The 68654-nt window shown below is 49.0% G+C and overlaps 5 protein-coding genes across 5 annotated transcripts in view; all 5 read left to right on the top strand.

The window, feature by feature from the left end:
* The window catches only part of LOC142596052 (keratin, type II cytoskeletal cochleal-like), a 3980-nt gene extending 1627 nt beyond the window's left edge, over nucleotides 1-2353 (top strand). Inside the window, exons 3-9 of the mRNA XM_075724973.1 lie at nucleotides 179-239; nucleotides 406-501; nucleotides 676-840; nucleotides 974-1099; nucleotides 1318-1538; nucleotides 1839-1873; nucleotides 1962-2353. Coding sequence (XP_075581088.1) covers nucleotides 179-239; nucleotides 406-501; nucleotides 676-840; nucleotides 974-1099; nucleotides 1318-1538; nucleotides 1839-1873; nucleotides 1962-2353 — 1096 coding nt within the window. The remainder of the gene's footprint in view (nucleotides 1-178; nucleotides 240-405; nucleotides 502-675; nucleotides 841-973; nucleotides 1100-1317; nucleotides 1539-1838; nucleotides 1874-1961) is intronic.
* A 5015-nt stretch (nucleotides 2354-7368) lies between these two features.
* On the top strand, nucleotides 7369-11238 carry LOC142596072 (keratin, type II cytoskeletal 4-like). The gene is made up of 9 exons (XM_075725024.1): nucleotides 7369-7875; nucleotides 8774-8988; nucleotides 9175-9235; nucleotides 9402-9497; nucleotides 9672-9836; nucleotides 9970-10095; nucleotides 10314-10534; nucleotides 10825-10859; nucleotides 10967-11238. Exons 1-9 carry the CDS (start codon nucleotides 7369-7371, stop codon nucleotides 11236-11238), a joined length of 1698 nt encoding a protein of 565 aa, XP_075581139.1.
* Nucleotides 11239-27889: 16651 nt separating this feature from the next.
* Nucleotides 27890-32935, top strand: LOC104029012 (keratin, type II cytoskeletal 8). The gene is given in 8 exon segments (XM_075724943.1): nucleotides 27890-27979; nucleotides 27981-28607; nucleotides 30018-30235; nucleotides 30901-30961; nucleotides 31572-31667; nucleotides 32024-32188; nucleotides 32278-32403; nucleotides 32711-32935. Coding segments are annotated over 8 exon segments (1608 nt in total).
* Nucleotides 32936-50267: 17332 nt separating this feature from the next.
* LOC104037898 (keratin, type II cytoskeletal 7-like) lies at nucleotides 50268-56969 on the top strand. The gene is given in 15 exon segments (XM_075724862.1): nucleotides 50268-50566; nucleotides 51531-51607; nucleotides 52214-52257; nucleotides 52259-52541; nucleotides 52578-52765; nucleotides 53422-53615; nucleotides 53617-53631; nucleotides 53822-53882; nucleotides 54289-54384; nucleotides 54685-54846; nucleotides 55231-55356; nucleotides 56063-56283; nucleotides 56413-56441; nucleotides 56565-56646; nucleotides 56903-56969. Coding segments are annotated over 15 exon segments (1944 nt in total).
* A 5736-nt stretch (nucleotides 56970-62705) lies between these two features.
* On the top strand, nucleotides 62706-68177 carry LOC104037899 (keratin, type II cytoskeletal 4). Its single transcript, XM_009492108.2, has 9 exons — nucleotides 62706-63164; nucleotides 63999-64213; nucleotides 64543-64603; nucleotides 65275-65370; nucleotides 65967-66131; nucleotides 66218-66343; nucleotides 66612-66832; nucleotides 67146-67174; nucleotides 67699-68177. The coding sequence occupies exons 1-9, from the start codon at nucleotides 62706-62708 to the stop codon at nucleotides 68175-68177; spliced, it is 1851 nt and encodes a 616-aa protein (XP_009490383.2).
* The last annotated feature ends 477 nt before the right edge of the window (nucleotides 68178-68654 follow it).

The following is a 68654-nucleotide window of genomic DNA, read 5'->3' as shown; positions in this document are numbered from 1 at the left end:
AGTGACAGACTAAGGAAGAAATGAGCCCCAAGATGGGAGAGCTAAGCCAGCATGGACATTTCCACACTGTCTGCCCTCTGCAGAGGTGGGACTGAGGTTGCTGTGGAGGGAAGGGGGGTTCCACTGGTTGACTGATGAACAGTCCAAGAGACTCGTCTTGTCTTGTCCCCTTCAACAGGTACGAAGAAGAAATCAACAGGCGCACTGCTGCTGAGAACGAGTTTGTGGTGCTTAAGAAGGTGAGCCACAGAGGCACCGGGAGGGAGGGGGTGTGGGGGACAGGCTGCAAAGGCATTGGAAGGAGGCAGCACCAAGATGCGCAGCTTCCAACATGAAGCACTGGCTGCCAACGGCTCTTCTGGGATGGGAGGAAGCCGTTGCCTATCTGTGTGATCTTTCCTGTAGGATGTGGACTGTGCCTACATGACTAAAGTAGAGCTGGAAGCCAAGGTGGGAGCTCTGACTGACGAAATCAACTTCCTGAGGTGCATCTACGAGGAGGTAAGAGCTCTCCCTTCCCCTGGGCTGCCTGGAGTTGCAATGAGGTGTGTGGTGGCCAAAGACACTGAGGCTGGACTCGGTGTCCACGTGGGTTTGGCCTGGAGAGGCTGCCTGGAGTTGCTGCTCTTCTCTCCCCTCCTCACACGGTCAGGCTAACTCATGTCTTGGTTGCAGGAGCTGGCTCAGATGCAGACAATCAGCCGGGACCTGTCTGTGGTGGTGTCCATGGACAACAGCCGTCACCTGGATCTGGACAGCATCATCGAGGAGGTCAGGCGTCAGTATGAGCAGATTGCTCAGAACAGCAGAGCTGAAGCTGAGGCTTGGTACCAGAGCCGGGTGAGTTGGGAAGCAGTCAAGGCACCTGGGACAGTCTCTGCTGCTGCCTGCCTCCCTTGCCACAGAGTGAGGGAATTCCCTGAGTTCTTGGCACGTTGTGTCACTGACGGGTGCTTTGTCTCCATGCCGTCAGTATGAAGAGCTGCAGAGCACTGCTGGAAGGCACGGTGACAGCCTCCGCAACACCAAGATAGAGATCCAAGAGTTGACCAGGAGCATCCAGAGGCTGCGGGCTGAGATTGAGAACGTGAAGAAGCAGGTAGGGGTTCCTCAGCATCTTGTTGCGTGATGGCATCAGGCTGGGTCGTGGCTGAGCTGGGTGGTGTGCTGAGGGTAGTGTGAGGGCAACGCAGTCGTTCCGGTCCTTTGGGGGAGATTGATGGTTCCTGCCCATTTTCCACCCAGTTGGTGCCTTGCAGAATGCTTGAGTGGAAGGCGTGCAGAAGGGAACTGAGAATCTGCTTCTCTTTTTCTCAGAACCAGCAGCTGCAGGCAGCTATTGCCGAGGCTGAGGAGCGCGGTGAGATGGCCCTCAAGGATGCCAGGCGGAAACTGGAAGAGCTGGAATGTGCCCTGAGCAAAGACAAGGAGGAGCTGGCTCGCTTGCTGAAGGAGTACCAGGAGCTGCTGAACATCAAGATTGCGCTGGACGTTGAGATTGCCATGTACAGGAAGCTGCTGGAGGGAGAGGAGAACAGGTACCTCTCTTTCTTTGTATCTATTTGACTAAATGCTTGACAGATTATACTATGTGCATGTAAAATCTTTGCATGCACTCTGAAGATAAATTTTGTATCACTCATGCTGTAGTTATTAGCCTTAGTATGTTTTCCATATTTCTTATAAGAATGTTAAGTTCAAGGCTGCCCATTTGTTTTAAAGAATAATGGGAAAGTTCAGAAAGAATAGGGAATATATACCTTGTAAAAAAAGGGAAATTTTTAGCTGAAGAAATGTTCACTTCCCATAGGATTAACTGGTCCTGTTTTCCTTTGCAGGCTGTGCAACGATGGCATGTCCAACGTGAATGTCTGTAAGTATCTGTGTTTGTTTCCTCGTGTCTTTTTGGAGATACAGCTTGCCAGTGGGCAACGTGTGAGTAACCTGTGCTTCTCTTCCAGCTGTGGTAGGCAGGACCACCATCACTGGAGGCAGAGGAAGCATGGGAGGAGGCTTCGGAGGCGGCAGCGGCATGGGCGGAGGCTTCGGAGGCGGCAGCGGCATGGGAGGAGGCTTCGGAGGCGGCAGCGGCATGGGCGGAGGCTTCGGAGGCGGCAGCGGCATGGGCGGAGGAATGGGAGGAGGCGTATGTGGAGTAGGAGGAAGCATTGGAGGTGGAAGCATGGGCGGCAGCTGCGGAATGGGAGGAGGAATGTACAGCGGCGGCTTCTCTTCTGGAAGCGGAAGGATGTGCGGCTCTGGAGGTGGCAACTTCAGCTCCGGTGGGGGATCGTCCTCCGTACGGAGATGTGTCACGACCACCTCTGTCAAATCTTCAGGAGTGAGATTCTGAGCCCCAAAGCCAGATTGAAAAAGGAAAGAAGCATCTCCTATCTTCTCCCGGCAGCAGCCCAGCCTCCTTAATTCCAGCTCCGGTGCCCTGCAATGAAATGAACTGTGTCCCTCATGGCCCACCATGTACTGGCTCGTCTACCTGGCTCTGTCCCATCAAGGGAGTCTCGTGGCAATGCCACGTCCCGTTAGCAGCCCCAGCGAGCTGCTCGTTAGCCCCAAGCCCCGTGATGAAATAACCGCCTGAGCAAAGAGAAGTCTCACCCGTGGATAGCCGGCACGGAGAGCTGATTTGCAGGAGGGAAATGCTCTGCCTTTCTTGCTGGGTTGTACATTTCTGGCTGCCTTGTGGCAAATGTGTATAAAACTCCTCTTTTGTCTTCTGTCCCTTCCTCGATGGCCGTATCCCTGGGGCGCTTCTGCATGCGGTACATCCTGCTGCTTCCATTCACTAGCCTTTGGGGTCAGGGTAGGTGTGGGGCAAGCGGGACTCTTCCCTTGGCAGAGCTGGGAGGGAGCGCCTTCTTGGCCGGTGGCCAGAGGGATTAATTGCCCCCGGGTGGAGCACCTGGGCAGCTGTGCTCGCCTGGTCGCCCCAGAGAGCTGGAGTTCTCTCTGGAGCTGTGCCTTTCAGTTCCACTTGCCCTTGCTCTCCGTGACGCCTGGTAACACCTCAGGCACACGTGGACTTCTTCTAAGGAGAACAAAGCTTGCTCTTCAGTGCCAGGCCCCCTGTGACATGGAACAAGATGTACTGTCCCCACCTCCCTTCCTCTTCTGTTTGTGGTATGTCCTACTTCCTCGAGATGTTGCCACTCTCAATAAATTGCAGAGAACATTCACAATGTCTTTGTGTCATTGCTTTGGAAGCCACTTTGAGGCAAGGTGGTTTTAGCTGTTGGGGAAGCAACTTGGTGGGAAGCTGTGGGTTGCTCTTCTGTTCAACGTGTCGTGACTGTGCTGTGAGGGAACTGAATGGGTGTGCAGATGGAGCTCGGGACGTGTCCAAGCCTGGGTGATGCCTCTTGGCTCTCATCAGTCATTGCGGTGCCTGAAAGCACAAGCCCGTACCTAGAATGGTGGGGCTCTGGATGCTCAAGCCACACAATGTGCAGTAAATGTGAGCAGGCTCAAGCACTGGCAACCCAAACTGGAGGAATTCAGGAGGCTGTTAAATTTTTGAGCAGGTCCTGATATAGTCCCTTTTGGAATCACATAGAGTCATTTCTACAGCAGATGTCTTCATTTGTTGTGTCTTGAAACCTCCAGCACAGAGCACCTTCCGAATCAATGAGGAGGCTACAGGCCACTTTGTGCCAGTATTTACGGCTCCGCCTTTATACAAACTAAGACACTCAGGGCCCTGTTGCTCATGTCACATCTTACCAGATTGGTCTGGTAACAGACAAATTGCAGCTGCTCTACGAAAGAGGTTTTTTTAATCACTCTCTCAGATTTCAGATTTTTAGAGCAGGAAGAAGCTGTGTACAGGGTATGCTGAAATCACAAATAGAAAGTTATGGGATTTGAGCAGGAATGCTCCCAGAGCATAGTGGTGAAACGAGTAGAGACCCAAACACATTGATTGATGATGGAAATTGGCAGCGGCAGGGAGGGAGCAGACACCAGATCAGTCTGCTGTTGTCAGTTCATCTGAGTTTCCTGCCTTGGAGTGGACTTTGCTATGTGGTAGGGGAAGGTGGCAATGGTAGGAGTCTTGTGGAGAGTGGTGGGAGGGCAGGTTTCCAGCTGCCTTAAGCATGGATATGGACGTTGGCCAAGCACCTACCCTTGCTGCACAGGAGGCTGTGGCCAGGCAGGCTGCACAGCTCGGCACCCGACAAGCACCAGGAGTGCTTGAGAACCACTAACTCATCCTCCCCTTCACTGGCCAGCAGTAGGAACAGGAATGGCTGGGAAGGCATGAGCCATCCCAAACCGTGGGCTCAGGTACCCATCAGCTCCCTTGAAAAGTCCAACAGGACCCCCCAGTGTCCTCTCTTCACAGCGAGAGCAAGTGGGAGAGATCTGGTAGAGCTCAAGGAGGGGGTATGGGAGAAGAATGTTGGTGTGTTTGATCTGTGCTTCAGTTCCTCCACCACAACAAGGGATCAAAGAGACAGAAACCGCTTTCAGTAGTGGTTCAGGAGGCCCACAACAACGCGTTGTGAGCTGCCAGTGTCCCCGTAAGCAGGTCAGGAAGCTGCAGACCGAGGAATTGGTCCAGGCAAGGCAGTGGAGAATGGCTACGGGGCTCTCGCAAGAGGACCTTCTACATGCTTTGAAGCCCGGCAGAGGTGTGCTGGAGCTGGGGAACGTGGCTGGGTTTGGCCCAAACACGAGACGATGAGAAGGCAATGCCTCTGAGAAGCTGGGGCTGTGCCAAGAGCACTTTGGAGTTTGGCTTGGGGCAAGAATCACCTGTTTTCGTTCTTAGTTTCAAGACTGTGTTTCTTCTCAGCTTTAAAATCTGAAACGCGGTGTTGTAGGCATTGTTGTGAGGAGTCATTACGACATCCTCCTCTATGCTGCCAGAATCTCTTTGCTGTGTGAGATCCGAAGCTCCAGCCTGGCTTGGTCTCCATCTACGTTTTCTGCAGAGTTTACATTTTGCCTGGTGGTGATGATTTTGCTGTGCACAGCTCCTTGCGTAAGAGATCTGAAGGAACGACTGAAGCCAAGGCAGTCTATCAAGTTTTACCTGGAGGAGGCTGAAGTGACTCCAGGTTTGGCATAATCTTCGCATCTTGTCTGAAGACGTCAGAGTGACTCAATCTGGGTGTCTTATCTGTGTGCCGAATGTGGTCAGCATCCAGGCATTTGGCTGACTTAACAGATCTTCTCCCTTGCCGAGGAGCCGCCACATGGGATGTTACAACCGAGTCATGCTGCCTACCGAGAAAGGCAGCTACCGTGCGTTTGGCAATCTGGAGGGAGGCCGTGAGAAGAGATGACCTGTTTTCTCTAACTAAAAACTGAGCAACCCTACGCCTCGCTGGGACTGCTCATCGTGAGCGAGTGCACTGGACTGCAGAAGGATCTTTAGAGCTTAGCTCTCCGTTTTGGAGACAACAAGCAAGAAATAAGCCCCTCTTCATTCAAGATGCTCTTGAAAGGGAACGTGTCCCCTCCCTGCTGTAGGGATGGCTGCCCATTCTCCAGCCGCAGCCTGTTGCACAGGGCAGACCATACACATCTGGATAACCCTGGTCCAACCACGACCCATGTCCCTCAAGCGTAGGAGAACCCTTGGCCAACCACTTCTTGAGTCCCTCCAGGGTAACGTTCTCCACTCCCCTACCCCCTGTTCTGTGAAGAGACTGTGGTGTCCAGCAGCCTCCGTCTCGGGGACAGTCAATGGCATTTATGTTTCTGATTCCTCCGGTGGCTTTTGAAAGTGATTCTCTGGGCTGGTTTTTCAAAGGCTTTGAAGTGTCCGTGGCTGAAGGCTGATACCTAGTGATACTTTCAAACAACATTTAGTTGCACAAGTCTTATGGGTGATTGTGAAAATTCAAACACACAGGTATATTCCACTTTAGATGTTTAAATATACTATAATATTGGACTGCTGAAATGCTTCAAAGGTTTAAAAATATATTTCCCTTGACATTTATTGATGATTTTCAAAAACTAAGCACTAGGAAAATATTGCAGGGTTTTTTTTCTTATATTTAATACATGTAACTAAAATGTGTATTTGATTAATGAGACCCAGATGATATCTGCAAGTTGTCTTTCAGATGAACTTCCTAATTCACAGCCAGATAGCCTGTGCACAAAATTAAACATTATTGTTTTCCTGTTTGAAGCAGCAGTTGTCTTAAAAATACATTTTTATAAAATGAATTTGGTCAGCCCCCCTTCTGTCCTCCCCCCAATTTACTGTGGGCAAAGATGTGGGCAAAGATGCCACACCCCTTAAAGCACACTTCATGTACAGCAATACTTTAACTGTTATTCCTTAAGAAAGCATCAGAGCCTCTTCTACCTTTTAGTTGCCCCTTATTTCAAAATGATCAAGTATGATGAACTCAGGCTGATCACTTGCCTACCAACTTAATTTAAAAAAATGTTTTAACAAGTCACTGCTATCCCTGTCTGCATTTCTCTGCTATTTGCCTGTCTTCAGTCATCGTTACCACATCTAGTGCCCAAAGCGTCCTTTCAGTCCTCTGCAGGTTTGGCAATCCCTGTGGCCATCTGAAAAGCACAAGGAAGGAGCTTGGACATCCTTGTTCTCTTGCTCATTCCACTCTGGTGCTCAGAGTATCGGTACCTGATTATCTCAGGCTGTGGGAGACAGATTTTGCAGGAACGTGCCCTTGAAGAAGGCACTCCCATCCCAACTGATGCTCTTAGGAAAGGAACTAAGCACCTCCTTTCCAGATAAAAAAGAAATGCTGACCATTGTTAAATGTTAATGTGTGGTATTTTTGCTCTACATTGGGAAACTGCATCTTGGAAAGCCATCAGCAATTTTCCACTTAAGAAGGAGATTTTGGGGTGTGCTTGGGGGAATTGTGAAAGTCTCATTCTAGTTGGTTTTCACCAAAATGCTTGCCTGACATTGTGTGTCAGTGCAAAAGATCCAGATCCAGACAAACTGTGAAATCATTAAGAGCAGGTAGAAAGGTGGGAGGAGGGAAGAACATGACTACATCACTGTAAAACATATTTTTCCAGATGCCATAAAGATATGAGAGTCCACTTACTCACTGAGACCTGTTTCAATGCTCTTGCTCTTTTATTCACTTCTGCATTGCAAAGCGTATTTCTGGGTGGAGTCAACAATTTGGCAAAAATCTGTTAACCGCACCAAGCTGATGAAGACAGTAAATTTGTTTCCTCTTCACGCCCTTGTAGACCCATCCCACCTCCAGAAACAGATAAAAGGGAATGCCTGAAGCTGTGGAGTCAGAGAAGACTGTGCAGACTTCTCTCTGCATTCATCCCTCCGCAGCACAGCTCCGTTGGTCCTTCTGCTCTCCTCAACTCTGCTTGGAAGAAACAACCATGTCTCGGCAGTCAATCTGTAGAAGCTTTGGAGGCGGAAGCAAAAGGGGATACAGCTCTTGTTCTGCCATCGGTGGTGGCTTTGGAGGAAGTGGGGGCAGAAGCAGGATCAGCTATAGCTCGTTCTCCACATCCAGGGGAATTGGAGGCAGTGGACGTTGTGGAGGTTTTAGCAGCAGGAGCCTCCATAACCTGGGTGGCAGCGGAAGAATTTCCATGGGCTCTTATGGTGGTGGATACGGATGTAGAATTGGTGGCTTTGGTGGAGGCTATGGAGGAGGATTTGGCAGCATTGGAGGAGGTGTCATTGGTGGAGGAATAGGCAGCTTTGGTGGTCCTGTGAGAGGTGGTGCTGGGTTCCCTGGAGGCATCCAACCTGTGCAGGTTGACCCAACCCTCCTGCGGCCGGTCCATGTTGATATTGATCCTCAGATCCAACAAGTGAAGTGCCAGGAGAAGGAACAGATCAAGACTCTTAACAATCAGTTTGCCTCTTTCATTGACAAGGTGAGAGGCTGGAACTGTATTTGCTTGGGAATGGGGACTCTGAGGAACTTTCCTGTGCCTTGGAGAGGGAAAGATTGTCCTTCTCAGCTCAGTCTTGGCAGGTCTGGAAGGCTGGTAGTGTTTTCATTGAGCCCTCCTAAGGAAATGTAAAAATTTTACATCCGCAGATAAACCAAATGACTTTCTCTAGGTTTGGTTGATCCAAGTTCTTCCTTAGCTTTTCTCTCTAGTGTTCTCTGTGCGGTCAGGCCAGAGTGATCATGATATACTCAGTTATCCTAAGCGGTTCTTTAAGTCGGTCCTTTTTCAAGGATAGTTTCTTCTTGAGGAACTTAGAATGTAGGAATGAGCTTTCAATTAATTCCTGGCTGTTCCTTATTTCAGTTCAAGTACAGATGAGTATTCTTTAGACTGTCTGCACTGGGAGAGCATTGACTATAAATGTGCTTCATAGTGTTTTAAATATACGACATACGTATTGAACACTTTTTGTATCTGGGAAGAGGAATGTTCTCTGATATTAAGACATATGGGATTTCATTCACTGGAAGATAAAAAAAGATGTGATGCTTCTGCAAATTAATGTGGGTCAAAATTTGCAATTGGAAATTACAATAATCTGTAAATCTGGAATGCAATGATAGATAATACTGGAATGTAATCATTCCAATAGATAGGAAAAAAAGAGCAGCAGTGCAGGAGGAGAAATTCCAGGCTAACTGACAAAAGAGGAGAATGAAGGGAGGAATATTTGTCTTGGAAAACTGGCTTTCAACTAGCCAGAGTCCTGCTGGGGATTTGGAAAACGATTCCTTTGGCCTCCCAAATAAGCAGGAGCTTTGAGTATTGTGATGTCTGCCCGGGTGAATATCTCACACACCCCTTTGTGGGCTTTCAGGTCCGCTTCCTGGAGCAACAGAACAAGGTCCTCTCCACCAAGTGGGAGCTCCTCCAACAGCAAGGGCCTTCAGGGCCAAGGAAGAACCTTGATGTCATCTTTGAAAATTACATCCAGAACCTGAGGAGGAGGCTAGAGTCTCTCCTGGGACAGAGGGGGCAGCTGGAGTCAGAACTGCAGAACATGCGGCAATACGTGGAGGAGTACAAAACCAAGTAAGTGCAGTGACAGACTAAGGAAGAAATGAGCCCCAAGATGGGAGAGCTAAGCCAGCATGGACATTTCCACACTGTCTGCCCTCTGCAGAGGTGGGACTGAGGTTGCTGTGGAGGGAAGGGGGGTTCCACTGGTTGACTGATGAACAGTCCAAGAGACTCGTCTTGTCTTGTCCCCTTCAACAGGTACGAAGAAGAAATCAACAGGCGCACTGCTGCTGAGAACGAGTTTGTGGTGCTTAAGAAGGTGAGCCACAGAGGCACCGGGAGGGAGGGGGTGTGGGGGACAGGCTGCAAAGGCATTGGAAGGAGGCAGCACCAAGATGCGCAGCTTCCAACATGAAGCACTGGCTGCCAACGGCTCTTCTGGGATGGGAGGAAGCCGTTGCCTATCTGTGTGATCTTTCCTGTAGGATGTGGACTGTGCCTACATGACTAAAGTAGAGCTGGAAGCCAAGGTGGGAGCTCTGACTGACGAAATCAACTTCCTGAGGTGCATCTACGAGGAGGTAAGAGCTCTCCCTTCCCCTGGGCTGCCTGGAGTTGCAATGAGGTGTGTGGTGGCCAAAGACACTGAGGCTGGACTCAGTGTCCACGTGGGTTTGGCCTGGAGAGGCTGCCTGGAGTTGCTGCTCTTCTCTCCCCTCCTCACACGGTCAGGCTAACTCATGTCTTGGTTGCAGGAGCTGGCTCAGATGCAGACAATCAGCCGGGACCTGTCTGTGGTGGTGTCCATGGACAACAACCGTCACCTGGATCTGGACAGCATCATCGAGGAGGTCAGGCGTCAGTATGAGCAGATTGCTCAGAACAGCAGAGCTGAAGCTGAGGCTTGGTACCAGAGCCGGGTGAGTTGGGAAGCAGTCAAGGCACCTGGGACAGTCTCTGCTGCTGCCTGCCTCCCTTGCCACAGAGTGAGGGAATTCCCTGAGTTCTTGGCACGTTGTGTCACTGACGGGTGCTTTGTCTCCATGCCGTCAGTATGAAGAGCTGCAGAACACTGCTGGAAGGCACGGTGACAGCCTCCGCAACACCAAGATAGAGATCCAAGAGTTGACCAGGAACGTCCAGAGGCTGCGGGCTGAGATTGAGAACGTGAAGAAGCAGGTAGGGGTTCCTCAGCATCTTGTTGCGTGACGGCATCAGGCTGGGTCGTGGCTGAGCTGGGTGGTGTGCTGAGGGTAGTGTGAGGGCAACGCAGTCGTTCCGGTCCTTTGGGGGAGATTGATGGTTCCTGCCCATTTTCCACCCAGTTGGTGCCTTGCAGAATGCTTGAGTGGAAGGCGTGCAGAAGGGAACTGAGAATCTGCTTCTCTTTTTCTCAGAACCAGCAGCTGCAGGCAGCTATTGCCGAGGCTGAGGAGCGCGGTGAGATGGCCCTCAAAGATGCCAGGCGGAAACTGGAAGAGCTGGAATGTGCCCTGAGCAAAGACAAGGAGGAGCTGGCTCGCTTGCTGAAGGAGTACCAGGAGCTGCTGAACATCAAGATTGCGCTGGACGTTGAGATTGCCATGTACAGGAAGCTGCTGGAGGGAGAGGAGAACAGGTGAGACCTGCTATCATGTTGGCCTGACCAACGTACTGTGTGTCCTTGGGACAGACGGAGGTTTAATCGTCTCTCACAACCCATGTAATGTTGGAATCCAATTTACTTTCATTCTTTTCCCATACGTTTAAGCCCAAAATAGAAACAAGGTCCCCACAGGGAATATTTCTCAGTGCTTTCGATTGATATTAAAAGAAACAGGAAATAAAAGGAGTAGTTGGGAAATTGCATGCAGCTTAATTGCTTTCTATTATAATACATTTACAACTTGTGTTCCTTTCCCTACACAGGCTCTGTGGAGATAACCCGTCCAACGTAAATGTCTGTAAGTATCTGCACATCGTCTTCTCTGCAGAATGGCTTTTACCCTGGGTGTGGTGAGGATTCCCAGGCTGTCACTTGATGTACTGTGAGCCTGTCCTTCTCTTGCAGCTGTGGTAGGCAGAACCACCATTGCTGGAGGCAGAGCTGGTGGCTTTGGAGCCGGCAGTGGCATGGGAGGAGGAGTATGTGCGGTCGGAGGAGGAAGCATCATCGGAGGCAGCTGTGGCGTGGGAGGAGGAATGCTCAGCGGTGGCTTCTCTTCTGGAAGTGGAAGAATGTGCAGCTCTGGAGGTGGCAACTTCGTCGCAGGGGGTGGATCCTCCTCTGTGCGGAGATGTGTCACAACCACAACGGTCAAATCTTCAGGTGTAAAATACTGAGCCCTGACCTCAGTCCCTCCAAGGAAAGAAGCATCTTTTCCTTTCTCCAGCCAGCAGCACAGCCCCTTCCATCCTGAACAGGTATCCAGCAAAGAAATGAACTGTTGCCCTTATAGCTCACAACCTCCCTTAAATCATCCTGCCCAAGGGGAGATTTGCAGCGAAACACCATCCTGTTGGCAGAGCCTGGCTCCTCTCTGAGCTCCACCAGTCTCCAGGGATGAAAGATCTCCCTTGTGGGTACCAGGGACTGCAGAGCTCACCTGAGCATTTTCCGCTGCACTTCTTGCTGCTCCCTGCGGCTGCTGTGCTGGCTGAGGAGGAGTGTGTATAAAACTGCTCTTTCCTTTCACTTTTTAAGGTCTCTTTTTCAATGGCCACATTTCCCTTGCGACTTCCGCATGTCCTGCATGTTACCCACATGCTTGTTTCAGCTATGTCAGGAGTCCACGTAAGCAGAAGAAATGTGATAATGTCTCATGGTCAGATTTAGGAGTGAGAAACAGGTCTCTGGAGATGTCCACCTTTCCTCGGTGGAGTAATTTGGCAGCTTTAATATTTTATAGATTCCTTTCCCTCTTCTCCTTCACACCTGACATATGTACAGCCTTATTGCAGTCCTTCTGTTGCGTGAACCCTACTGCATGGTTGCTTTCTACCAGCACCCCTTTTCTCCAAGTTCTTTCATTACCAATAAACTGCAGAGAGATGAAAAGATATCTTTGTGTCGTCTTATCACTTCATGGTCCCCAGGGGAGGGAAAACACACTTTGTTGTTTGCCGTAAGGAGCGGCAATGCCTATGGTGTTCTGTCCTATGCCATGAAACACTGAGCACCATCAACTGCCCAGCTGAGGTGAGGAGGAGGAAGATGGCCCTTCTCTCTCCTCTTAGGAGGTGCCATAGAATCATAGAATCGTTTAGGTTGCAAAAGACCTTTAAGATCATCCACCTAACATTACCAAGTCCACACTAAACCAATCAAGGGTAGACCAGACTGAACCATGTCCCCAAGTGCCACCTCTGCCCGTTTTTGAACACTTCCAGGGATGGTGACTCCCCCACCTCTCTGGGCAGCCTGTTCCAATGCTTGACCACCCTTTCTGTGAAGAAATTTTTCCTAATATCCAATCTACACCTCTCCTGGTGCAGCTTGAGCCCATTTCCTCTCGTCCTATCGCTAACTACTTGGGAGAAGAGACCAACATCCACCTCACTGCCCGCTCCTCTCAGGGAGTTGTAGAGAGCGATGAGGTCTCCTCTCAGCCTCCTCTTCTCCAGGCTGAACACCCCCAGCTCCCTCAGCTGCTCCCCATCAGCCCTGTGCTCCAGACCCTGCCCCAGCTCCGTTGCCCTTCTCTGGACACGCTTCAGCCCCTCATTGTCCTTCTTGTGCTGAGGGGCCCAAAACTGGGCGGCCTCACCAGCGCCGAGTACAGGGGCACAATCACCTCCCTGCTCCCGCTGGCCACACTATTCCTGACACAAGCCAGGATGCTGTTGGCCTTCTTGGCCACCTGGGCACACTGCTGGCTCACGTTCAGCTGCTGTCGACCAGCACCCCCAGCTCCTTTTCGGCCAGGCAGCTTTCCAGCCACTCTTCCCCAAGCCTGCAGCGTTGCGTGGGGTTGTTGTGAGCCAAGTGCAGGACCCGGCACTTGCCCTTGTTGAACCTCATACAGTTGGCCTCGGCCCATCGGTCCAGCCTGTCCAGGTCCCTCTGCAGGGCCATCCTACCCTCCAGCAGATGGACGCTCCCACCCAACTTGGTGTCATCTGCAAACTTACTGAGGGTGCACTCAATCCCCTCATCCAGATCGTTGATAAAGATATTGAACAAGGCTGGCCCCAAAACAGAGCCCTGGGGAACACCGCTCGTGACCGGCTGCCAACTGGACTTAACTCCATTCACTGCTACTCTCTGGGCTCGGCCACCCAGCCAGTATTTTACCCAGTGAAGAGTACGCCTGTCCAAGCCATGAGCTGCCAGCTTCCCAGGGAGAATGCTATGGGAGATGGTGTCAAAGGCTTTGCTAAAGTCCAGGTAGATGACGTCCACAGCCTTTCCTTCACCCACCATCATAGATTGAACACAGCAGTTAGAATGGGGTGGTTTGAACAGGGTCATTGGGACATGGCAGTTTGAACACAACAGTTGGGATGTGGCAGGTGGACTGGGGTGGTTTGACCACTGCCATTGGGCTGTGGCAGTTTGAACATGGCCATTGGGATGTGGCAGTTAGCGCCAGTCCTCGGCAGAGCTGTCATCCCAAGAGGACACGTGGCCAACCCACCACCACCACGCAGTGGTGAAGTCCTGATAGTGCTTGGAGCTCCCACCCAGGCACCCTAGAGGCCTCGATGGGGGAGGACACCAGCGACAGGTCTGCAGTGGGCGGTTAATGCACCGATGAAGAGTGGTTGTCCTCCACCCTTGGCTGGCGCAAGGACAAGCAGCACCATCTATCTGACGAGCAGGGCTCTTACATGGGCACCGGCACCTCATACGTAAGCGGTGGAAAGGCCTGAAGACGCTATGTGGACACAAATTACTCATGAGAAAAAGCAGCGTGAAAGTATGAGACACAGCCTCAAACCTGCTATTATAACTCCAGATTGCCCAGCCAGGTTAGTCATTAGCCCTCTCTAAATAATATCCCATTGCAACCAAATTAATTTGATTAATTCTTGGCTGGATTCTTCTCCAGCATTGGGAGGAGTGAGAGCCGGACCAGTAGGTGAATCAACCCTGACTGTACTGTAGTGTGCGCACTCTCCTGGTGCAGTCTTGGTGCTTGTCAGATAAAAGTACGGAAATGGAGATGATCTGTACTGCAGAGTCCTTGCCACCTAAATGAACAAAACAAACGAGGAAGCAATGATAGCTCTTGTTTGAACTAGTGTTACTTCCATGCTGCTTTTCTTTCTTTCCCCCAAATATTCTTTCAGTTGACACACCTGACCTTAATCTGATGTTTATACCAGGCTATAATATGCCTTATTCTCTTTTTTGAATAAACAATGACATTTCTAATTCTAAAATTTATAGGTTGGAATGGGAGAGACTAAGAAGTCATCTCCTACTTCCTCATCCCAGTGAAGAGTCCAAGGACAGGTGCAGACCAAGATGGTGCAAAGCCCTAGAGCATTCCCGGGGACTTCCTTGGGAGGATGGCGGAGAGGGTGAAGAATGCCTGTGTGTTGAAACGCAGGAAGCCAAGGATGCAGGCTTCATCCTGCAGAAAACCACAGGCTCTTTATAAGTTGCCTGAGTTTTCCCTGGAGAGGGGCCAGGCTATAACACGGAGGTGCTGGAGTTTATCTTTCCCAACTGCTGTGCTCATGAAAAAGGGAGTAAAGATAATTGCTCAAGTACATCATGCTTGAATGAAAGATCATAACAGCCCAGTGACTGGGCTCCCCTTTCTTTGCTCCATGGGGCACTGTGCTAGCAGCTAGCTCTAGCGTAAGAGTAGACCCATATTTGCAGCAATGGGGCCTCTTTTGCTTAAAACGAGTGAATTTTCTTGTGAAACAGCCTCAGTGTGATCGAGCAATAAAAAGTCTTCAGTACTTTTTGGTAGAGCTGTTGCCATTTTGGACATAGAGGATAAAAAATATAGAATAAATATTTTTTTTGTTGGTTTGTAAGTTCTGGTTTCCTACAGAGAAGGACACATGCTGTCTGTGCCGATACAAAATCTGCCCCCAGGAGTCTCCTGTGGATGCTGCTTAGGTGCTCACGAGAATCTGCCTGCATTTTCGGATCATTTTTGGCTTGCAAAGATTGGCGTTCAAGGTGAGATGGCAAATGCCTTACTCCTAGTGTTTACCACTGAGTCTCCATCACTCAGCCTGAGTAACGTGGGGTTGTGAGATGCAGTCTGGGATTGCTGGCCTCTCCAGTCACCAACTGGTTTTGTGCAAGACCACTGGTGGCTAGATGCCCTGTGGCTTAGAAGACAGTTAGGTCTGAGCTGGTGGGACTCTGAGCACTTTTCCTTCCACCAAGCATTGTTGAGGTGGAACAGAAAGGAGATCTCACCCTCAACAAAGCCAAAAGCAAACTGGATGAACTCTGCAGAGCCCTCAGCGGAGCCAAAGAGGAGCTTGGCCATGCACTGGAGGAATATCAGGACTTGTTGAGTGTAAAGATAGCTCTGGACATTGAGATGGCCATGTGTAGGAAGCTGCTGGAAGGAGAGGAGAGCAGGTAGATGTCTATCATATAACCTGGTTCAGGTCGTGAGTGGTGCAATATTCTTTGCATTAGAACATGGAAAGGAACATAATAGGTGCAATATTTTATGAGCGTATTGGGCAATGAATCCAGGTGGCATTATATTGGCTGCAATTAGAGCTGTAAGGAGTTTTGAATTGTTACTAATCATCTATATTAAGGGAGGGGTCAGAAGCTACCAAGATTGCTTCCCTTGGGTTGGTCACTGTGCAAATATGGAGGAGACTCACCCACTCACCTCACTTTGTAGCTGTATTGGATATGACAGTGAACAGCTGGTAAGCAGGAAACACTTGCTTTTATGAGTGGCACTGCTTTGTTGAAAGGATGGGAACATTGTCTCCTGAGAGGTTGCCTGCCTCTGAATCCTTGGCACTGTATTTACATGGCACATATCTCCTGAGCAGCTGGAGTCCTTCATGATCCTGAAGGATGAGATGTTCAGGACAACGGAGCTGAGGTGCAGAGGTTATAGGAGGTTAAATGTGGAAATCAGCATCCTTTAGTCCCTTATCTGCACTTCAAACAGCAACAGCAACACTCCCAGCTCACTCGCCTCCAACTCTACTTAGTCTAAGTTCAAAACTCAAATACTCACTAGAAAACCCACTGACTTTCTCAAGAGAGACTGAAATCAGCTTATCATGAAAGCAGCAACAGCCACCAAATATCTGGGCTTGGAAGCAGTTTTAAAACCCAAAAGTCAAAGACCTAAAAGCTTCTGTAAGCAAACACATTGACAAACGTACCTAGAGCTATGTAGCCACCAAAGAAATTCAGCTAAGGAGCAAAGCAGAGCTCTTCTGTTTGCTTTTTCAAGCTGTGCTCCCGTTCTTTTCTTCTAGATGCTAAACCACCTCCTTCCTTGCCTCTTTGGATCCTGGCTGCCCTTGCCTGGGGTTCATCACGAGTGAAACTGGTTCTGTTGTCAGTCTCCAGGGATGTCTTGCGCCAGCGGGGCGAATCTTGCTGACTGGCTCACTGGGATCTAAAGAAGTTCATGTCCTACAGCATCATCTAGGGCTTTGCAGAAGAATTTGGGCCCTTCATCTAAGTTAATATTCACCTCAACTTTGATTGTAGAGATTGTGCCAACAGTCAAGCGCCTTTCATCCCAGCCTTTTCTTCATGTTTGATGCCAGCCCCATTCCTTCTGTGAGAGTGCTCAATGAACTGCAAGCAAATCACATGCTGCTCCTGTGTCATATGTCTCTGAACAAAATATCTGCTTCCACATAGCCAGGCGACCTGGATGAGTGCTGCCAGCGGACGTGGTGTACCTCCAGCTCCCTCCTGGCCCCATTTCATCCAGTGCTCTCTGAGCTAAAGCTGGGACGGGTAGAGCAGGATTTGCAGAGCTTATGGCAACCACACCATCTGTGGCTGGTGCTGACAGCAAACCTTCCTCTTCTTCCTCACACCCACTCTGGCTTGGATGCTGGTGCTTCTCTGCCTTTCATCTTGCTTCCACACTCACTAGCTCTGCCCTCAGAGTGGGCTGATATCCCTTTAGGTTTACACTCACGACCCCACAATCCACATTTTCTGACCAGCTCTGTTGCTGGTGCCCATCAGGCCTAGCTGAAAGTCTACATGACATGGCATGGCATGGCATGGCATGGCATGAATTGGCATGGCATGGCATGAATTGGCACGGTATGGCATGAATTGGCATGACAATATCCACTCTTAACTAGAATTATGGGTTGAAGCGAGCGTACATCTCCCATAGCCTGGGGACCAGGGCTTGCTGGGCAGACCTGATGAAGACAGGGTAGACACGGCCACAAAATGCCACTAGAGGGCTTGCAGCCTGTGCCGGGGACACTGCCCCGTTCTCACACACGCCTGAACCTGCTCTTGTCCTCCAGGTCGATGGCAAATTGACTTTCCCATAAATTATCTGTCAGGCTGAGATGGGAATTTCAGGTTGTGTAGAAAACCACTACCTAAAGGAAGGACCACCTCCATTCTTAGTGCCGTCATTGCTCACAGGTGATGGCCTGACAAAAGATGAAAGGACAAGTGGTGTGTTGCATTTGCCAACAACTGTGTGGCAGATCTGTCTGAGCTGCAGGTCCTCTGCCTTGCCTGATCTTTACAGGGTTTGATACGGGGCCAGAATCAACTGAAACAGGAACCAGTCCTTGTCTCTGACTTGGACAGCTACTTCATGCTGGTCCTGGAGGTCCCCAGACCAGCCCCCCTTCCTCTTCCCACACAAAACCACTCTCTGAAGTCCCTAGAACAAATTCTCTAATTTTTTTTTTTTTTTTTTGTGCCTCCTCAGGTGTTTGAAATCCGCTGGATTAGAGGCTAGGCTGGTAGCCAAGGAACCAAGCCCTTTAGCTGGCTTGCATTGCATTCTTTTCACCTCTTTGACCAAGCTCAGTTCCTTGCAGACATATAAAGAGGAAATACACTGATCCTCTGTTAGAAGGTCTGTTTTTGTGCCACGGACTTGTCCATTTGAAGTAAAGCAGCTGAACAAGAGCAAGGGTAGCTCTGGTATTGTCATACCTTCCAGCAGCACAGCCTGCTTGAAACCTTTTGGGCTGAGAAAGAGATGGTTTCTGTGGCTTTGCAGCAGAAATCTCTCCAGAAATGGTGGGAATAGAAGTGTTTCCTACAGGTTGGAAATTCTCTTCTGGGAGGGCACTTTGGTGCTGAGTGCTCCTAAGGTGGTGTGGCAAATCTCTTTGGTGAAAACAGGTTGTTTGTTGGAAAAAGATATGCTATTTCCTTCCATCACATCTGCTGGCATCCAAGAAGTCACCCTGAACCAAGGCCTCTCAGTCTAGATGTTGACCCTGAGGTCCAGAAGGTGCCAATGCTGGAGAAGGAGTGAATTGAGATCCTCAATGAAAACTTTGCCTCCTTTGTTGACAAGGTAGAAGTTGTAATTTTTTCACTGTTACACTTGTAAAGACTTCTGGTGGGATATGGCATTCAGGGGCAGGTAGATAGGTCCCTCTTCTGGAATAGTAGGTAGGCAAATTGGGCCTTGAACAGGGGAGTTTATCTCCTGCTTGGATCTGACAGGCTGTGATGGCTGGGGTTACTCAGGCCAGGCTACCGAAGCATTGGTAAATGTAATGGGATACTTCAGGCTCCGAGCATCCTTTGGCCACGCTGAGGGCTCAGTGGTTATTTTCACACCAAGGTGTGCAGCAAACAGCTGCTCTGGATGATTTTTAAAGCACAGACTGTGCCAAGCACAACTAGAGGGCTGAGAAAAGATTCTAAATGCATAAAAGATAGATCTAAATTACTCTTTACTGAGAAGTGTTAGCAGCCTATCTCCCTGCAAGGTACAGAGCCAGCATGCCTGTGGCTCCAAAGGAGTTTTGGTGATAATGTGTGAAAGGTTTTGTTTGTACAGCACCTAGCACAGATGATTGATAGCCCCGACTGACGTTCCCAGCGACAACAAATAACTGTATTTAACTCTTTTGTATATTGTTGACTGCTTCCAGCATGGGAAGAATCAAAAGCAGCACGGTTTGGGAAAGTCTGTGACCTTTTGAGTCATAGGGATACTTCTAGCAGTCTGCAACTCTCTTGGCTCTTCCTGGCGGTGGCATGTGCAAATCTGCCTCTGTTCCTGCAGACTGGCATTCTTCCGCCTTGGTGAGCAAAGTGCAGCTGCAGGCCAGGGTGGAAACGCATGAGAGTTCCCGAGATGCTGGTACTTCAGTTCCAGCCCTCTTGGGCCATGTAGCAATGCTGATAATTTCCTGCTAACGTGGACAACAGTTGCAGCGTGTCCCCTAACAGAGCCGAGTGCTCAGCAGATTTTTATTCTTCTTCCCCAAACCTGAGGTTGAATGTGGACCTGGGAGAATTTCCTTTGTTAAAGGACAACTTTGGCAGCTCTTCATGGATTCCTCTTGAAGTGCTGGGACTGCCCATGGTCATAATTTGAAATGCCCTATCCCTGTACCACAATATGAGCTGCAGTATCTGGAGGTTTTGAGTGATCAAACCATCCTTCATAGATTTTATGATACTCTCCCATCTAAGACAAACCATACTAAATGTTGCCCTATGAAGCTTGCCCTAAATCCTACAGACTTACGTTGTGTGCAGTAATAGCAACCCCCACGTTGTGCATGTGCATGATACACACTGCTGCAGTGCAGCCTGCGCCTCTGAGCTAACTGTTTCCATCCCCAGCTCTTCCCTGAGATGTATAGCCAGCATGCTAACAGATCCCCTGGGCAATGAGACAGGCAGCCAAATACCATACCCCACCCAGACAGCTTTTCCAGATCAGAGGGACGTGGTAGCCTGAACCACCAACCCCTGGCTAGTGCTGTGCACAAGCAGGCACAAAATGTGCACGGTCGTGAGGAATGCTGGTGGGAGGCGATGTCATGCTGCCCTCCCTGGGCCCATTGCACCATCAGCTCGAAGGTGCACATCAGCAAACCATGCCCAACCTACTATGCGAAACCCGCTGGCCCAGACCCAAACAGTGCTCCGTGGCAGTGGCTGTGCTCCAAGAGCAATCAGACACTGTTCTGGCAGGCAGCAAGAGTGCAGTGGCTGCCAGTCTCAACTCCTTTGGAAAAAGCTGAAGTAAGGGCTTGGGCGACAAATTGCGTTGTGCAGTTGCTGCTGTGAACTGGAGCTTTTACCTGGGAGATGCCATGAGATAGGAACTTGTTGACTTGCTGGGGGAGCGCCAGGTCCTGAGTTTTGGACACTGTGTAGCCTTGGTCTCCGGTTAAAGAAGTGTGGGCGTGGGACAAAGTTAGCATGATGGGATGGATCTTCCAGGGATAATACCATTTATGATGATCTAAAGTGCTCCTGAAAGTAAGGTATCTCATGATGCCACAGGTCTCTTGAGAGGATGAATGCTGGGGAATCTTGTACCGCTGTGTCAATCTCAGTTGCTGGTCCTCATCATATCCGCCACCAGTCAGACCACTGCAAACCCAGGAGAGACTGGTGGAATGTGGTTTGTCTGAAACTGGACATGCACAATATACCTGGCTGAACCTCCCTGATGGAAGAGTCCTCTTCACTAAGAAATGCCACCCTTTAAAACACTGCTGGCATTATCTGTAAGGTTGTGTTAAAAGAAACTTTAACTTTGCTATTATGTGGGGAAAGAAAGATACCTTCAAGGATGGATTCTGTGGAGAGGGAATCACTTTCTGGAGGTGGTGGCCTCTCTTCATCAGCTTTGCAAAGAACATAAATGGCTAGAGTAGCCAACATACTTACCTTCAGAGTTGGGCATCGCATGATGCCTACACTAGGTGACTTTTCTTCAGACCTTTCCCTTGCTGGGCAGGAGGTCTAGTCTGGGAATAATCAAAGTTCTGGTGCTTTTTGTGCTGCTTTACATTTTCTCCACCTGTTTTGTTGTCCTGTGAATGCTGTTATTGCTGCTGCAGAGCTAATGACAGCGATTGAGGCTCCAATAACTCAAAAGAATGATTTACTCAATTGATCACAAAGTCTGACCTTGATTGGGCTAATTATCAGCTCTAAGCCAATTGGGAGGCCAGCCCAGGTGATATGTAAGTGTGACTGGGTGTGGTGAACTTCCCAGTTGTAATGAGACTCTGCCCAGAGAAGGCAGCACTGAGACCCACTTCTTTTGTAGGTTGGTAATCACATTGTTTACTGGATTCTGAACATCTGCCAGAATTATTTCCAGCTGTTTCAACTTCCTGTGGGAAGGGATGTTATTAAGATTGTTCCCAATCATAAACAGTGTCTTTTGATGCTTGCTATACCCCTCTTTGCATATTCTCTACCTCTGCTCTCTGACCAAGTGAAGTGGTCCCCAAGGTCCCAAACCCTCAGAGAGGTCATTCCTGTGAGCACTGATTGCTGGTGTCAATTACTGAAGCTCCAGCAATTCCATTTACTTATTCCCACTGGAGATCTTGATCAAGAAGCTGCCCTAACATTTTCCTCTATTTATATCACAGGTGCCACATACATTGACTATTTTTCTGCTGGGAAGCAGCTGCCCATACAAAAAAGTCAAGTTTTCTCACGACACATGTTTTCTCATGACACCTGGCGCATTTAGCCTAGAGTTCAACCCAGTTTCCTCTTCCTCCCAATTTTTTTTTTTTCTTCTTTTTTCCCCCCTCTTGTCTCTGCAGGCTGTATCTCTCCTCCTCCTGAAACCCTTTGGAGATTTCATCTCTGCCTTGCTCCAGCACCAAACGCCCCAGCTCCAGGGCATCAGCTGCAGGTTTGCTGTGTGTGGAGGAACCAGGACTTGCTCAGCCTTTAAGAGATCTCCGGGATCAGAGAGCATGATATTTTGCATTAGGTTAGCCAATAAAGTAAAAAAAGTAATAAGCTTCTGCTTCATCCACTCACGGCAGTTATCAATAATAACAGCAATAGAAAAATTACTTCACTGTTTTCACACATTATATTAAAATGACACTTTCACATTATTGTAGGGGAAATAAGAGATTAACAGATATCATAATTATGATTAGTATTTTCTGAATAGATAATTTAATATTATAGGTGTCTACAAGTAAATTATTGTCTTGTTTACCTTCCTGTTAACCCAGAATAATTAGCCATTTCTTAAAATAGCCATTAGTCATTTGTTAACAGGATTGCAAGGTAAAATAGTATTTTGTTTTGTATTAGAAGAATACTTGCTGGTCCAGACCTGAGACTAAAATCAAGCCTTAACACAGCCCACCTCTCTCCCCATTCGGAGTGTCTCAAGCAGGCCAGACGAAGATGGGAAGTGACCTTCCCCTAGAAATAGGGGACCTAACCCCACACCAGGTAGAATTCATCCTGCCTAACCCTGGCTTTCTCAGAGTCAAAGTTCTAATCTAAAGCCATCACGCCGGCTCCATGCACAGTCAAGGAGAGAGGTTCGTAGCTCCAGGGGCAGCTCTCCTTGCTTTCCACCACTTCCCATGCTGTGTCTCCTTCGCTTGTCTTGGTCTCATTGTACTTTTGAACTGAGCACTTGGTTCCAACCTCTTATGGGTTGGTCCGTGCTGCCCCTGACCTCTTGGTCTCCACCTTATTCTACTTGTTGTCCTTCCCCCACCCAAAAAGAAATCACTCACATGCAAACAGAGATGCACTGTTGCTTCTTACTGTCTGAAATGCTGTGGTCCACCGGCTGCTTCCTTACATTCGTATTATGGAGCAGCTCCTGATGGAGAAGCCAATGGCAGGTACTCTGCCAAGTTCCTCCTATCTATCCATTGAGCTCACATCGTCTGGAGTGGCCAGCTCTGCCTCCTCACCTTTGATCCTAGCCTCCACTCTGGTTCTGTGCAATTCAACCAAAGCATTTCCACAAAATGCTTCTGTTTACCAACAACAAAAGAACATTTTCCCCCAAAAAACATTCCCAACCAGCTGAGCTCAGTACCTACTTATATCAGCCTATGCAGGACAAAGCCCCCCCCCCCCCCCCCCCCCATCTTAGGGGCTTCCCAGACCTCCTCTAATTATAGTTTCCTTGTCAGGAAGCTTCATCGTTTTACTGTGAAGGGTTGACAACTCATGTAATTCTGAACGTGCCCTGATATAGGACTTTTTCTGTGGTCTAATAGCAACTTTCAGTCTCACCCAGGTGTAGGTCTGGGTGAGGGAAGCTCTGTCTGATCTCTACGTACCATAGATCACATATGTGACATCACATTCCTACTCCCACCTTGAAGTGTCTGTATCATTAGTACAATACATTCTTGCAGGCAAGGGGCTCTCCAAGGGGGGGAACCTCAGAACTAAAGTAGCATAAACTTTTGGTAGAATATCAGCATTTCGCTTTTTTTCTGCCATTACAAATTTTTTGACACTTGTCTTCCTTTTGTTCTCTCCTCAGAATCTCTTACTGCCTTCCCTGGCCACAGAAAAAGGTTATTGTTGGTCCCTGTGATGGAAGGTGGGAGAAAATGAAAGTCTTTGGAATGAAAGGCATTTTTATTAGTGTGCCTATGTGATCTCAGTCCCATTTTCTAAGTGACTTAGGACCCTGCTTATGCAGGTATTTAGGCAACTAGTGATCAAGATCTACTACTTCAACCATATGTGTGGACATCATTTATCTGGACAGCTATTAAATCTAAGTGCTGTATTTATTAATGTACTACTGTACTACACTGCTGTGTGTCCACTGTACTCATGTGCAGTAGTTATTTAATAGTAATAAGTACATTACTGTACTTATTTATCTACCCTCTGCTCTGCCAATGTGGCTTGTAAAGATTGCTAGTTTATGTTCGGCAGTGATGAAAAGTAGCTAGATCTTTCTTCTGAGACACCTGCAGGATTTTAGTCATTTAGGCTTTCTGTTTTGAGCTGATTAAAAGGGTCCTGCAAGAATGTAGAGGCATTTCCTTGAGCATTAGCCTAAGTACTAGAATTTATTATTCGCATTTATAATTTGGGTTGACTGGAGGTGGACAGAGATGGATGTGGGTTGTGGAGGCTGGCAGGTTCCCGCATCAGTTGTGCTCACAGAGTTAAGCTTGGGTCTGTTTGTGAATTGTCTTTATGGTTTGAAAATGTTAATCCTTGGTGCAGTCTCTGTGACATGGGTCTGATGGAGGACAGCTCAACCCGCATTGTTTTCATCACCTGAAATCAGGAGTTGAGTGAGCTCTCCAGGTTCCCTTATGGTCCACAGAGGGAAATGAGGCCATCCAGAAAGGGATGTTCATGTTGCCTGTCTTAGAGGCTTCTCCAGATGGGAGGAACATCACCTGCTTCATGGACTGTTCTGGATGGGAGGAATAGCACGTGGACATTCTGTGCCTGCTCCAACAGCTATACAAGAAGCCCAGGCAGTCAATTTTACAGGAATAACTTTTGGGATGCGATTTAAATTTATCTTAAAAATCCCCAACAACAAAAAGCCAGGCTGACCATGTGGCTATTTGAATAGCCCCTGAGGACTTCTGCTCCCTGGTAGATTCTGTGACAACCAATCTCCGTGGTAAGGATGTTGGCTGAACCTGTGGTCCTTTCGGTCCATACATGTTGGGAACCATTTTGCTGTTTCTTTTAAAGGATCAGAGCAGAATCTACCCAGGCACATCCAAGAGCAATACCAACCCACTGCAGGGAAGAGGAAGGTATCACAGGAAGCTCCCCCTTCATCCGCAGGATGCGTGAACATCTCTCTGGATGCATTGCTGTTTCTGGAGCCAGCTCAGCAGGTTCAGGTGTGACTTGGTCTGTTGTGCCAAGGCTGAGCTGGTGCCAGCGACAATCGCAACAGCAGCCTACATGCTGTGTTCTGGGTTATGTGGCACGTGGGGTAGGGTGGCTGCTTTTCTCATGCAGGGTTTGCAGGAGACCTTCTCAAGCAGGACATGGCTGCCTCAGACATCAATGCAGTGGTTCTGTATGAATTGCCACCCAGTTTGCTTCACGCAGCGAAATGATGTATGTATTTAGGGCAATGATTTTCGATAGACATCTATCTAACCGTTGTTCCACAGGGAGCTGGCTTGTTTGGTCTGTGGGTGTTACCTCCCCTAGGTCATAACACTTCCTTTCAAGATCCATGTGGATGATCTAAAGTATTGCCTGATGCAGCATGCATTGGAATGAGCCAGTCTCAAAATGGAAAGAGGAGGGATGAAGATGAATTGCACCCAAAGTAGTCATTCACAAACTCAACAGACAGGTGAACAACAGCAACCCTTTAGAAACTCCTGTGCATGTTGCTGAGGAATTGTTAAGGCAAGCAAAAGGGACTTTTTAGCTCAGACCTCACAAGTAATATCATGGTCATGTCCACTGAGTCTCACCTCCTCCTGATGTGAAGTCATGTATTGTCCTCCTAATCTTTACCTGAGCCTATGATGGCTCCAAGGTCACACAGGAGTTTCAGTCTCAGCATTGTCCACACAGAGTTTGTCCTACACAGAATTTTGTGGGCAGTGGATACAGTTCTGAAAGCATGTTTCAGCTTGACTGAAATATGGGAGTGAAGGAGGACAATTGACATTGGTTTCTCTTGAGATGCACCAGCATCTAGAAACTACTGAGCCCAACTAAAATAGAATAGGAAAGATTTTTGTGTAATATCCTGATGCTTTGGAAAACCTTACCCAGATGTGTTGAAATGGGTCTGTTTCCAGATTTCCCCTCACTCACTTTTAAAATCATGGTCATTACACATTTTTTCTGTTCACCATAATTATTCTTTCCAGCAGGGCACAGAATTCTCAACGCAAGTCAGATTTTTATATAGGTATATAAAAAGGGGGGCTTCAGTGGGAAATCTGGTTGAAATTCTCAGTAAAATATAGGTAACTAGTAAAGTTTAATTACAAAAAAAGTAATGGAAGGTCTGGGCTACTGGTTGCCATTCCTGGTTGTCCTGGTTTCGGCTCAGATAGAGTTAATTTTCTTCCTAGTAGCAGGCATACTGCTGTGTTTTGGATTTAGTAGGAGAAGAATGTTGATAACACACTGATGTTTTTAGTTGTTGCTGAGTACTGCTTATGCCAGTCAAGGACTTTTCAGCTTCCCGTGCTCTGCCAGGGGCACAAGAAACTGGGAGGGGGCACAGCCAGAATAGTTGATCTAAAGTGACCAAAGGGCTATTCCATACCATATGACGTCATGCTCAGTATAGAAACTGGGAGGGTTGGCCGGGGAGCAGCGATCGCTGCTCGGGAACTGGCTGGGCATCGGTCGGCGGGTGGTGAGCAATTGCATTGTGCATCACTTGCTTTGGATATTATTATTACTATTATTATTTTACTTTACTTTATTTCAATTATTAAACTGTTCTTATCTCACCCCAGGAGTGTTTCTCACTCTCACTCCTCCGATTCTCTCCCCCATCCCATCGGGGCAGGGGCAGTGAGCGAGCGGCTGCGTGGTGCTGAGCTGCTGCCTGGGGCTGAACCATGACACTGGTGTAAGGCTAGAAGAGACCAAGTTTGGTAGGGAAATGTAGTACATCTCATCTGGTTGTCTGGAAAAAACTGTGTCAACTTCTGGGATAAGCCCTTCATCTGGTCACTGACATCCAAAATCTTGTCCACCTCAAGATGTTTCAGCTGGTCTAATAACAGCTGCTCTAATAACCTCTCCCTACAAACCTTTCATTTAGGGGATTTACAAGGCACTTTCCAAATGGAGCCAGAGCAAGGATTACAAAGCCCTGACCACATAACCTCTATATAACTGAAGAGCTCACAGTGTGGCTTTATCCAGCACCTTTGGAAGGAAGAGCATCCCATTTAGGTGAAGCCCAGCTCCTCCTAATATTGTGTAGGGGACAAAGGGGAGGTGCTTGCCATGTGGAAATTGTTCCACCAGTGCTTTTGGGGACAGTGTACCAGATCTCGTCCGTCGTCTTGAGATATTAGTCAAGGCTGAAGACTCTCCGTGGCATTGGCAGTAGCAGGACTTGGCTCCCAAATGCTTTTAACGAGCCTATAGCCATTGAGTCTTGCACTGGAGTGTGCTCAGGCTGTAAAGGTGAACTTTTGCACAGAGATGAGGACAGAAAAGAGGGATGGATCAGGCAGGTACTCAGTGGGAGAATCTGGGTAGAAAAGCTTGGAGCCCATCTCTGTATTCGATATCTCAGCTATCCAGTAGCAGGGCCTTTAAAAAAACCACCCACAAACAGGCAGTTTTAGTTTGTGGTCTAACTATTCCCACATGGAAGAGCAGGAGCAGCCAAGAGCAGAAGGGCCAAGAGTCCCAGTCTATGGAAGTGATGGGTCATCTGTTCTCTAAGGTGACCTCATCTTAATCTTTAATAGTTAAAAGATTAGTTTAATTGATTAAAGTTTATCTCAGAGCTTTCTCTTTCCCACTCTGTATCCATTTATTTAAAACTAAAATTGATACAGAGAGATTCCATTTCTTCTGTTTTCTAGACACTATTTCAGCTTTATGAACCAAAGGCAGATTTTTTTTTTTTTTTACGCCATTAGCAAGAAGACTAGATCGCAACACCTTCCCTCTCCCTGCAGAAGCAACGCTTACTCTTGGGTGATATACTAGCAATGAGAGAAAAGAGAGAATGGGAAGCTAAGGGAGCTGTAGTCTTTGCTTTCTGTAGTAGGTACTCTGATGTGGTGAAGCAAGGTGAGCCACCCCCAAGTCAATATGAGGACTATATCAAGACCTTCTGTCTCATGAAATGAAATGCCAAAAAAGGTGGGGAAATGTGAGAGAGAACAAACCATGGTAATGTGCATGGGTAACTGTGAACTGTAATTAATGATGGAGGGCAGGGTGATGAGATAAAGAAATCTCACCTGAGCAAAGCTCATGAGTCAAGCAGGATTTGGGGAATTTCACAATCCCTCCATTGGTGTGTGGTGTTTACTCTGACCTCTCTTCAGGCAGCCATTAATTGCTGCCTAATGAACCAAACCCAATAACAACGTTAACAGACCTGCTAATTACCACGGAATGGAGACTAACTCCTCCAGAACGTATAAAGGAGAACTTCCATCACCCCCACCAGAGGAGCTGAGGATCCTTCATTCTCATTTCTCCTCCTGTTTTACAACCTCCTCCACCTCCTCTCTCATCTTAACGCTCTGAAAGCGACGCTATGAGCCAACGTTTCTCCAGATTTTGGGATGGGAATTTCAGTTCCTCTTCTGCTCACTGTGGCACACTGGGTGGTGGGAGAAGTTCATCTACCGTAAGCCATTGTGGAGAAGAAAGATATAGTGGTTATGGGTACGGTTATGGCAGCAGGAGTCTCCACAGCCTTGGTGGGTTTAGGAATGTTTATACTGGTGGAGGCTACGGAGGAGAAGGAAGAGGATATGGGAGGTGTCTGGGATTTGGTGGTAGGAGTCATCTTGATAGGGGCTTTGGTAGAAGAGGATATTTTGTGGGAGCTTTTCAAGGTGGTGGAGCAGGGCTTGGTAGCATGTGTGGAAGTTCAGGCAGGGAGGTGCTTGGGGGAGGCCTTGGTAGAAGTGCCTTTGGTGAACAAGGGGCTGGACAGGGTTTTGGGCAGGCTGGTGTTAGCAGAGGAATCCAGGAGGTCCATGTCAATACCAACCTGCTGACGCCAATACAAGTGCAAGTTGATCCCGAGTTCCAGAGAGTGCGGTCAGATGAGAAAGAGCAGATTAAGGCTCTCAACAACAAATTTGCATCATTCATCGATAAGGTGAGTCCCTGTTCTCTTTTTTCACTTGTTATCTGGGAAGGGGAAAATATAAGGGGTGTTGTTCTGCCTGTGTGAGTCATGGGGACACCTCTACATTGCATCTTCTCTCCCCCCAAATCACAGCATTGGCTAGATTCCCTTGTGCTGGTGTGAAATTCATAATCGCTTGCTATAAACGCTGCTGCATGAATCACTTATATTTAGCCTTGGGATAAGTATCTCTGGGTCGTCTTTTGTGGCAGGACAATAACAAACTACTGGGACGTCACTGACACATTAACTCACTTCTCTTTGGAGAAAAGGGTTTCTGCATGGCTAGTAATGTTCTGGTGCCTGGCAACTGTTGAAGCTAGCAGGAAAAATGGGTGGTGGACTTGGACATCCTTGATGTGCTCTGGTTTGTTTTTTTTTTTTTTTTTCTCAAGCAAAGCAGAATGTTGCATTTCTCTGAATTAAAATACAAATTACTTCTTTGCTTGGAGGTCCTAGCCTCTTTCAGGTGGCCAGTGACCTCCACATCTTTCTTCTTTACCTCTTTCTTGGTTTACACTGCAATGCTTTCACCTCTGTCTGCAGTCCTGTCTTCTCTTTCATTTCTACTCACAGACACAGGAACAAAACAGACACAAAAACATTTCCACCCACGCAGACCTGACATGTGCCTTTGGGTGATGACATGTGTCTGCATAGGGTGGAAGTTTGTATTATTACATGTGAAGACTTAAAGGCTTCTTCTATTACCCTACAGAAAAGTTGTTGGTTACACCCAGAAGTTTTAAGCATGCTTAGTTCTGAAAAATAGGAGCACCTTGGACTTCTCTCTTTTTTTTTTTTTTTTAAAAAAAAACAACCTTCTGATGTCAGCTTCCAGGTTATAACCTCTTCAGTGCCCCAGCTGAAGAGCTGCTACCCCTCAGGTTTTCAACAATACCAGCTCTGCATGTTATAGGTCTTCCTGACCTTCTTCTCTAAGGTGAGGTATATGCAGGAAGAGAGTGGTCCTATGTGGTCTTCTGAGAGGGGGCTAACTCTTCTCATGTATTTGGGTGTCTAAGGTACTTCAGAAACAGCTGAAGTCTCCCTCCACCCAAGTCACCCACCTAAATATTGTGCATTTAAGAGATGGAAAGCCAGCAAAGATTTCAGTTTCAGCTTTGAGAAGCAGCAGTAAAAGCATACCCTTCTTACACAACACAGTGGGGAAAAAAGAGGTGTCCCCCACTTTAGTCTAAGCTGTCTTGTCTGTTGGTACCAGTGTTACTACAGTTGGTCCCGCCTGATGAAACCTCTAGATGTTACTGCATTGGAAATATTAATTAGGATTTATTTTGCTATAGGGACTAATGCTGATGTCAGTGTTTTCCCCAATGCCTTCCAGTGGCTGAGATGCTCTTCTGCTTTGCCCTTCAGGTTCAGTGTCTTGAGCGGCAGAACCAGGCTCTGATGACCAAGTGGGAACTTCTGCAGCAGCAAAGTGCCCAACCAGAAGAGCGCAGAAATATCACCTCTTTCTTCCAATCTTACATCACCAACCTGCAGAGGCAGATAGAAATGCTCCAGAACCAGAAGGAACAGCTGGATCCGGAAGCATATAAGATGCTTCAGATTGTTGAAGATTATAAAAAGAGGTGAATCATCACAAGTCTGGGAAAAAGAATACTGGAATTTTCCAAGGCAATGCTAATCATTAGTGCCCTGGGATGGTATAGATTAGCTTCACACCTTTGAGTTTTGTAGCCATTATAGCACTACTCTGCAGTAGAGTCATTATGGGACTTGACTTTGATGCTGGAAGACTAAAGCAGATTTGATGAGGGTAGAACCCAGAACAGTAACAGGAAGATCAAAGGCCCTGTAGATCTATCCCACTCTTCTCTCCTCTTGCCCTCCTCCATGCCCTTCCTGCCCCAATCAATGAGTAACCCAGGACTGCTTGCTCCTGCTGGTAGTTGTGGAGTTGTAGTTAGCCTGGACAGTGGGGAGGGGAGGGACAGAGCTGAGCAGTGGGGTCAAGTTGAGAAGAGTCATCACTTCTTCTGGCTTAGCTGCACCCCAAAGATAATATATGTCCACAGCTCTGAAAAATGGGTAGTTTAATTCAGAATTACATTTTGTTGGCTAATTTAGCATATAGTTTTGCAGAGGGTTTGCAATTGCCCTTGCAGTTGTCAGAAATTGCAGTTAAATGAAAACCTGACACATTCCCTTTTTGGATGATTCCCTTTGGCTTCTGATCCACTTGACTGAAAAAGTCAGATAGGCAATAACCTACCTCTTTTCTTTGCTGCAACAGATTCGAGGATGAGATCAACAAGCACATGTCTAAAGAAGAGGAGTTTGTGGAGCTTAAAAAGGTGAATTAATCAAGGACACTGAGCTAAATCAAAGCCTTGGAAATAAAGCAATAACTGCATGGTTGATGAGGTTTTCAAAAGCAAGGTCTTTGCTTAACTTCAGCTAACTCTCCTCTAACTGAAGTAACTGAAAACCTGAGCTTTTTACTGCAAGACTGGAGAGAAATAATTTCCCCTAGAGACTGAATTGTTCCTTTGTAAGACAAATATCTAAAAAGTGCTGGTCTTTCTCTGTTCACTCAATTGCAACCTCAGTGAGACATCGTTATTAGGGGTTAAATAATGTTTATTGATGGCTTGGATAGGAGAATAGAAAATTTAGACAACTTTTTATTGGAAGAATTAATGAAATCTATGTTTCTACATTTTGCATTTTCTCCAGGAACACATTTATTGCCACAGCTATTTTGCCAAGCCATTCTTTTCTTCTAAGAGTTAAAAACTTCCCCCTTGTTGCAATTGCTTTTCAAATGAAGTCTGAGATTCATGGGCCATTATTTGGCTCCAGGAATGAAGGCTTTAAAGAAATGTGCAACGTCTTGCAAGAATTGCACTTCAGTGGAGAATTTGGACCAAAGAGATACAAATATGCCTATGGCTTTTTTTACAGGAACTGGACAGCGCTTACATGGGAAAAATGGAGTTTGATGTTCGGGTGGAAATACTGAGGCAGGAGCTTGAGTTCCTCAGATGCTTACATGAAGCTGTGAGTGTGCTTCTCAGATTAAAAACTTACCCTCAGGTCTTGAATGACAAATATCTTTTGGAGGTTCTCAGAAATTTTGCCTGAACAAGACTTCTTGGTGTGGAGGGTGGATCATCCTTGGCCTTTGACCTTATAAAGTCCTTTTTAATCTGTGAGTGAAAAGGGGGTCTGGTGTGTCACGAAGGCTGGAAGAGACACTTGAAAATTAAAACTGGTGGTGGAACAATAGGACCTGGTGGATGCAGGTAGGGAAGTTCCAGTGGGCAACCGGCCAGAGGGTCCCATTTCTTTCCTAATAACACAACCTGGACTACTCACATGGACTATTAAAATCCAAAATCTTCGTTTCCTTGCAGGAGCTGTCCCAGCTGCAAACAGTAGTTGGCAACACTAATGTCATTCTGTCCATGGACAACCATGGAGAACTGAACATGGATGGCATCATTGAAGAAGTCAGGCAGGAGTATGAGACAATTGCTAACAGAAGCAAAGCTGAAGTAGATGCCATGTACCAGGGCAGGGTGAGTAGACATCAGCAAGATAGGGAGGCAAGTCTGTCTGCTCAATGGAAAAGAAGCCTAAAATGTCTGCTCTCTTCTCTGCACATCAGTACCAGGACCTTCAGAACATGTGGGTAAATCAACGTGAGCAACTGAGGAACAGTTATCAGGAAATCCAGGAACTTACCAGGCAGATCCAAAGACTACAACCAGAAATTGAAATCACAAGGAAAAAGGTAAAGCTGATACTTTCCAACATGACTAAACTGTTTAAGTCACTTTTACCTGGGGACTCAGTGCAGTATAACATAGCCTGCCCTTTGGAGGCAAACCTAGACATGATGTTTTCTCTTCAGAATGAAGCAGATTTAGATTTTGGCTGTCTACATCGGGATTTAATTTGGGTTAATTTATCAAGTCTAATGTATCTTCTGAGTTCTGTCATTGAGGCAGGTCTTTTAATTTCCAAGGACTGCCAGAAGGGTTTGAAAATCCCAGTCCCACAGAAGGGAAATGGACACATTCTATTTGTGCCCTCTGCAGAATGCCAACCTCCAAGAAACCATTAAAGACGCTGAGCAGCGTGGGAGCTCTGCCATCAAAGATGGCCAGCAAAAGCTTCAGGAGTTGGAAAATGCCCTGCAGCAGGCCAAAGATGATCTCGCTCGCCTTCTTCATGATTATCAGGAGCTCCTGAAAGTGAAATTGGCCCTGGATATTGAAATTGCCATGTACAGATCACTCCTTGAGGAGGAGGAGACCAGGTAGGTACAAACTACTCATCCTGGATACAAGCACCTGTACAAAGCAGTGTGTCCCATTTCGATCTGTCACGTAGATCTCCGGGATGAATTGCTGCCTGGAAGGAGTGACCTCTTTCACTGGCTTACTGGTAGAGCCTAGCCTGACTTCTGCTTTTATTGGATGTGTTATCTCAGTGTCGCTTTTCCTTCACAGGATACAGGAAGGCTCACCAGCTACAATCTGTAAGTACCTCAAGGCTTTGCTTTGATATTTTAAGAGCACTGTTACCATTTTGTTTTCTGTGGTACTTAACACCTACCATCAGAACTACCTATCTTGGTTCCTATCTTAGTTTCCTAGGGAAATGAAGCAAATGGTAGTCTCTTGTGAGTGTGTGTGAATACATATGTATATGCATTAATATATCAACACTGAGCTACTGACGTTGGAACTTGTTGGCTAATTTCAACCAAATTTGTAGGAAGTGGGAAATACCTCATTTATTCCATAGGTCTATGCGGTGCATGTCAGAACTGAAGGAAAAAAAAAAAATCTAGTCCTAAATTTGTGGATACAGGAGACCAGCTAAAGGAGAGAGAAACCTGTACTCTTGGCCTTCTTAAAGGAAGGGCTGCACTGAGTGTTCATGTACAGAGTAAGATGTAAGCCATGTTAAAGAAAAGCTAGCACAGCCAAAACCACATGGGAAAATATTCCATAGGTACATCTACTAAGGAAGATCCTTGTTGCCCTTTTTCAAAGATACGACGATGACCACTACAGTAGGCAAAATAATGGTCATACATAAGTACTTATATCAGCTAAGCTTAAAATTTTTTTTGGATAAAGGGAACGAGGTAGACATCATTTCCATCTCTTGCAGGTGTCATTGACCACAATGCAAGTGCCACTGGAGTCTTTGGAGTAGGATCTGCAGGCTTGAAAAGTGGGAAGAAGGGGCTGAGCTCTGGTGCTGCCAGCAAGAAGAGACGGAAAGGATTGATGTCTGGAGGAGGAAAAGGCGGCAGCTGTGGTGGAGGGGGATCCAGCTCTGGGAGTGGTGGGTCAGTATGTGGAGGAGGAGGATTAGGGTATGGTGGAGGAGGAAACTCAGGCAGTGGAGGCTCCATGTCTGGAGGTGGCCACAGCTCTGGAGGGTGGGGATCCAGCTCTGGCAGTGGCAGATGCAGTCCTCATAGTGGCGGGCAGAGCTCTGGGGGTGTCAGCAGCTCTGGCAGGAGAGGGTCCATCTCTGGAGGAGGAGGAGGAAGCTCAGGTCATGGAGGATTGAGCTCTGGCAGTGGTGGGTCCATCTGTGGTGGAGGAGGAAGCTCAGGCAGTGGAGGCTCCATGTCTGGAGGTGGCCACAGCTCTGGAGGGTGGGGATCCAGCTCTGGCAGGAGAGGGTCCATCTCTGGAGGTGGAGGAGGAGGAGGAAGCTCAGGTCATGGAGGATCGAGCTCTGGCAGTGGTGGGTCCATCTGTGGAGGAGGAGGAGGCTCCGGTTATGGTGGAGGAGAAAGCTCAGGCAGTGGAGGCTCCATGTCTGGAGGTGGCCACAGCTCTGGAGGGTGGGGATCCAGCTCTGGCAGTGGCAGATGCAGTCCTCATAGTGGTGGGCAGAGTTCTGGAGGCGGCAGCAGCTCTGGCAGGAGAGGGTCCATCTCTGGAGGTGGAGGAGGAAGCTCAGGTCATGGAGGATTGAGCTCTGGCAGTGGTGGGTCCATCTGTGGAGGAGGAGAAAGCTCAGGCAGTGGAGGCTCCATGTCTGGAGGTGGCCACAGCTCTGGAGGGTGGGGATCCAGCTCTGGCAGGAGAGGGTCCATCTCTGGAGGAGGAGGAGGAGGAGGCGGAGGCAGCTCAGGTCATGGAGGATTGAGCTCTGGCAGTGGTGGGTCCATCTGTGGAGGAGGAGGAGGAAGCTCAGGCAGTGGAGGCTCCATGTCTGGAGGTGGCCACAGCTCTGGAGGGTGGGGATCCAGCTCTGGCAGGAGAGGGTCCATCTCTGGAGGTGGAGGAGGCGGAGGAAGCTCAGGTCATGGAGGATCGAGCTCTGGCAGTGGTGGGTCCATCTGTGGAGGAGGAGGCTCAGATTATGGTGGAGGTGGAAGCTCAGGTAGTGGAGGCTCCATGTCTGGAGGTGGCCACAGCTCTGGAGGGTGGGGATCCAGCTCTGGCAGTGGCAGATGCAGTCCTCATAGCGGTGGGCAGAGCTCTGGAGGCGGCAGCAGCTCTGGCAGGAGAGGGTCCATCTCTGGAGGTGGAGGAGGAGGAGGAGGAGGAAGCTCAGGTCATGGAGGATCGAGCTCTGGCAGTGGTGGGTCCATCTGTGGAGGAGGAGGAGGCTCCGGTTATGGTGGAGGAGAAAGCTCAGGCAGCGGAGGCTCCATGTCTGGAGGTGGCCACAGCTCTGGAGGGTGGGGATCCAGCTCTGGCAGGAGAGGGTCCATCTCTGGAGGTGGAGGAGGAGGAGGAGGAGGAAGCGCAGGTCATGGAGGATCGAGCTCTGGCAGTGGTGGGTCCATCTGTGGTGGTGGAGGAAGCTCAGGCAGTGGAGGCTCCATGTCTGGAGGTGGCCACAGCTCTGGAGGGTGGGGATCCAGCTCTGGCAGGAGAGGGTCGATCTCTGGAGGTGGAGGAGGAGGAGGAGGAGGAAGCTCAGGTCATGGAGGGTCGAGCTCTGGCAGTGGTGGGTCCATCTGTGGTGGTGGAGGAAGCTCAGGCAGTGGAGGCTCCATGTCTGGAGGTGGCCACAGCTCTGGAGGGTGGGGATCCAGCTCTGGCAGTGGCAGATGCAGTCCTCATAGTGGTGGGCAGAGTTCTGGGGGCGGCAGCAGCTCTGGCAGGAGAGGGTCCATCTCTGGAGGAGGAGGAGGAGGAGGAGGCGGAGGAAGCTCAGGTCATGGAGGATTGAGCTCTGGCAGTGGTGGGTCCATCTGTGGTGGTGGAGGAAGCTCAGATAGTGGAGGCTCCGTGTCTGGAGGTGGCCACAGCTCTGGAGGGTGGGGATCCAGCTCTGGCAGGAGAGGGTCCATCTCTGGAGGTGGAGGAGGAGGCGGAGGAAGCTCAGGTCATGGAGGATCAGGCTCTGGCAGTGGTGGGTCCATCTGTGGAGGAGGAGGAAGCTCAGGCAGTGGAGGCTCCATGTCTGGAGGTGGCCACAGCTCTGGAGGGTGGGGATCCAGCTCTGGCAGGAGAGGGTCCATCTCTGGAGGAGGAGGAGGAGGAGGAGGAGGAGGAAGCTCAGGTCATGGAGGATCGAGCTCTGGCAGTGGTGGGTCCATCTGTGGTGGAGGAGGAAGCTCAGGCAGTGGAGGCTCCATGTCTGGAGGTGGCCACAGCTCTGGAGGGTGGGGATCCAGCTCTGGCAGGAGAGGGTCCATCTCTGGAGGTGGAGGAGGAGGAGGAGGAGGAGGAAGCTCAGGTCATGGAGGGTCGAGCTCTGGCAGTGGTGGGTCCATCTGTGGTGGTGGAGGAAGCTCAGGCAGTGGAGGCTCCATGTCTGGAGGTGGCCACAGCTCTGGAGGGTGGGGATCCAGCTCTGGCAGTGGCAGATGCAGTCCTCATAGCGGCGGGCAGAGCTCTGGAGGCGGCAGCAGCTCTGGCAGGAGAGGGTCCATCTCTGGAGGTGGAGGAGGAAGCTCAGGTCATGGAGGATTGAGCTCTGGCAGTGGTGGGTCCATCTGTGGTGGTGGAGGAAGCTCAGGCAGTGGAGGCTCCATGTCTGGAGGTGGCCACAGCTCTGGAGGGTGGGGATCCAGCTCTGGCAGGAGAGGGTCCATCTCTGGAGGTGGAGGAGGAGGAGGAAGCTCAGGTCATGGAGGGTCGAGCTCTGGCAGTGGTGGGTCCATCTGTGGTGGTGGAGGAAGCTCAGGCAGTGGAGGCTCCATGTCTGGAGGTGGCCACAGCTCTGGAGGGTGGGGATCCAGCTCTGGCAGTGGCAGATGCAGTCCTCATAGTGGTGGGCACAGCTCTGGAGGCGGCAGCAGCTGTGGCAGGAGAGGGTCCATCTCTGGAGGTGGACGAGGAAGCTCAGGTCATGGAGGATCGAGCACTGGCAGTGGTGGGTCCATCTGTGGTGGTGGAGGAAGCTCAGGCAGTGGAGGCTCCATGTCTGGAGGTGGCCACAGCTCTGGAGGGTGGGGATCCAGCTCTGGCAGGAGAGGGTCCATCTCTGGAGGTGGAGGAGGAGGAGGAAGCTCAGGTCATGGAGGGTCGAGCTCTGGCAGTGGTGGGTCCATCTGTGGTGGTGGAGGAAGCTCAGGCAGTGGAGGCTCCATGTCTGGAGGTGGCCACAGCTCTGGAGGGTGGGGATCCAGCTCTGGCAGTGGCAGATGCAGTCCTCATAGTGGTGGGCACAGCTCTGGAGGCGGCAGCAGCTCTGGCAGGAGAGGGTCCATCTCTGGAGGTGGAGGAGGAGGAGGAGGAGGAAGCTCAGGTCATGGAGGCTCAGGCTCTGGCAGTGGTGGGTCCATCTGTGGAGGAGGAGAAAGCTCAGGCAGCGGAGGCTCCATGTCTGGAGGTGGCCACAGCTCTGGAGGGTGGGGATCCAGCTCTGGCAGGAGAGGGTCCATCTCTGGAGGTGGAGGAGGAGGAGGAGGAGGAAGCGCAGGTCATGGAGGATCGAGCTCTGGCAGTGGTGGGTCCATCTGTGGAGGAGGAGCAGAAAGCTCAGGCAGTGGAGGCTCCATGTCTGGAGGTGGCCACAGCTCTGGAGGGTGGGGATCCAGCTCTGGCAGGAGAGGGTCCATCTCTGGAGGTGGAGGAGGAGGCGGAGGAAGCTCAGGTCATGGTGGATGGAGCTCTGGCAGTGGTGGGTCCATCTGTGGTGGAGGAGGAAGCTCAGGCAGTGGAGGCTCCATGTCTGGAGGTGGCCACAGCTCTGGAGGGTGGGGATCCAGCTCTGGCAGTGGCAGATGCAGTCCTCATAGTGGTGGGCAGAGTTGTGGAGGCGGCAGCAGCTCTGGCAGGAGAGGGTCCATCTCTGGAGGAGGAGGAGGAGGAGGAGGAGGAGGAAGCGCAGGTCATGGAGGATCGAGCTCTGGCAGTGGTGGGTCCATCTGTGGAGGAGGAGAAAGCTCAGGCAGTGGAGGCTCCATGTCTGGAGGTGGCCACAGCTCTGGAGGGTGGGGATCCAGCTCTGGCAGGAGAGGGTCCATCTCTGGAGGAGGAGGAGGAGGAGGCGGAGGCAGCTCAGGTCATGGTGGATGGAGCTCTGGCAGTGGTGGGTCCATCTGTGGTGGTGGAGGAAGCTCAGGCAGTGGAGGCTCCATGTCTGGAGGTGGCCACAGCTCTGGAGGGTGGGGATCCAGCTCTGGCAGTGGCAGATGCAGTCCTCATAGTGGTGGGCAGAGTTCTGGAGGCGGCAGCAGCTCTGGCAGGAGAGGGTCCATCTCTGGAGGAGGAGGAGGAGGAGGCGGAGGAAGCTCAGGTCATGGAGGATTGAGCTCTGGCAGTGGTGGGTCCATCTGTGGTGGTGGAGGAAGCTCAGGCAGTGGAGGCTCCATGTCTGGAGGTGGCCACAGCTCTGGAGGGTGGGGATCCAGCTCTGGCAGGAGAGGGTCCATCTCTGGAGGAGGAGGAGGAGGAGGAGGAGGAAGCTCAGGTCATGGAGGATCGAGCTCTGGCAGTGGTGGGTCCATCTGTGGAGGAGGAGGAGGCTCCGGTTATGGTGGAGGTGGAAGCTCAGGCAGTGGAGGCTCCATGTCTGGAGGTGGCCACAGCTCTGGAGGGTGGGGATCCAGCTCTGGCAGTGGCAGATGCAGTCCTCATAGTGGTGGGCAGAGCTCTGGAGGCGGCAGCTGTTCTGGCAGGAGAGGGTCCATCTCTGGAGGAGGAGGAGGAGGAGGAGGAGGAGGAAGCGCAGGTCATGGAGGCTCAGGCTCTGGCAGTGGTGGGTCCATCTGTGGAGGAGGAGGAAGCTCAGGCAGCGGAGGCTCCATGTCTGGAGGTGGCCACAGCTCTGGAGGGTGGGGATCCAGCTCTGGCAGGAGAGGGTCCATCTCTGGAGGTGGAGGAGGAGGAGGAAGCTCAGGTCATGGAGGCTCAGGCTCTGGCGGTGGTGGGTCCATGTGTGGAGGAGGAGTAAGTTCAGGCAGTGGAGGCTCCATGTCTGGAGGTGGCCACAGCTCTGGAGGGTGGGGATCCAGCTCTGGCAGGAGAGGGTCCATCTCTGGAGGTGGAGGAGAAGGCGGAGGAAGCTCAGGTCATGGTGGATGGAGCTCTGGCAGTGGTGGGTCCATCTGTGGTGGTGGAGGAAGCTCAGGCAGTGGAGGCTCCATGTCTGGAGGTGGCCACAGCTCTGGAGGGTGGGGATCCAGCTCTGGCAGTGGCAGATGCAGTCCTCATAGTGGTGGGCAGAGTTCTGGAGGCGGCAGCAGCTCTGGCAGGAGAGGGTCCATCTCTGGAGGAGGAGGAGGAGGAGGAGGCGGAGGAAGCTCAGGTCATGGAGGATTGAGCTCTGGCAGTGGTGGGTCCATCTGTGGTGGAGGAGGAAGCTCAGGCAGTGGAGGTTCCATGTCTGGAGGTGGCCACAGCTCTGGAGGGTGGGGATCCAGCTCTGGCAGGAGAGGGTCCATCTCTGGAGGTGGAGGAGGTGGAGGAAGCTCAGGTCATGGAGGGTCGAGCTCTGGCAGTGGTGGGTCCATCTGTGGAGGAGGAGGAGGCTCCGGTTATGGTGGAGGAGAAAGCTCAGGCAGCGGAGGCTCCATGTCTGGAGGTGGCCACAGCTCTGGAGGGTGGGGATCCAGCTCTGGCAGGAGAGGGTCCATCTCTGGAGGAGGAGGAGGAGGAGGCGGAGGCAGCTCAGGTCATGGAGGATTGAGCTCTGGCAGTGGTGGGTCCATCTGTGGAGGAGGAGGAGGAAGCTCAGGCAGTGGAGGCTCCATGTCTGGAGGTGGCCACAGCTCTGGAGGGTGGGGATCCAGCTCTGGCAGGAGAGGGTCCATCTCTGGAGGTGGAGGAGGAGGAGGAGGAGGAGGAAGCTCAGGTCATGGTGGATGGAGCTCTGGCAGTGGTGGGTCCATCTGTGGTGGAGGAGGAAGCTCAGGCAGTGGAGGCTCCATGTCTGGAGGTGGCCACAGCTCTGGAGGGTGGGGATCCAGCTCTGGCAGTGGCAGATGCAGTCCTCGTAGTGGTGGGCAGAGTTCTGGAGGCGGCAGCGGCTCTGGCAGGAGAGGGTCCATCTCTGGAGGAGGAGGAGGAGGAGGAGGCGGAGGAAGCTCAGGTCATGGAGGATTGAGCTCTGGCAGTGGTGGGTCCATCTGTGGTGGAGGAGGAAGCTCAGGCAGTGGAGGTTCCATGTCTGGAGGTGGCCACAGCTCTGGAGGGTGGGGATCCAGCTCTGGCAGGAGAGGGTCCATCTCTGGAGGTGGAGGAGGCGGAGGAAGCTCAGGTCATGGAGGATCGAGCTCTGGCAGTGGTGGGTCCATCTGTGGAGGAGGAGGAGGCTCCGGTTATGGTGGAGGAGAAAGCTCAGGCAGCGGAGGCTCCATGTCTGGAGGTGGCCACAGCTCTGGAGGGTGGGGATCCAGCTCTGGCAGGAGAGGGTCCATCTCTGGAGGTGGAGGAGGAGGAGGAGGAGGAGGAAGCGCAGGTCATGGAGGATCGAGCTCTGGCAGTGGTGGGTCCATCTGTGGAGGAGGAGAAAGCTCAGGCAGTGGAGGCTCCATGTCTGGAGGTGGCCACAGCTCTGGAGGGTGGGGATCCAGCTCTGGCAGGAGAGGGTCCATCTCTGGAGGAGGAGGAGGAGGAGGCGGAGGAAGCTCAGGTCATGGAGGATTGAGCTCTGGCAGTGGTGGGTCCATCTGTGGTGGTGGAGGAAGCTCAGGCAGTGGAGGCTCCATGTCTGGAGGTGGCCACAGCTCTGGAGGGTGGGGATCCAGCTCTGGCAGGAGAGGGTCCATCTCTGGAGGAGGAGGAGGAGGAGGAGGAGGAAGCTCAGGTCATGGAGGATCGAGCTCTGGCAGTGGTGGGTCCATCTGTGGAGGAGGAGGAGGCTCCGGTTATGGTGGAGGTGGAAGCTCAGGCAGTGGAGGCTCCATGTCTGGAGGTGGCCACAGCTCTGGAGGGTGGGGATCCAGCTCTGGCAGTGGCAGATGCAGTCCTCATAGTGGTGGGCAGAGCTCTGGAGGCGGCAGCTGTTCTGGCAGGAGAGGGTCCATCTCTGGAGGAGGAGGAGGAGGAGGAGGAGGAGGAAGCGCAGGTCATGGAGGCTCAGGCTCTGGCAGTGGTGGGTCCATCTGTGGAGGAGGAGGAAGCTCAGGCAGCGGAGGCTCCATGTCTGGAGGTGGCCACAGCTCTGGAGGGTGGGGATCCAGCTCTGGCAGGAGAGGGTCCATCTCTGGAGGTGGAGGAGGAGGAGGAAGCTCAGGTCATGGAGGCTCAGGCTCTGGCGGTGGTGGGTCCATGTGTGGAGGAGGAGTAAGTTCAGGCAGTGGAGGCTCCATGTCTGGAGGTGGCCACAGCTCTGGAGGGTGGGGATCCAGCTCTGGCAGGAGAGGGTCCATCTCTGGAGGTGGAGGAGAAGGCGGAGGAAGCTCAGGTCATGGTGGATGGAGCTCTGGCAGTGGTGGGTCCATCTGTGGTGGTGGAGGAAGCTCAGGCAGTGGAGGCTCCATGTCTGGAGGTGGCCACAGCTCTGGAGGGTGGGGATCCAGCTCTGGCAGTGGCAGATGCAGTCCTCATAGTGGTGGGCAGAGTTCTGGAGGCGGCAGCAGCTCTGGCAGGAGAGGGTCCATCTCTGGAGGAGGAGGAGGAGGAGGAGGCGGAGGAAGCTCAGGTCATGGAGGATTGAGCTCTGGCAGTGGTGGGTCCATCTGTGGTGGAGGAGGAAGCTCAGGCAGTGGAGGTTCCATGTCTGGAGGTGGCCACAGCTCTGGAGGGTGGGGATCCAGCTCTGGCAGGAGAGGGTCCATCTCTGGAGGTGGAGGAGGCGGAGGAAGCTCAGGTCATGGAGGATCGAGCTCTGGCAGTGGTGGGTCCATCTGTGGAGGAGGAGGAGGCTCCGGTTATGGTGGAGGAGAAAGCTCAGGCAGCGGAGGCTCCATGTCTGGAGGTGGCCACAGCTCTGGAGGGTGGGGATCCAGCTCTGGCAGGAGAGGGTCCATCTCTGGAGGTGGAGGAGGAGGAGGAGGAGGAAGCGCAGGTCATGGAGGGTCGAGCTCTGGCAGTGGTGGGTCCATCTGTGGAGGAGGAGAAAGCTCAGGCAGTGGAGGCTCCATGTCTGGAGGTGGCCACAGCTCTGGAGGGTGGGGATCCAGCTCTGGCAGGAGAGGGTCCATCTCTGGAGGTGGAGGAGGAGGAGGAGGAGGAAGCGCAGGTCATGGAGGGTCGAGCTCTGGCAGTGGTGGGTCCATCTGTGGTGGTGGAGGAAGCTCAGGCAGTGGAGGCTCCATGTCTGGAGGTGGCCACAGCTCTGGAGGGTGGGGATCCAGCTCTGGCAGTGGCAGATGCAGTCCTCATAGTGGTGGGCAGAGTTCTGGAGGTGGCAGCAGCTCTGGCAGGAGAGGGTCCATCTCTGGAGGAGGAGGAGGAGGAGGAGGCGGAGGAAGCTCAGGTCATGGAGGATTGAGCTCTGGCAGTGGTGGGTCCATCTGTGGTGGTGGAGGAAGCTCAGGCAGTGGAGGCTCCATGTCTGGAGGTGGCCACAGCTCTGGAGGGTGGGGATCCAGCTCTGGCAGGAGAGGGTCCATCTCTGGAGGTGGAGGAGGAGGCGGAGGAAGCTCAGGTCATGGAGGATCAGGCTCTGTCGGTGGTGGGTCCATCTGTGGAGGAGGAGGAAGCTCAGGCAGTGGAGGCTCCATGTCTGGAGGTGGCCACAGCTCTGGAGGGTGGGGATCCAGCTCTGGCAGGAGAGGGTCCATCTCTGGAGGTGGAGGAGGAGGAGGAGGAAGCTCAGGTCATGGAGGATTGAGCTCTGGCAGTGGTGGGTCCATCTGTGGAGGAGGGGGTTCAGGTTATGGTGGAGGAGAAAGCTCAGGCAGCGGAGGCTCCATGTCTGGAGGTGGCCACAGCTCTGGAGGGTGGGGATCCAGCTCTGGGAGTGGTGGGTCCATTTGTCGAGGAGGAGGAGTCTCAGGGTATGGTGGAGGAGGAAGTTGTAGCTCTGTCAGGAGAGGGTCCATCCCTGGAGATGGAGGAAGCCCTGCCTCTGAGGTTGGAGAATTGAGCTGCGGTGTTATTTGCAGCTCTGGCAGTGGAGCGCATCGCTTTGGTGGTGGGGCTAGCTCTGGCGGGGAAGGTGGCTATAGCGGAGGCAGCTCTGGAACTGGGAGATAGAGCCATGGAGGTGGGACTGGGGAATGCAGCTCTGAGGTAGGGTGGTCTTCTTGAAGGCAGGGTTACAGGTCTGTCTAATGAAGTGACTTGGGCTCTTCTGGAGATGATTCCCAGAAGTAATATTTGTATTGAAAAATCTGCCAGTGGAACGGGAAGAAGGCATTCCCCTTGCTATTGGAGGCAAGGGTGGCTTTCCTGGTCCTCACTGAGTCACCACTAGTCCAAATGGGCTGCACATAACCTCAAGCTGTCTTCTCCCTGCACAGCTGTCTTCCAAATTCTCCAACCACACGTCTCTGTCTTACGACAATATAATGATGGTTGCTGTTGTTTCCTTAGGCTTTCTTTGAGCACTTCAACTCAGGCTGTTTGGAATGTTTGTCTTTGGCAACTAAAAACTTTAAACCCTGTTTGTTGTGTGTGTATTGGTATGGGAGGGTACAACTCTGATATATATGATGAGATTTTTGAAAGAACTCTTAAAATATATAAACCAGTTTATAGACATCTGATGCCACCTCAAGAAAAAATCAGTGAAAAAGTGGAAGAAGGTGTTTACAAAGAATGTCTGTTGGTGCAGGGGGCACATGCTGAACATCTGCTTTGAAAATGGGTTTCAGGGCACAACTCATATTAGCCTAATCTAGCCAGTCAACCAGGACATGTGGCTACATCTCAGTTTCATCATTCTCTCCAGGAGTCACTCATTAAATAACCAGAGGACAGATAGAAACATCCATGTAGATTTTGTTAGCATTGCAGTTGCAGATAAAGAAAGGAGCAGAAAGCCTATGAACGACAGCGTCTCTTTATGTCGCTTCTAATCCCGTTTCTTCCCCCTGGAGTCCCAAATCAAATTTGGACGGTATGTACCCAAGTAAGCCTTTTTTGACCAACATCTTATTCAATGGTCACTTCTATGCAGAGGAAGCAAGTTGTTTTCTAAATTTCTCCTAGAACCTCCTTTAAGTCCAGTCAAAGATTCTAATGAAGAGCAGAGCAGCTGAGGTTACTGGGAAAGCTTGTTCAAGAAGCGCAATGCAACTGTGCCACCTTCATTTAGCAACGCTCCACTTATACAACTGGAGTGTCACAGTCCCATCATGGAGTAGAATCACAGAATCACAGAATAGTTTGGGTGGGAAGGGACCTTTAAAGGCCATCTGCTCCAACCCCCTGCAGGGAGCAGGGACATCTTTAACTCGATCAGGTTGCTCAGAGCCCTGTCAAACCTGACCTTGAATGTTTCCAGGGATGGGGCATCCACCACCTCTCTGGGCAACCTGTGCCAGTGTTTCACCACCCTCATTGTAAAAAAATCTTCCCTTATATCTAGTTTAAATCTCCCCTCTTTTTAGTTTAAAACCATTGCCCCTTGTCCTATTGCAACAGGCCCTGCTAAAAAGTTTGTCCCCATCTTTCTTTTAAGCCCCCTTTGAGTACTGAAAGTCCACAATAAGGTCTCCCTGGAGCCTTTTCTTCTCCAGGCTGAACAACCCCAACTCTCCCAGCCTGGCCTCATGGGAGAGGTGTCCTCTGGACCTGCTCCAACAGTTCCATGTCTTTCCTGTGCTGAGGACCCCAGAGCTGGATGCAGTACTGCAGGTAGGGTCTCACCAGCGTGGAGTAGAGTGGCAGAATCCCCTCCCTCGACCTGCTGGCCACGCTGCTTTTGATGCAGCCCAGGGTACGGTTGGCTCTCTGGGCTGCAAGCACACATTGCTGGCTCATGACCAGTTTTTTTTGTCCACCAGTACCCTACCTCCAAGTCCTTCTCCACAGAGCTGCTCTCAATCCCTTCATCCTCCAGCCTGTATTGATACCGGGGCTGCCCTAACCCAGGTGCAGGACCCTGCACTTGGCCTTGTTGAACCTCATGAGGTTCACATGAGACCACTTCTTGAGCTCATCCAGACCCCTCCTGCATGGCATCCCATCCCTCAGGCATGTCAACTGCACCACTCAGCTTGGTGTCATCTGCAAACTTGCTGAGGGTGCACTCGACCCCACTGTCAGTGTTGTTGTTGAAGATATTAAGCAGCACTGGTCCCAGTACGGATCCCCGAGGGACGCCGCTTGTCACCGGTCTCCATCTGGACATTGAGCCATTGACCACTACCCTCTGGATGTGACCATATAACCAATTTCTCATCCTCTTCTCCCTTGTCCCTGAGGGCATTTTCTCAGGGGGTCCTATTGACTAACTCCTTGAAGAGCTGGAATTTTGCTTCCCTAAAATTCCAGTCCTGACTTTACTCTTTGCCTGACCCATATCCCTCAGGACTGCAAACTCCACCAGTGCATGATCACTGCAGCCTAGGCTGCCTCCAGTCTTGATGTCACCCATGAGCTCACTTGTGTTGGTGACCAACAGGCCCAGTATCGAATCCCCTCACGTAGGGGTGTCTATTACCAGGCTTATGAAGTTATCCTCAGAGCATTCCAGGAGTCTCCTGGATTGCCTACCGCTCACCATGCTGCTTTTCCAGCAGATGTCAGGGTGGTTGAAGACCCCCAACATGACGAGAGCCTGCGAGTGCGATGCCTCCTGTAGCTGCAGTAAGAAGCCGTTGTCAATAGGCTCCCCTTGATAGGGCAGCCTGTAGTAGGCACCAACCACAAGGTTCCCCTTGTTGCCTCGGTCTCTGATTCTTATCCACAAGCTTAAAACCTGCTCATGGCTGTTCTTCAGAGACAGCTCTTCACACTCTAGCCATTTCTTGATGTAGAGGACAATGTCTGCGCCCCTCCTTCCTCGCCTGTCCCTTCTGAACAGCTGGTAGCCACACTCCAGTCATGGGATTCGTCCCACCAAGTTTCAGTAATGGCAACTAGGTCATAGCTTTCTAGCAGCGTGGTGGCTTCCAGCTCCGCCTGTTTGTTGCCCATCCTGTGGGCATTGGTGTAGAGGCACCTGAGCTGGGCTGTCGGCCGTGTCACCTTCTTAGAGGAACACCCTTTAGTTCCTTCCAGGTGCTTCGCTGGTGTTTCCCTGTTGGCTCCTGTTACCTCCGGAGCCCCTGGCTCATCTCTGTAAGACTTCAAGTGTGCTGCAGTGTAGCCAGCACGTCTCAGAGCAACAGACTGAGGGCCCTCGCTAGCACCCCGTCCCTCTAACCTTGGCGTGTCATCCCACAGCTTGTCGCGGGCAAGCCTGATATTATCCCTTCCAAGTCTAGTTTAAAGCTCTAGTTTAAAGCTCATCAAGAATACTTCATGTCTTTTCCCCAGTTGGAGGGAAGGTAGGATCCTCTTAACTGTTTTTCAGAGAAATCCAACTGTGAAGAGTCCTGGGGGTGGCAGCCGGTGGGGAGCGAGATACTCAGCTTGGTGAGAAATCCACTGTGGATTTGCAAATGGCCATAGAGCCATGAAAACAACAAGAGAAGGTTGGTGGGGAGCCGCAAAGGGCTAAAGCAAACCTTTATAGCATAGTCTAGAAACAGTTACGAGTACCCTGCATGTGGGGAGGTCTAGACACTGTATTTCAGTCAAAACTAGGTTATCACTGCCCTCATCAGAAGCAGAAAGCCCTACGCAAGCTGTGAAGCAGTCAGCTGTGGTAGTGAAATCTGGAGATTGTGTTAGCAAACCCTGCTGAGATAAGCCTGTGTTTTCATCTGCACTGGCTTGCATACCGCAGGTTCAATGTGTGGGTGGTGTGAGTCTACCCTGGCTTGCAAAATGCCGTGTGCAGCTACCCTCCAACAGCTGAGAGAGTTTATTCACCCTGTTAGTGGCTGCTTCTACATCACTCACTGAAACAGTTCAGTTCTTCAGGATCCAAGTAATAAATAACCTGCATCATCATGACGCTATTTTTTATCTAAGAGATTAGGTAAGACAATCAAGACAAAGCCTCCCCTCTTACAATAAAAAGTGGAAGCTGTGAAAGGTAATTTTGCACACTACCAAGTATTGTTGGGATTTAGTTTCACTGTTAAATTAATTATGTAGACAGGATGCCTACAGCTTTTCATCTCTAATCAGAAGAAATAAAGAATTAATATGAACACTGTGGTCAGGTCTGTGGGTTTTTTACTGATCTGTTTGGTGGAGTGAAAGGTTGAAAAGGAAGAAGGTACAGTTAATGGAGAGAAATAGGCACTTCTGGAGGCAATTCAAAAGACCTAATTTGTGCATCTGCCTTAGTACAGGATGAATCACCCGCTGGAGATCAGACGAACCATCTGTTTCAGTTGACTATGACAGGAGCCTGGGAGACCAGCTTAGAAAAGAGATTGCTAACCCCCAACTCGTACAAGGGGCTTGATCAGCATTTCCACTAAGTTGTTTTAAGTACTGTTTACACACTGGTAGTACATAGCCTTAAGTGCTGGGCTAATTTAGTGAAGGAATGGTTTGGAAGGGTTTGTTCTGCTTGTCGGTTAAGCTATAATCATATCCTCAGTTTCTGGCGATGAGTGTTCTGGCACCTCCTTCCATATAAAACTATCCCTTTTTAAGTTGGAGTGAAAAATCTGACCCAGGATTTCAGTTGTGTAAAAAGACAATATTTTTGAAAAGCTTAATTATTACTGTTCCTTTCCTCCAGCAGTAATGCAGTCCAACTCCTTCTAGTATCTGTAAGGAGCTTGTGTATTTGGCTCTGTTAAGACCAAGGCTGAGTTATCAATATATCTCTCTATATATCTCTCTCAATACAGGCTGGGGGTGAAGGGATGGAGAGCAGCCCTGCGGAGAAGGACTTGGGGGTGCTGGGGGATGAAAAGCCGGACACGAGCCGGCAATGTGCGCTGGCAGCCCAGAAAGCCAACCCCATCCTGGGCTGCATCCCCAGCAGCGTGGGCAGCGGGGCGAGGGAGGGGATTCTGCCCCTCTGCCCCGCTCTGGGCAGACCCCCCTGCAGCCCTGCGCCCAGCTCTGGGCCTCAGCACAGGGACACGGAGCTGCTGGAGCGGGGCCAGAGGAGCCCACAGAAATGCCCCGAGGGCCGGAGCCCCTCTGCTGCGGGGCCAGGCTGGGGGGGCTGGGGGTGCTCAGCCTGGAGAGGAGGGGGCTGCGGGGAGGCCTGAGTGCGGCCTGGCAGCGCTGAGAGGGGCTGCAGGAAGCGGGGGGGCAAGCTTTTAGCAAGGCCTGTTGGGACAGGACAAGGAATAATGGATTTAAACTAAAGAAAACTAGATTTAGACTAGACATAAGAAAGAAATTTTTTACAGTGAGGGTGGTGAAGCACTGGAAGGGGTTGCCCAGAGAGGCGGTGGAGGCCCCATCCCTGGGAACATCCCAGGCCAGGCTGGACGGGGCTCTGAGCACCCTGGGCTGGTTAAAGCTGTCCCTGGCACTGCAGGGGCTGGGCTGGGTGGGCTCTGAAGGTCCCTTCCAACCCAAACCGCTCCATGACTCTATGAGTTTCAGGTCTTTGGACCATACAGATTTGAGCTGGGATGATCAAGCAGATGATTTTCTTTCCACCACCACAGCATGTGCAAAGTGTGGAAAGTGGCTAAAAGAGGTGCAGTGTCAACGTGGGGAGCATGAGGACATGTGCACTGCTGATTTCTTGTTGACTCAACACTAAGTTGCTTATGTCAATTAAATATTGCCTATGCATTTTTGATGGAAAATGCCACAAGATAGGCTGCCTAAGCCTGTGCCCAGAGGCATTTTGATTTTTGAGGTTCAGGTGTTGAGCTGAAGTAATGAGAAGAAGATGATTATAAGATGGGGCCTTCAGATTATAATGTCTTGGGGCATGCATTATCAGTCATCACAACACTGTAAACGTGCTCAGGATGTAACACTGAAAGGTGTCTACTGACACCCTGTGCCTAGGCACAGCTTGAGCCTCCAAGAATATTGACATGATGAGCAGGATTTCAGGTATGAGGGGAGGACACCAAGGTGGTAAAGAAGATGACAGTAGGTCAGTTGTCATTAAAGCTGGTGGTAACTCTCTTTCTGTGTTGTTTTTCTGCCAGAGGTGCATTACTGGATGCACACGCACATCCCAGGCTCATAGTCAACCTCAGAGTACAAATCCATATAAAACCCGACTGCCTTGCAAGGACTGAAGACCTTGTTGGTCCCATGCTGTCCTGGCTTTTAAATATTGCCCTCTACAGCTGTGAGCTAGCTCTTGCTGGTGGTATCCTGAGAGGTTTCTGAGTGTTGAACTAGGTGTGAACAGGCTCATGTCACCACCAAGATCCCAACCAAGAACCCATGTGGACAGGGAGGCTCAAGATGCATTAGATACCACCACCTAGTGGGTGAAAGAAGCTGTACCACAGTGGTGTAAAGCTGGTCTTTGCGCTGGCTCTCCCACTCTCTCTCTGACTGATGGAGTTCTGGGCTTGAGCCCTCTTCGCTGTGCAGATGTGGCCAGAATAAGAAGTTCCTTCCTGACTTACTTTGGCAAAAAAGCTGTGAAATCAGTCAGGGCTACATTGTAGCACCATGAAAATTGCGGGCCTCCTATCTTCATTGCTGGGCCTCTTTCCAAAATTCCTGGTGATTAGCAGTAAATTAATGAGCTGTGATTACCCTGGGAACTCCTCCCCTGGTGCCCACATACGCATACAACCCTCCCTCTCCTGAAAGGGAGCTGCAGGAAACACAATTACTCTGACACGAAAACACGGAGTTCCATCAACAAGTGGAGAAGGTCTGGTGTATTTTACACCTAGAGACTCTCCACTGTCAAATGACACACAAAAACTTTGCCTCCTGCAGCAAGTTGGGTGGGATGAGATGAAGGTGGGAGAGAAAAGCAGAGCTGACCTTGTGGTCCTCCAAACTACAGCCTGAGCTGGGCAATTGAGAACAGCCCACGGGTTGCATCAGGTGGCATCATCTGCCTTCTGGGGACTCAGGGTCATCAAGGAACATCTAGGCTCACAGTCAGAGGTGAGGCTGATCTGGATGGATGAACCTTTTGCTATGTCTGGGGGTGTGAAAACCCAAGTTCAGAAGTTTTGCTTATCAAAGTGTATCTATGGGAGGAAAACTTTTGAAACTGTCCATGACCCTGTAGGCTCTAACCACAGCAAGAAAACAGAAACTCTGAGCCAACTCTTTCTTGCTTGAAAGGAGCCAAACTCTCCTTGCTAGCAGCATGGCCAGGCAGAGCGCCATGAGATCACCGAGCCCAGCTCAGGAGGTGCAGGAGGACCATCAAGCATCATGGCACCTCATCACCAGGGCCATGCAGATACAGCAGTGGGATTCAGTGGGAGACCAAGGAGAGACAAACTGGAAGCACAAAATGAAGACTGAGTCAGCGCAGCTCCAGGCCAAGTGCCCTCCTCCTGGGCTCCAATCCTGCTCTTCCAGCTGGGATTGCCACGGACTCTTCCTGTATTTAAGCAGCCAAGTGAAACACCCAGGACTTCAATCATTCCTGCTCTTCGCTGTGTAGGTGTAATTGATAGTGCTGTCAAGAACCTGCAATTAAGCTAGTTGTCTTTCCAGCTACTTCATACCATCAATTATTTCTCTTGCTGGGCTAAGGGCAGGATGTTCCAGTGCAGAACATTTGCAAATAATGAGGCACAAGAAAACCTTTGGCATCAGCTGCTCTTGGAGACAGAATACCAGCAAGGTTTCTGGTAACCAGTTTTGTTTTTCGTCAGCCTTCTTGCGAAAGGTGGTGAAAAAGCCCTCCAGTGAGCCCAGTGGAAAAAAAAACCAAAACCAAAAAATTCCTGCAAAAGCAAGGAAAGAAATGAACAAGTGAAATACTATCAAATTTCTTGGGAATTTAAAATGCTTAAATGTTTAATTGCCAAAAAACCTGACCAAGGTTTGAGCCCGTTGAAAAAGCTAAGGATTAGTATGGCACAATAGCAGGGGAAAACCATTTATTTCAAATCATCTGAAACGAAACCTTCACCTTTCTGTTTTGAAACAGGCTTTGGCAGGAAGCCACGAGGACAGAGATGTAATGTTGGCTGCACCTCTGAGGTATTGTAAGGCTCTCAGCAAATATATTAAACTTATCAGCCTTTTTTTCCCCATCTGTCAAGCGACTCTAATAAATCTTTTTTGTTTTGCTTGAGGTATCCCAAGGGTTTTAATTACAAGCTCAAATATAAAGGATAGTAACAGAGAGTAGCCATACAGCAGCTGTATTAATAAGGTATTTTTGCAGGATACTGGTTGCTGGTGCATTCATAGTCTGCCCACCAAGGCCAAGCCTACCGCTGTTTCCAATTAAGTGATTAACAAGCATCCAGTTAACAGCCTTGTGGTTGAACTTCCTATTTTCTAGGCTATTTACTGTCTTCTCCACGCAAGTCTCATTTTTCGGTGTGTTTACACAATCAGAGCTGAAAACTTAATGAGAAGATATAGCTATGCTAATTTATTCTTCTAAAAGTTGGGCATCCAAGTCTGAGCTGGTCACTTTAGACTTTCTTGGACTCAGTGAAGAAGAGGAAGGCTCTCTGGAGAGCAGTATCTCAGACATGCCTGTCTCAGCACAGACCTAGCACCAAGAATTAGAGGAGATGAGTCCTGCCCAGTAAGTTATGGTCTTTAACTGAGGATGGTGTGCGGAGGGCTATTTATAAAAAAGAAGTATTTTGCACTCTTGTGCAAAATTTGCGTGGCCAGTCCACACTATGGTTCCCAGCTTCCAAGCACTGGGCTGCCTCTGGCTGTGCCTCATGGATTCATACTGTCCTTTGTGAAAGGAGTGACTATGAAAAGAACAGAACTGCAAAAATTACTTATAATTTGCTGTTCAACAGAACATTTCTTTACAGCTTGTCCTTGACAAAGGAAGATACTCTTAAGGCCATTTGCTAACCTGTAATTAATGTAAGGAAGGAGGACGAACTAAAACAAAAGAAGACTCCTCACAAAACCCGGCCCATGGGATCCTTCAAGCTGAGTATGCAAGCAAAGTGATTTTAAAACAGTAAAATTCCATAGGATTTCACAAATGTTCGGTGTTAGGTATTGTTTTGCATATTTAAACCTATGAATTGCTGCCAGGCAAGGCAAACCCCAAGGAAACCCCAAATTATTCATCTGCATCAACCAAGCCCCACTTCTGAGATGTGTATAAAGGAGGCGCTCAGGGTTGTCAGAGAAGAGGGGCACCTTTTTGAGCTGCAAGCTCTGCTGTCCTCCAGCATCCTCTTCTCCATCACATCTGCCAGCACGAGCCAGCAGCTGTCAGCTGGAAGGTCTCTTCGTGGAATAAGGTTCTTATCATCATCTGCTATGAGTGGCATGAGCTGCTGCCGAAGTAGTGCTTTCCCCTCTGCTGCACTATTTGGAAGAGGATATGGAGCCGGGAGCCACAGCAGCCAAAGCCTCCAAAACACAGATGGGTGTAAACAGCTTTCTTCTGGCCGAAGGCTTGCACAGGGAATCTGTGGAGGTTGGAGGTGCAGGGACATCCATGCCAACAGTGAAGGTGGGAGTTGTGGGGTAGGCTTCCACAGCAGGAGCTGCAAAAGTGAAGGTATTCATGTGGTGCGTATCAATGAGAGCCTGCTGCAGCCTCTTGATGTGAAGACCGACCCTGAAATCCAGCACAGCCAAAAGCAGGAGAGCGAGCAGATGAAAAGCCTCAATAACCGGTTTGCCTCTTTGATTAACAAGGTGAGAGCTGAGGCAAGACTTAAAGGAATGATGAGGTTCAAGCGTGAAGAAAACCTTCTTGTGCTCAGGTCTTTGATCCCTCTCTTTCTCTCACTCTATTACATGAGCCTTGTGCTGGTTTTAGCATGCATGGCTCTAGCACCATAAGCTGCAAGTGCAGATCTAGCTGATAATGTTATTTTAATCTGGCTATTTGTGTGCTTTCATAAGCTGCATCTGTTTTTATTATTAATAGCAGAAGGGAGCTGTTTCTCCAAGGTATCTTACTGAGCTTCTGCACTGTTGACTTCTCTCTGTGCAGGCAGACCTTGTAAAGTTGCATTGTCTCCTGTTGATAAATGATGTTTTCCATTATCAGCCCATTGATATGCAGATCTATTTAAATATTCCATGGTTTCTGTAGCTGCCACAAAGGCTGTGCTGTCTAGGGCTTCCTTCGAAAACAGGAGAGCATCACACCCAGTATACTCTAGGATTCTTGGATTATGAAGATCACAGTGTCCCTCTTTCGTCCTCTTGTCTCCTTCAAACCATAATGAGCCCCTGGAGCACTGACTCAGAAAAGAAGATGCCTTGTTCCCTCCACATTCATCTGGTCCCCATACAGTGCATCTAAGCATGCACCTGAAGAAGGTGGTTTTGCTTTCTGAATGCAGGTACAGCATCTGGAGCAGCAGAACAGGGTGTTGGCCACCAAACGGGACCTCCTCCAAAAGAAGGTCCTGCCATCCCAGAAGAACATCAAGCATGTCTTTGACAACTTCATTTGCAGCCTGGAGAGGCGGCTGGACTCATTGCTGCACAAGAGGGGGCAGATGGAGCCTGAGCTGGATGACATGGAGAAGCTCGTTAGAGTTCAGATGCAAGTGAGTGAGCAGAAACCATCCACAGGGCAGTGAATTCAAACAGCTTGGGACCCTTATTTTTGTCCGTATCAATAGACTTCTCTCTGAGGTCCAAAAAGCTGAGATCCAAAAGGATCCTGACCTCTAAATACCCAGACAAACAAGGTCTCCAGTCTCAGAATGACCCAGCAACCAGTCTCTTCCCTAACAGATACGAGCAGGAAGTGAACAGACGCACAGCTGCCGAGAACGAGTTTGTGTTACTGAAGAAGGTAAGGAACATGGATGAATGGAAGGGCTGGATGCAGAGATCCAAGGACTTTCCTCTCATCTGCTTCTTGCAAGGCAAGGGTCAGATCTTGAGAATGTTAAAAGTCATGGGACATGTATGGATGCAGAGTATTGCTGGAGAGCATTAAACCTCTGCATAGAAAATATATTTAATTTCAAACAGACAGCTTGCTAGTCCTAACGCCCAAACCATGATGTTTTTCAAGCGAGAACTCAGTGATATTGTACATGCTTTTGGGATCCCTCAGCTGTTGCTGTTCTGGGGGTATCTGAGCTTCCCAACTACATTTCCTAAAAAAAAATTCTTACTCTAAAAATATAATGAAATTGCCTTAGGTCTCTGTATAGGCACTATTTTGATGTCTAAATGGCTGGGAACTCTTTTAGGATGCAGACTGTGTCTATCTGACCAAGACAGAGCTGGAAGCAAAGCTGGAAACCCTAAAGCAGGAGATAGAGTTCCTGAAATGTGCTTCTGCTCAGGTATGGACGCTCCTGTCCCAACCTTGCTTGATGGCAGCTATTCCTACCAGCTGCTCCTTGTTTACATTGATTCAGGCCTGATTAAACCAATCCATCAAGCTCTCTACAGGAGGCAATGGGAATCCCAGATAAGGAAGACTTTGAGATCTCCCCCCCCCGCCCAAGCTGCATGTGTGACCAAATCCAGTCTCAACTCCTGGGTTGTGGCTCAGGACAAACTCTCAGTGGTGGTGTTACTTCTACTGGAGTGTGAGATAAGAAATCCAGGGACAGCTCACTTCCACTTCACGTGGCTTCTAGGAAATTGCTGAGCTGGAGAGAAGTCCCTGTGACACCTCTGTTGTGAAAATAGACAGCAGCCGAGGCCTGGACATGGAGGGCATCCTCAGGAGTGTTGAGTGCTGGTATGAGGACATGGCTCAGAAAAGCAAGGCAGAGCCGGATGCGTTGTACGGAACTAGGGTAAGTTATAGCATCCATGAACATATCCTTAATTCTCTCACTGTCAAAAGTAGCAGTGGAAAGGTGGGATTTTTTTCTTTCTGTCTTTACTATGTAACTTCTGCACCTAATTTTCCATTCTGCTAAACCGGATGGGGTCTCAAAGTCAGGAGAACATACCTAAACCAGGTACAGTGCAGGAATCAGTCATGCTGGGAATGGGGAGGTTGTAGTAAGTTGAACACTGAGAGCTAAAGGAGGAAAGCTCCATTTGCTGCTGAAAGTCTCAGGAGCTGCAAAGACTTTTCTAAAGCTAGTTTAATTCACTTTGGAAACAGAAAAAAGGCTCCTATGTTACATACACTGCCTGTGTTAATTGCCACCTCTCTCTTTTCCTACAATCAGTGTCAAGAGCTTGAGGAGGCAGAGGGGAGACATTGCAATGAACTGAAGTCCCACCAGCAAGAGACTGAAGAGCTGAGTTTTGAGATCCAGAGAAGGCAGTGTGACCTTGAAAATATGAAGAAGCAGGTACAATGGATCATATTAACTCTCTGGTTCTCTCTAGGAGAAGAGATCCCAAGTCATGTTTTCTACATCTCTGTGGCATTTCTTTTGTCTTTATTGAAGAGCATTGCCTCACACGGGCTCCACTGGCCTAGAGGAGATCTCACCAGTGCTGAGCAGGGAGGAATAATTATCTGCTGGCCTATTTTCTACTGGATTATTTTGATTATCGCAAAGAACTAATTGCACCAAATCAGATCGTTGGATTAGCTACAGCCACTTGGAAAATTGCTAAAATTGCTCCAGCAAGAATTGTGGCAGGAGACAATACTTCTGACATAGGTTCAAAGCATCCAGTAAGTAGGGTAGAATTATGACTCACCAGCAATTCAGCACCCATAGAAACTGGTATAATTTTCAGACCATCTAATTCATTATATAGTTTATAACGGGAAGTAATAGAAAACCTTAATTATTAGTTCAAATTAGAACAAAGTATTCATATCCTCAAAACAAGGCTTAAACAGAGTCTGGCAGTACAGGGACATGTCCAGCCTTTCTGTAGTATTTCAGAACTGATATTTGATTTTGGAAACATTTGCCTTCCTAAAAACAACCTCAGTACTTCCCAATTTGGGACTCTCAAAAGAAGCGAGAATTTCTCTTTCAAAGGTGAGTATGGCAAGAAAGAGGACAGGGAAGGAAGGACTTCTTGTGTCTCCTCTGACAGGTCTCCTCTCTGCAAACATCAGTTTGTGATACTGAGCAGCGTGGGGATTGTGCCTTGAAAGATGCCCGGGAGAAGCACGCTGAGCCGCAGAATGCCCTCCAGAAGGCCATGGATGAGCTGGCTTGCATGCTGCGGGATTACCAGGAGCTGCTGAATGTCAAGCTGGCCCTGGATATTGAGATTGCAACATATAAGACTCTACTGGAGGGCGAAGAGAGCAGGTGGGTACCACTACAACCATGTGTGGGCAGTGTTCAGTTCTTGGACTCTTCAACAGAGACAAGGAGGCTGGAAAATCCTAGAAATGCTAGTTACGTGATGGATAACCTTGTGACCTTCTTCTCCTTCAGGATATGCCTTGGGAGCCCTGTAAGACTGTGTAAGTAAGCTCAAGGTTGTCTATTTTCCTTACAACATTAAACAAACTAGTTCTGGTTTGCAGGGGGAGGACGAAGGCTGTGTCCTCCCCATGAGTGATTCAGCTTGTGTTTTCCCACGACAGTGATCACCACCCCCTGCAACACCATCTCTGGCTGTGAAGCCAACTTGGGATGTGGATCTGGTAGACTGTCCAGAAGCTGCAGGTCCTCCTGTAGCACTGGTAGAGCATCCCTACCCAAAGACGCTGGTGCCTGCCACAGAGGATTCACCTCCAGAAGTGTTGCCAGCTCTGTAGGCAGGCAGTATATCCCTGGTGCTCCCAGCTGCGTCCCTAGGAGTGAAGAATTTAGGGCCGGCGGTGTGGGCCATTCGTGCCAGAGCTTAGCCCCTCTGGGCACTGGTGGACTCTGCAGTGAGTTGGCCAGGGGTAAGGATTTCAACTGGACCTCCGTGCCCCAGGAACACCCAGATCATCAGCTGTGAGAGTCAGGACAACCAGGCCGTAAGACCTAAAGTAGAAAAATGAAAGCCCTGTTCCACTTTCAGCGGTAAAAATATCCTCAACACCACCTCACACACGAGGAAGAGGCGTACTGGGTACAAGCACATTGTAGCATCATGAAACCACATCAGAGAAACTCCAACTGGGATCACATCAAAAAAGGGACACTTAAAACATACTCCTTTTGATTTATGCTGTTTCTTTAAAGGACTGGTGGTTGTGTTGGGGCACTTATCATTATCACTCAATTCCTGCTTCCCACCAGCCTTCTTTTTTTTCCCCGATTAAGACTTTGCTATCCATGAAACAAGTTATGATATTTAATTCAGAATCCTTTCCCTCTGGGAAGTGCTCTGGGAAGTACTTCTAGAAATGAGCTCTCTAGGACTCACCATTTCATCAAAGTCTATCTGATGTAATTTTAGGCAAGTCAGTGGAGTTGTAGTAGTGAGACACACCGGGTCACGGAGAGGAGGGGCAGAACCCCAGTGATGTTCTTTGTTTGCTGTCTTGGAGCAGTTTGGTCATCCATATGCAGGCAGGCAAGTCATAAAGGAAATCTCAACTCAAAAAAACACATTTCACCCTCTGTAGTTCAGCAAAGAGTAATTATGTCGCTTGTACTCCTACTAGCTTCCTTGCTTGGTGTCCTGACATATGCATAAATTACAGCACCCTCGCTTCTATCTTTATGACTCAAGACCTTTAAACTTTTTGCTCTTTTTCCAATAAAGCGCATGGAGAACAAATGTGTCGCCACATGGTTTTCAGTATTTCCCAAGAATACAGAAATGCCCTATTCCTAAAGTGGACAACACATATCTGCTGATGAGAAGTCTTAACACTTAAGCAGAGGTGGCAAGGCTGCCCAGAGAGTGTCATATAGAGCCAGTCTTTGGTTGGTGTAAATTATGGAATCCTTTAAAAGGATTTAAAAGCCAGCTTATTCATGCTGATTTGCACCAAATTTGGCTCCTACCCAGTGCTACTCAATGGGTGTTTTAAGATGCATAGAGAAGTCATCTCAGTCTCTTTGCATTTTTATAGCGTGTCTACCATGGAGGTGTCACAATAAAACACATTTTATACCTACTCAAAATCTGATGCAATAGGGTCTTTATAGGAAAAAACTCAGGAATGTGCTTGGTTGCTTTTTTCAGCATCATTTTAGAAATCCTACAACTACCAGTTTAGGATTTCAAAGCAGATCAAAGGGAGATATTTTATTGTACATTTGAGCAGATTAAAAAAAGAAGCCAACAAATTAGGAACGTAAATCAACCACAAATGACTGAAGTGTTTTACGATTAAAGTGATGAAAGCCAACAAGCAGAACAAAGAAATGAGCCATACAGAGGCAAGTTGGACAGATACATGTTTTACAAAAGGGGGAATCTAGAGGGGAGGTCTTTCCTATCCACAGCAATTACCGTGATTCAGAACTGGAAGACCTTTCTCTCCCCCCCATAATTCTCCTGTGATAGGAAGCTATTTCCCAATCAAATATGAGGAGCACAAAAGAAAACAGTCACAATCTTTAATGAAGAAAACCACAAGAAAGATTTGACAAGAAAAGAACAACCGAGGATCCATAAATATTCATTATGAGGGGTTTAAGTATCTCATAAAGGTTATGGTGTTCCCATTGAAAATAGATGATCCTGTCACTTTTTATGCAAAAGAAGAATAAGTCAGGGAAATGACACAGAATTAGCGTTGCTTTCTCACCTCCAAACTCCCCCCTGCCATCATTTCCAGACCTGATAAGTTAAATTAGCGAGTGCTTTACTTTAAACCTGCGACCAGTCTCTCTGAACATCAGCGCTTCATGAACCAGCCGGGTGTTTCTTCAGACATTCAGCAGTACATCACAAAGCTGCACAAACCAAACCAAATCAAATCAAACGTGGGCTTGGGCACTAGGGCTTCAGCATAACAAAAGGAAGAGCTTATCTCCTGCCGGCTGAATATTCTTCCCAGGAGGACCTGACCCAACTTCCATGGGCAATTCCTTCTGTATGGCTCAGAGAATCTCTTCTGCCCAAGAAAACAGCTTAAACTGGAAGGGGTAAGAGCTCCTGTAGGTTTATAGGGAAGTTGCTGTAACCTAATAACAACTGCAGTATTTTTTTCCCCTAATCTTTTTCCCCTAATTTTTTTCCTAATCTTTTTGCTTTAACAGGCAGTGGGATGCCATCCCGTTCAGGGGCCTGGATTCCCATACATCCCACATTCATTTCCACTGTGCAATTCTGTGGGAGGAAGACATCAACATGAAAAAGATCAAAACAATCCTTTGCTTTGTTGCAAGCCTCAGCTTTACAGGCACTAATCACCGCACGGAGATATGATATATGCATACATCAGGAACCGGGCAAATCTAGAGAGCATGTGATGTTGTGTACTCTCATTAAGACTTCAAAGGTGCTAAAGAAATTTGGTGCCCAAAGGGTGGGACTAATTTCACCTAACTTTAACCGTCCAGAAGTGGGGCGCCTGCTCTAGTTGTCTGGTTGTCTAGACTGCCTCTGGTAGTCAATAAGAGAGGTAAGTACCTCCAGAGGTGGATTCCTCCCACCTGCCTTAGCTGCCTATTTTAGGATGCAATGAATCACCGTCTGGAGATGCCTATCTCTTTCCATTAGCTATAGACGGAGTCTCAAAGACAAAATTAGAATACATGGCTAGTTTGATGGCTGAAGTAGGGAGGAAGGTGCACCCAGGCCCAGTGTTTGATGAATTTTATGAGGAACATCCTTTGAAAATCCCAGCCTCAACTTCTAACATACAGAAGATGTAGGTTAATGAGAGGAAAAAATACATTACCAGATTGAATTCCCTTGGACAGCTTTGGGTTTAAGATACAAGGGAATGAGGCTGCTCTAATCAAATCAGTTCTTTAACATCTCTTCAATGACATGGACAAGAGTCTATACAGTCCATGAAACAGTGTGTAAAGAATACATGTTACGACCCAATCTTACATTTATCAAATGCTGTTAGCACAGGTAGGTTATTGCCATTGTCCTATCTGAATGCAATGAGTTTTCTATGGCTGTGGATAATTACAGAGATGGAGCATGGCTCTTTGAGACTATCGCATAAAACATATTTTAAGAGCTAGTTTGGATTCATCTCCAGAGGCAGCAAACAAGTTAGTGAACTTCACATGTTCTTATAATGAATTCCATTTTCAGCACCACATTCAGGGAGAAGAATGCTGACAAAGGGAGAGATTGCAAGTTGTCAAAATGACTCATTCAATCCCTCATCAAAATATTTTCCTTTTTTGCTTCCTCAGTCCTTCCCTTCCATTTTTTTGAGTCAAAAAGATGCAATTTTTGCTTCAGAGTACTCTCCCATTTCCCATGTCCATACTCACAATAACAAATTGTTGATTCCTGAGATCTTAGGTACTGAACAGGCGAAACACTCGTTGTTCTTTGGAAAGACCTGAAAGACATTAAATGAACCTTCTGCATAGCTGCCTTCTCACTGAGATTCAGGAGCAACAACAGGGATTGGCTAACACAGAAATTTTACCCAATACTGGGCAACTTATGCCCAAAATCTCTTACCTATCAGGAAGCCAGTGGCTCTGGTGAGGTGTTTTGGAACTGGGGCTGCTGCAGCCAGTTGGTTCACAGACGTTTAATTGCAGTCTATGATACGTTCCAGGTGTCTCCCACACAGCCGACGTGTATAATGGGGTGCAGAAAGGGAGCAGTGGCACACCAGCCTTCAGTTTGACTTCTGGTCCAGGATGCAGTTTTCCTATACAGAGCTTGTAACAATTGGCTTTTGTACTCTTCTCAGGATTCAAATATGTATTTTGCTTCTGATAAATCTTTGTTTAGAATTTAAAGGATCTGGGAATTCACAAGCTTTAGCTTGAAGTCTTTAATATTTGTTTTAACTGATATTACCAATTGTGCTGGCAACCCCGTATAAACTGTGAACAGTATAAACTACTATAAACAAAGGTGTAATCTGAAAGTCATGCTGTAAATATGTTGAATTATCCCATTTGTCTAAGGCAAAAGTATCAGTTTACGCAACTAATTTATACCACCAGCCCCTCAAACTCACGTAAGTTGCAATTACACGTTCAATTAATAGCCTTGTGAATCTTGGTGCTCCAGTCACGTCCTATGGTTTCGGTGTGTGTGTCTTCTTTTTAAGGACTTGATACTAGACGGTTTAATGTTTTAAGGAGGTTTAGCATTGTTTTTACCATTAGCACTGCCTGATCCTAACTCCTGGAAAATGTTTTCGGAGGGAGTTAATGAGGATGAAGGAACACAGCTACCGGGTGTCTCCAGGTACTGTCATGTTGTATGTATAACATGCAGACTTCTCCAAGTGTCGCTCCCCTTCAGTTAGGAAGGGCTGAGGGCATTTAGTTGTTTGCACTATAATGTCTCTTTTTCTCCCCAACACTTTACTCTCAAAGAGCTGAAAGAGCCCTATTGTTTTGCCAAATGTCAGTTTGGAGAAGGCCCTGAGATGGCTGGCAGATAGGTTCACTGTCTCACCACCCTGGGCTGGTGATCAGGAGATTCATCTTGCCAATGTGAGTCAAAGCCATCTCTGGTGTCCAGTCTAATCTACTTATTAAGACTTCCTCTGTTGATGGAGAAAGACCAGTGCCTGCGGCGAGTGAATCACCCCAGTTCCCCTAAGCATGGGCCCAGGGGCTGTTGTCTCTCTCGGAGGTGTATCTCCACCGAGTGTCAAGGACGTGTCTGGCAAAGTCACCCGCATTTTAGCTGTTGCTTCTTGAATGAGGTGGATCTCACCAGGCTAAAATGTGCTACTGTTCCTTTTTTGTTCCCTGTAGAGACTACCAGAAGATGAGTCAAAAAGGTCTCTGACATCCAGATTGGTGGAAGCTCCAATATAGCGAGGGCCAAGGATTCAACTGTGTCAAACATACTTCAGGTTAAGAGTTTGTAGCATTGCTCAAGTGAAAATGTCACTGACTGCGTAGAACATAAACCTAGTAAGAAAACTGAAATATGCCTCAGTTTCTGGATGCAACCTGCTCTGTTTTGGTGGTGTTTTATGTGGTAAGGGAAGGTCAGTGTGAAATGCGGCATGGGAATGTTTTTGGGGGGCATTTTGAGTCCTTTCATATGAATCCAGACCCATAACTCAGTGAATTTGTTGGTGTTTCAGGCACAGAGATGATCTATCCATCACAACATGACTTCCGTGGTGTTTTTCCATGGTTGACTTTTTTTTTTTTTTTTTTTGTTTTGTTACTTTTCCGCACCCAAAACAAGCCTGGTGAGAGAAAAAAGGAGAGATTGTGAAATTACCCCCACAAAGTGCAAGTCTGCAAAACATGCCATCATACACAAAACCCCATGAGACACAAAACCCCAAACGACACACTGCAAACAAATCACAAAGAGTTTCTTCAAAAATGTTTGCTAAACTATAATTAGCGTAAGTTAGGGGAGCACTTCAAACCGTAATATATTCTAAGCTAACTTGCAAACAGAGCACTTTTAGATTCCTTTTTATTTCCTCAGTAGTTAGTATTTGCTGGGCTGTTTTGCATTTTGAGGAGCATTTATTGCTGCCAGGCAAACCAAACCCTTAAGCGCTTTAAATTAATGTCCTGATCCTATCAAGGCCAGTTTCCCAAATGTATATAAGGGGTAGCATCACTGTGTCACTTCAGCGGGATCTCTGTTCCTCTCCTGCAGAAGAGCTTCCCCTAAACTTTCATATTCCACCTTCCAATAAGCCACGATGAGCAGACAGGCACCTACAGTGAGATCTGTCCTGGGACGAAGAGGCTTCAGTTCAGCTTCAGAGATTTGTGGTCGAAGCTACGCCGCCTCCGCCTGTCAGCCTGTCCGATGCGGAGCTGGTGCCTATAGCAGCAGGAGCGTCTGCAACCTGGGTGGAAACAGGAGAATTTCCTACGTGAACGGGGTCTGCGGTACCGGATGTTTTGGAGAGTTCGGCTTCGGCGGCGTAGGCTACGGTAATGTTGGAGGAAGGGTTGGCCTTTGTGGCCCCAGGGGATACAGTATCATGAGAGGTTACCCCGATCGCAAGGCTGACGGCATCCAAGGTATCTGCATTGATGAACGGCTTCTGAAACCCCTCTGTGTTGGGGTCGACCCGCTGGAACATGAAATACGCTGTCAGGAGAAGGAACAGATCAAGACCCTCAACACCCAATTTGCCTGCTTCATCGACAAGGTGAGTGCAAACCTGCTCCATACTTGCACTTCTTTGAGAAAAATAAAACGCAACCAACCTCCTCCAAAACCCCAGTCCAGCTTGTGCCCTGAATCACTGAGCTGGGTCCATGCAAGGGTCCAGATTCCCACAGAGCTGTTGGTTCAGGGTGAGATTGTCAATATGGGGAAGGGCTCCTTCCAGCCACATACTGGTCCTAGTATTTGATGGTGTTTGTATCGTGGCCACAGGAGCACTGGACTTCCTCGCAGGTGTCTCCTCTCTGGATGGCCTCAGTTCAAGGCTGGATTTCTCATTGCAGCCTTGTTCCAGCTCAGCTGGAAGTTACAGCCCTGACGGGCTCATCTTTCTGTCCTGTATTAGACCCTTTTCTCTGCTTTGTCTTTAAATATAGCAACTGTTCCAAAAACATTCCTGAAGGCAAAGGAGGTTAATCTTGATTCAGGCACCTAAACTTTAGATATCTAAGTCTGGGCTGTCACTTTAGGATCCCTTTGTAGAAAAAGAAGAGACAAACAGGTTCCATCCTCTGGGGACTCAATCTCATCCTAAAATACATCAGAGGCACCATCCAGAGGAGCTTTACTTCTATTTATTGGTGAGAAAGGCAGATTTAGACATGTGACTTTTAGATTTCTAAATAATTTAGACATGTGACTTAGATTTCTAAATAAGGGCAAATAATTTTATGATCATCATGGCATATCACCTCTCACTTCCTGAAAATCCTATTCTTACACCTGCAGTTTCACAATGAGAGCAGACAGTTAAACCAGGTATCGAGTTATTGCATTTATCTCTTTAGTTGAAGAATTGCTAACTTCTGGCCTGCAGGTGCGATTCCTGGAGCAGCAGAACAAAGTGCTGGAGACCAAGTGGGGCCTCCTGCAGCAATATGTCCTACCAAAGAAAGGGAAAAACCTTGAACTGTACTTTGAGAATTACATCTGCGACCTGCGGAAGCGCCTGGACTGCTTGCTATGTGAAAAGCAAAAACTGGGCAGCGAAGAGTGTGCCACAAGCCAGCTGGTGGAGGAGTTCAAGTGCAAGTAAGGACCTTCACGTCTCCTCTAGCTGTTGGCATTTCACTTCTCCTCTGGTTCATCTCAGGCAACATCTCCCAGACATGTGGCACATCCCCTTTGGGGATGTCACATTCTTCTGTCTCACTTGCAAACTCTTTGCATTGTTAATGTTGTTGTTCATGAAGAAGCTTCTCATCTTGGGATGGTCTAATGTTTGGTCTCCAGGCACTGATCTTACAGTGCCTGATGGCAGTCTCTGAGCAAGCGAAGGTTGTTATTTATACCTGATGGTTAATGTCTCTGTGTCTGACAGTATTGCTTGGCTCAGCCCTTTTCTTCTCCTTTTCCAACAGATATGAAGAGGAAATCAACAGGCGTACAACTGTGGAGAATGAGTTTGTGGCACTCAAAAAGGTGAGAAGCTCAAAATACATGAATCATTATACCTGCAATAGGTTTATTTGGTGTAAATCTTAGCTGAAATAGTGCATTATTAGCAAATGCCCAGCAAAAATGTTATAATGAGCAGAAGGAGGGAGGCCGGTAAAGTGGCACAGGGTCAGAAAAAGAGGCAAGTGCAAACAGAAAGTGAAAATAATGTATCCTCAAAGCTTACATCATCAGCAGTACAGCAATACTTTTGTTACCCCAAGCACATACTTGAAGTGTAATGGGAGGGTGTATTTGTGGAAGGGGGACGGGGTGGGAGAGGTCACACTGGAATACCTGGTGTCTAAGACGCTGGTTATTTTCTGACAGTCTCTTCACATCCTTTATACTTGGACATCAGAAAAGCAGAAATCATTTGAACAATATTAAAAAAATATGTTTAAATACCCATTAGTCAATTCTGAGTTTGTAGCTAGGTCCTAAGTAATAAATAAACTAATCCCTGTAAGTCACGTTGGAATGGTTTTGTTTTCCTTTAGGAGACACCAGGGCATCTTGACTCATCCTCTCACACCTTTCTGCTCTTGAAATCGTGTTGAAACACGTTTCTGTTCTATTGGCGCTGCCTCTGTCTGCTGTGTGTTTCTCCAGTGTTTTCAGCGAGATTGGGCTGGAACATGTCTCCTCTCTTTCAGGATGCAGACTGTATCTTTTTGAACAAGGAAGAGCTGGAGGTGAAGGTGGATCTGTTAAGAAGGCAGTTGGAGTTGTTGAAATGTGTGTTTGAGGAGGTGAGTTTCTCTGGTCCATCCAAGGAGTCTGGTGGTGCTGTCTCATCCTTCAGGTGCTCCAAATTTCTACAGCGTGAAACCCCTCTTGGACATGTCTCATCCCAAGCCCTGAACACTTGAAAGCACGGAAGTACAAGGTTGATATAATATTAACACGATTATGCTGGAATTAGGGTGGTTCCCCCTTTCTTAATGCAGCTCCAGGTATGAATTGGCTGTGTCCTAACTCTAGCTCTGAGATGCGTCTGTCTAGTTACTCCGGATTGCAGTTGTCTGATTAGAGCTAAAGAAACTCCCAGCTTAATCCTGTCATTAACATCAGTAAAGCAGCTGAAGATGACAGGATACCAAGGGTTAAGTCACTCAAGTTCCTTGCCCTTGATGTGGGTAGAATTGCTGCAGGTCAGCATGTAGGTCAGCAGCTGACATGTGGCAACGCATCCAGCAGGGAGGATTTTCTGCTGAGCCAACCTGAGGGACATTTCTTGACTTGTTGCATCCATCAGCTGAGCAGTGTGGCTCTTTGTCCCAGCCCTTCCTTCACTACAAAGTCTGAGAATTGCTAACAGCTGACTAAGCCATTCCCCAACCTGTAGGAACGAGCTCAGGTAGATCGCCAGCTATGTGACACTTCGGTCATCGTGAAAATGGACAACAACCGAGACCTGGACATGGAAAGCATCATCAAGAATGTTGAATGCTGGTACCAAGAAATAGCTCAGAAGAGCAAAGAAGAAGTTGATGCTTTCTACCAAACCAGGGTGAGTAAGAAGCAACCTGGGTGTCTGCCTGGCAACTTAACAGGCTGTAGGTCAAAACCAATGATTGTCTTGTTTCTTGGTTCCAGTTTCAGGAGCTTCAGGATAAGAGAGGCAAGTATTGCGACGATCTGCAAAGCAACAAGTGTGAGATTTCAGAGCTAACCCGGATGATACAGAAAATGCAGTGTGAGCTGGAGAACGTGAAGAAGCAGGTAGGAGGAGGCCCAGAGGCGATGTTTCCAGAAAGGGCAATGTCTTGGAGGACAGCTCAGATATGGGGGAAGATGACGCATTGGCCTTTAATAGACTTAAGACCTGCTCTAGGCTGTAGTTGGAAAGTGTATAGTTGAAAAGTGGATAGAGAGAAGGGGTGCTGGTGGTTTTTTTCTCTGTTTGTGGATTAATCCAAAACCAGAATGTCTAGCAATTAGAAAATGAAGCCTCGAAGACACCTGCACTGTTATCCTCCCCTCTTGACAGGTCTCCTGCCTGCAAACCTCCATCTGCGATGTTGAACAGCGTGGGGATTGTGCCTTGAAAGATGCCCGGGAGAAGCATGTTGAGCTGCAGAATGCCCTCCAGAAGGCCAAGGATGAGCTGGCTTGCATGCTGCGGGATTACCAGGAGCTGCTGAATGTCAAGCTGGCCCTGGATATTGAGATTGCAACATATAAGACTCTACTGGAGGGCGAAGAGAGCAGGTGGGTGACAGAGATCTTGTTCCTTTTCTCCTGTATACCAGAGGCCAGAACGATTCCCGCTCCCAAGTGAATTTTGCAGCTCCAGGATCCTCCAAGGCTCAGAGAAACTGGGGCTGCAGAGATGGCTGGAGGCCATACAGGCCACCCTTGTGCCAGCAAAAACAGTTCCTGTCCTAGGGATAGTCAGACGTATTACAACAAGGGATTAAGTGGGCTGGATGTATGGCTGGAAGTTATGAGTAACGTCAGGTTTCTAGATGTGCATGCAACTAGTTAATAGGTTAACGTGCATTTCTCTTCTCTCCCCTAACAGGATATGTGTGGGGAACCCGGTGAGCGTGTGTAAGTAACCTGAAGATTTTCAGCCATGAGGGTTTCTCATTTAAGGAAAGGCAGTTTATGGAGCAGCATTATCTGTCTGCCCCAGCTCCCTCTGCCTCTGCCTCCCTCTTCCATTTCAGTCCAGGCTGATGTTGAAGGTTTAGTCCCAGAAATCTCAAATACCTCTGAATTTTGAAAAAAATCAGCTTTCGGATGGAAGAGGGAAGGTCAAATTCATGGCCCTTTTCTATTCTTGGAGGCAACACTGAGCTGTCCTGGTGAACCCACCAGGCAATGCACTGATGTGCAGTCAACCTGGGAAAGAATATGCCACCGGCCAGAGAAGCAACGTGGGAACTGGGAGGATCTGTGAGGGGATGTGTTGGGACATGGGGGAGGAGCTGGAAGGAGCAGGGGCTCAGACACTTTGGACAGATCTAGAGGAAATCAGGTTTGATAGGTTCTGTCACTCATGAAACAACATGCCTTGTGAGAGTCTTCCAGTTTTCCTCTCTAAGCAATTAATCCTGTGGACTGTCTTGCAGCTGTGGTCAGCAGTGGCTACAATATCGCCGATGACTGCGGGATGCTGGCTGCAAATGGGGCTGTGTGTGGCTACGGCTCCCTGGGGAGACGGTCTGGACGACACAGCTCCCAGAATGGAGGATTCAGCTCCCGGAGTGCTGGGATCCACCCCAAGAGAGTCATTAGCTCGGTGGCCAAGCAGTGTGTCCCAGAGGTGTATTGCCAAGCCGGAGGGGTCAACTGCAAAAATGGGGGATTCAGCTCCCGGAGCGGGGGGTACCCAGCCCGCACCGTCATCAGCACAGGAAACGGGGGCTTGAACGCTAGGATGGCGGCTTGTCAAGCTGGTGGGGTGGTCAGCTTTGGAAACCAAGGCTGTGTCATCAGGCAGCTGGGGGGCTCTCCCGTCGTCGTTGCCAACAGCCCTGAAGTTGTGGCGTGCAACAACGGCGTGGTGGGGAACTACGGGGTTGTCAGAGACCCGTGCGTTGTTCCATAGGGCCGTCAGCTGAGGAGGTGGCACAGCCAGCAACGTTGGAGGGCAACGCTTAGATGTGCAGTTCCTACAACTGAGATGATGCAGAATAGTTTCTCTGCCCACTAGTAGCAACATGTGTCACCAAGCCCATTCCCACATTTATTAGCTTCAGATATATACCCCACCAAGTCATGTTTTCAGAGTCCCCAATCCTGAAGACATATCTAGCAAGCTTCTCCAGCAGGTGCTCACCACAGTATTATTTCTCTGAGTTTATACTGTCTAGATTATCACAGCTTTAAGGGTTTGCTTGTTGCACTGCCTTCTCTCTCTGGCTTTTCCCATAATGAGCAGATTCATTAACAACGTTCTTCCTTGCAAGACAACTCTTTTCCTTCCAGCTCTTCCCAAAGCATTTCAGAAAAGAGAGTGATGATTTAACTTTCCCAGAAGGCACTGCAAAGAGCATGCTCCCCCCCCCCCCTTTTTTTTTGTGTG

This window comes from Pelecanus crispus, chromosome 26 (assembly GCF_030463565.1).
Source record: "Pelecanus crispus isolate bPelCri1 chromosome 26, bPelCri1.pri, whole genome shotgun sequence".
NCBI classification, from domain to species: Eukaryota; Metazoa; Chordata; class Aves; order Pelecaniformes; family Pelecanidae; genus Pelecanus; species Pelecanus crispus.
The sequence above is the reverse complement of the archived record's forward strand: the minus strand, read 5'-3'. Positions and strand labels throughout refer to the sequence as shown.

What these genes read in the sequence shown, in the direction of transcription:
- LOC104037899 (XM_009492108.2), top strand. Translation starts at nt 62,706, where the DNA reads ATGAGCAGACAGGCACCTACAGTGAGATCTGTCCTGGGACGAAGAGGC. An exon ending in TGAAATGTGTGTTTGAGGAG is followed by an intron (nt 65,371 to 65,966) that starts GTGAGTTTCTCT and finishes CCCAACCTGTAG; the next exon opens with GAACGAGCTCAGGTAGATCG. An exon ending in ATGCTTTCTACCAAACCAGG is followed by an intron (nt 66,132 to 66,217) that starts GTGAGTAAGAAG and finishes TCTTGGTTCCAG; the next exon opens with TTTCAGGAGCTTCAGGATAA.
- LOC142596072 (XM_075725024.1), top strand. Translation starts at nt 7,369, where the DNA reads ATGTCTCGGCAGTCAATCTGTAGAAGCTTTGGAGGCGGAAGCAAAAGG. An exon ending in AGTTTGTGGTGCTTAAGAAG is followed by an intron (nt 9,236 to 9,401) that starts GTGAGCCACAGA and finishes TCTTTCCTGTAG; the next exon opens with GATGTGGACTGTGCCTACAT. An exon ending in AGGCTTGGTACCAGAGCCGG is followed by an intron (nt 9,837 to 9,969) that starts GTGAGTTGGGAA and finishes CCATGCCGTCAG; the next exon opens with TATGAAGAGCTGCAGAACAC.